Here is a 65139-nt window from a genome sequence, read left to right on the forward strand (position 1 = left end):
GGATAACTGGATAGCTAGGCTAGTTAAAGCATGATGTCCAGCTCTAGGGCAGATTCATACCCCCAAGGAGAGGGTAGAAGCAAGGTATAGCAGCCCTCCTCTCCCCTCACCAATGCCTTCTATGTGGGAAGCTGCCCTTAAGGTAGCTGACAGACCTCTAACTGAGAAGGTGATGGAGTTTCTCTGACAGATACAGGCCGAAGAGAAGAGCGCCCAACAAGAACATCTGGTGAGGCTAGCTAAAATAGAGACAGAGGAGAAGCGTGCCCAACAAGAACATCTGGCGAGGCTAGCTAAAATAGAGACAGAGGAGAAGCGCGCCCAACAAGAACATCTGGCGAGGCTAGCACAAATAGAAGCAGGAAAACAAGCAAGACTAGCAGCAATAGAAGCGGAAGTAGAGCAGAAGCGTGAGCGACGAGAGGCCAAGAGAAGGCAAGCAGAAGCGGAAGCACAGGCGAGGCTTGCTAAAGTGAAGGCCACAATCGAAATGGTGAAAGCTAAGAATCCGGACGTTCCAACCAACCACCCTACTCCCGTGAATGTTCCAGTCACTGTTCAATATCCCAGGAAACTCCAGCCCCAGGGAGTGGAAGACCGACAGAGACTGAATCCTCCCCGGAGTTCAGTGTATAGCGGTGTGGGTATGGGGTGTGATTATAGCGTGGCTACTATGTGTGATCGGGCTGATACCTTAACCCAGCCCCGGACCATGTATATGAGTGTGAATCTTCTGTGCTGCCTGTAGCTAACAGGGAGGTTTGTGAAAGGGGTGAGTGTGATCCTGAGACGTTCTCTGTGGCTGGTCAATCCTATTGGGAGCCAGGTTTCCTGGAGGGAGAGAGCTGTGTGGCTGTACGTATGATTTCTGCTTGTGTGCCTGAAGCCTCAGAGGTGAGGCTGGAATCAGACACAGGGCAGGAAGAGCCCAGTAAGCAGGAAGTCTGGAGTGGCTGGCCAGAGTGAAGTTTTAGCTGAGGGAAAAGATCAAGTTCTGGAGAGGGATGAGTTGTTGGCTGGTGAGCAGGGCCGGACTAAGGGATGGTCGAGCTGGGCAGCTGCCCACCTATTGGGGGGCGTCTGATGGCAGGTGCAAGGGCGCACGGCATCCCTTATAGCTGCCCTCAGGCGCCGTGTGACCGGCTCCGAGGCAGCGTCAGCCATCCCCATCCCCGCAGCACCGGCCAGCAGCGCCCTCCCCCCCACCGCCCTGTGCGGCCTGGCGTGGCCCACCCCTAGCTGCATACCAGCAGCGCCCTTCCCCCCATGGCCACGGGGCCCTGCATGTGCCGTGCGCCCGCGGGTGGCGCCGTGTGCCCGGGCCCGGGACGCCAAAATGGCTCGGCCTGGCCCTGCTGGGGAGGTTTGTAAAACCAAATTTGCACGAAATGAAAGTGATTTGTTTGAGGGAGCTCAGTGTGTGGACCCTGGCAGTGTGGCTGCTGGGAGGGGCAGCAGACCTGAGGGGGAAGGGTTTCTTCCCAGCTCTCTGTCTGCAGGAGGTGCCCATCAGCCTGGAATGGCTGAGGAGAGAGCTGTGGGCCCACATTCAGCTCTGGGGACAGCTAAAGCTGAGCAAGGGGAGGCCCCTAAGAAGTGTCACTGTGCAATGTGCGTGATTTTCTGCAAGGGCCCTGGAAACGGTTAAGAAATGTACCCAGGACACACTGTATGTTTGTCACGTTATTGGATTGTGAGGGGAGCAGCCGGGTCACTGCTGCACCCATAGAGGGGGGGGTGTTCGCCCCAAAAGTGGTACAAAGGGGGCCATGTGAGGGGTCACACAAAAACTAACTTTCTTCTGATTCTGTATCTCCTCTTCATATATCTGTATAATGTCTGTGTGTGGAGTTCAGAATCTATAATCTGTATGGAGACTGGAAGTCTCTCTGAATGTGGTTGAGCATTGGGCAGAGCCCAGCCTAAGGACATGCTAATTAGCAAGGTCCTGTGGGACAACAGCACTCAATGGGCCAAGGACACACCTCGGGAATGGTGACCGACACCTAAGGGCTACCAGCAGGGAACACAGTGATAGGCTGCTGGCCAGGTGACTTGCTGCAGCCAAGAAGAGACCAGGAAGGATGTATAACGAGGCCATGTGGCTGACTCCATCTTGGTACTCAGCTCAGCACTTCATCCCAGAGGCAGCAATGTAGGGATCGAAGGGCCTGGAAAGACCTGTGGACCTATCCTGATCCTAGGATGCGCAACAAGGACTTTTAAGCCAGCAGCTGTAACATCTCTGCTAGAGGCTGCATCGAGAACTGGGAGATTCGATGCATGTAATGTATGATACTTTGACAGCCTCACTCTCATGCTTTCTTGTAGCAATAAACCTTTAAATTGTAGATTCTAAAGGACTGGCTCAGCGTGATGTGTGGGTAAGGTCGAAAGGGTAATTTGAGCAGGGATCTGTGGCTGGTTTCTTGGAACCGGACAGAACTTGTTTGGGGTAGGTGAGATTGGGTTCCAAGACCCCCCACCTGTGTATGAGGCCCAGAGCCATCTTGGGCATGGATATTGCTGGAGTGCCGGAGGGGTTTTGCTCGTGAGGCTTCAGGCCGGCAGCTGAAGCGCTCTGTGGGACTGGTTTGTGGCCTGTTTGGGAAGGCCTCCAGTTGGGGGGCTAGAAAGAGCCCCAAATTCGAACAATTCGCCCTGAGCGGACGCCCTCAGTGGTGTCCAGACCCGGCCTGGTCCGACACAATGTTAAAAAACTGTCAATACTGACATTTCACTGTTGATACCTGTAACTGAGATTGGAGCTTCTCACCTGAGAAGGGGCATCCCAGGATTGGTGTGCTCTGTGGAAGTGGGAAACCGAGGCACGACTACATTTTGTATACATGCCTAAGGCCAAAGATGCCTATATTATGGGGAATGAGGATTCATACATTGTACCAGTGTGAATTGGATTTCAGACCATTGCCAAAGCTGGCGTAGATAAATTTAATTTGTTTAGCTCTGAGCAAGGGTGTTGCTGTAATCACGAATGGGTGTTGGATCCAAATGTTGTGCAAAGGGGTCCATGAAAGGGGTCTACTGAAAGCTTGTACTCTGTGGATTCTATGTATGATACTTGTGTACTTCTGTGATGGCTGTATGTGAAGTTAAGGAACGGACTCTCTTCTTGTGTGTTAAAATGTTTCTGTCTGGAGGGACTAATTGGGCGTGGACTGCCTACTGTGAAGCGTGCTTATTCAGCAAATGGCTGTGCTAAGTAGCACTGCCTCATGAACAATGACCCGAGACCTGCATCTGGAAAAATGCAAACCAGCTTGCATGGGACTGCTTGGATGGGACCAGCTCCAGTTGGGAGACACAAGGAGCACTGAAGGGCCCTCGGAGGCTGATGCTAAGGACTGTTAAGGGAGCAATTTGTACTGTCTTTGCTAACCGCCCGCAGCACGTACTCGGTTATCGATGTATGACAAGTGTTCGCATTAACAACCTTACTCTCCACTTTTTCTTTCTTTTATTAATGTCCCTTTGGAGTTTGGATTCTAAAGAACTGGTCCAGCGTGCCCTTGTGGGTCAGATCTACAGTGAAACCTGGCCTGGAATGTGGCTGAGTCCTTTGGCCCAGGAGGATCTGTCTGGAGTTGGTGAGTGTGGGTTTTCTAACCTCTCACCTGTGTGTGAGGCCTAAGTCTGATGGTGGCACAGGGAAGGTGGGGTGTGTCACATTACTGGATTTTAAAGGGAGAAGTTAGATCACTGTTGCACCCATGGGGGTGTAAGTGCCCCACACGTCTGTACAAAGGGGGCCATGTGAGGTGTCACATGAAAGCTTGTGTTCTACTGATTCTGTACGTGCTGTTCATGTACTTGTGTAATGTCTCTACGTGGAGTTATTATTATGTACTCTCTGTTGATGCTGGAAGGCAGATTCTCTGTCTGAGGCAGAGCAATGGGCAAGGAATGCTCAGCCAATGGCTGTGCTAATTAGCAAGGAGACAATTAAGCTCTAGGGCCAGTACACACCTGAGGAAAGTGACTGATACTTGCAAACCAGCCAGAGCCAGAGGGCTGCCAGCATGGGACACAGGGATAGGTTGTTGGACCACGGGACCTGCACTGACCTCTTCTGGCCAGGAAGATGCCAGGGGAGGTAGATAAGTGCCATATGGCACCCTCCATATGGTCTTCAGAAGCTTTATTCCAAAGCCTGGAAAGATAAGGTTTTGGGGTACTTTTGCGGGCCCCCACTTCTGCATTTATGGGGAAAATCCTTGACAAAGACATAGGGACCCAACGATGGATGTTTGCTATATCAGGCGCGTACACAGAGGGGGGGCGGGTGAGAAGGGTGCAAACGCATCCTCCCATGGTTCCCCAAGGAAGCGTGCTCTGGCTGGCCAAGGGAAGGCAGGAGTTTCACACTGCCCGAGCCTCCCTCCCCTGTGATCTGGTTGGCCAAGGGAAGGCCAGGGCTGATTTCCCCGGCTCCCCCAGGAGAGAGGCCGGGGCTGGGCTTCACAGGTGGTCGGTGATGGTTAGGGTGGGGAAGGAAGCCCCACCCCCGTCCCCACCTCTTTTTCTAGGCCCCGCCCTTCTCCGCCCCTGTGAGGCAGGGCAGTGCACCGTGTATGTGCTCCCTCTTTCCAACCACAGGCAAGGGAGGGGAGTGGGTGCGCGCTCGCCGCAGCCTCCCCAGCCCCAGTGGAAGGTGCTCCAAGTCACATGACCAGGCAACACCAGCCCAGCCTTGGAGCACCGGGGCAGGGAGGAGTCAGGGTGTGCAGCACCGCCCAGCCTGGCCCAGTCTCTCCAGCCCCAGAGCACTGGGAGGGTGAGTCCGGGGAGGGGGGGCAGGAACACTCTGCCCCCGGATCACCTCAGGCAGCTTACTTGGGGGAGCATGGGGGAGAGGTGCGTTTGCTCCCTAATGCTCCACATTTACAAAGAAAGCCTACACCCAGCAATGCCTGCCTGCTGCTGCCAGGGAACCCATCCCAGAGCTTCCCCATCCTCCTAGGGAAATCGTTTTTCCAACCTAGATCTCCCCCACTGCAGCTTAGAGTTGGAAAATTTTTCCTTCGCTCTTAGACTAGGTTTCACAACCTCGTAAAACATCAAAACCAAAACTTAATGATTCAAAATGCCAACGCTGCCCTGAAGCATGGGTTCTTTTCCTTTGCAAAACATTTTATGAAGCCAAAGGAGGCAGGGTTATAGGAATAAAATTCTTTTATTGTAGACCTGCAACGTTTCATCATGAGCAAAACCTTTTTTTTTTTTTTTTTTTTAAGCATTCTCACTTTGTTGGAGATTAAAGATGTCAGCTTTTCATTCCCATTCACAATGGAGATCCTTTCCGCCGCCAATCCCCACCCCCACACAAACATAGGCTGTGTCTAGACTGGCATGATTTTGCGCAAAAGCGTCCGTGCCAGTGTAGATGCTCTTTTGCACAAATACTTTTAACAAAAAACTTGCCAGTATAGACTCAGGCATAATGTGTGAATTTCTCATGGAACGGGAGCCTCGTTTTCCAGCCAGCTCCGGCTTGTAGGAGCACACGCTGCCTCCCTGTCGATCTCTTTCGTGTCACAGTTTCTTTTTTGGGTTCAGTCTGTGCTTTTCCCACCCTTGCTGCTGGTATCTCTGGCTAGGTCTAGACTGCAGGCTTCTTTTGGAATAAGCTTTTCTGGGAGAGAACTTCTAGTAAAACTTCTTTCGAAAGAGAGCGTCCACATGGATTGTAATAGAGATGTAGCCTTGTTAGTCTGATCTTGCTGAAACAAAAGACAGGACTATGCAGCACTTTAAAGACTAACAAGATAGTTTATTAGGTGATGAGCTTTCGAGTGCCAGATTCTGGAAGAGAATTGGCATGACCATATATACCAAAGGGATACAACGGAAAATATGAAAAAAAAGTGAACACATTATAAAAGTGACAAATCAGATTTAGAACAGAAGGGCGTGGGGGAGGGGGAAGGCTTGTATCTATGAGATAATGATACTAGGGGTGATCATTGGGGAAGCTATCTTTGTAATGGCTAAGATAATTAGCATCTTTGTTAAGGCCCATTCGTAAAGTGTCAAATTTAAGCATGAATGGGATAGACGCTCTCGCATTTCAGTTGTGATGACTGTGGACAGAGGGGCGACCAGGGCACCAGTGCTTTTTCCTGGAGGCCTCTTCTTTCTAAAAAATGCTCTCTTCCGCGTCCACACGTGCCTTTTCCCGAAAAAGCTCATAGACTGAGGTTTACCGCTGTTGGAAAAAACCCTCCGTTCTTTCAACTTTCTGTCGAAAGAATTCACTCGCAATCTGGACGTCAAGTGTTTTTTTTCCAGAAAAACTCTGCAGCGTAGACAGACTCTCTGATGCACAATTTCAAGGAAGGCAAGTTGGAGCCCCCTGAAAATTGTGAGACTGGCTTTCAATATCATAAGGTTAAAAAAAACAAAAGAAAGCTTTTTGGGATTGTTTATTCGCTGGCTTTGATGCTCTGTGGATCAATTTCAGTTTTCTTTCTCCGAACCCCAGGTCTAGAGTGTGATTGTTTTTATAGAATCATAGAACCATAGAGCTGGAAGAGACCTCAGAAGGTCATCAAGTCCAGCCCCCTGCTCTAGGCAGGACCAATGCCACAAAAGCTCAGAGTGTCATGAGATTCGCGCCTCCAGGAGGGTGAGTGAGGCTTTATGAAGTGAGACTTCTCAGAAAATCATATGAAGTTTGGGTGATGGAGTCTCTCCTGATCAGGTTTGACACTGAGACACAGGGGGATGTGAATGGCTTTAGATAAATTCATCCGTCTAGGAACAAAGAAAGTCGGCCGGACTCAGAGGGCGGGGCACTCTATCCGGACAAGCAGCGACTCCCAGAACAATTTGGGGGCTGTGGTGGAATATCAGCTGAACACGAACTTAGAGATTCATAGAGCTAGAAGAGACCTCAGAAGGCCATCAAGTCCAGCCCCCTGCCCTAGGCAGGACCAATCCCAGCTCCTTATTTATACTATCGGCTCCGCAGCTCAGTCACTGTAGCTCTGTTTCAGTCGCACAATAAAGCTTCCGTGAGATTTCAGACTTTAGGACTTCAGAGCTGGTATAGCCACTTCCCCCACCCGCACCAATGCAAGAGATCTGTGTGCTACTCGTGGCATTTTAAAACCCGTCTCTGAGGCCGGAAACTATTTTGAAACGCGATGTAAGGAGCTCCTGATTTAACAAATTCCAACTCGCGTCTCCTCACCACGGGGAAGCATCGAAATGAGTCCGAGGCAGGCTGCCTTAATGGAGATGGGCTGCCTCAGACTTAACGCCCCAGAAACCCTCTGGGGAGGTGCGGGAGTACTCCTGGAGGCCAATACTTTTGAATCAGTGGCACCAGCGCATCCACATTACCGTTATTTCGAAATTACTATTTCCAAGTTACTGTTACTCCTGATGAAACCAGGAGTACTGAGTTTGAATTCCGCAGCCAGTTATTTCAAAATAACAGGGCTCTTAGTGTGGGCGAATCACTTAGGAATTCGAACATGGGGGCAGTTATTTCAAAATAAGGTCCTAGTGTACACCAGGACCAAACGTTTAATCCACTCTTTTCACCTGGAAACCCACCTCACAGTTGTGGTGAGTACAACTGTTTTGTGGTTGTCCAGCCAATCCCGAGATTCTAAAGCAAATCTCTTGATTTTTAAAGTCGGCCTTTGGATTTCTGAACTGCTCCTGTTCACTCCAGGCTGATTCAGGGCTTTTATGGTTTTGGGAAACCAGTTGAGAGAATTTCAAGCTGATCTTGTGTTTTCTAAACCAATCTCACAATCTCCAGGCTGATTCGGGCTTTTTATGCCACTTGCACATTTTTCATCCAGTTGCTGGATTGTGTCAGGTCTGTGTTGTAACTGCTGGCTGCTTTGGATTGGCCGCTCCTCAATACCCCCAGTGCAGTGCTGCCCGAGCAATCTCTCCACACTCCACTCAGTATCCCCCCGGTGCTGTGGTGAGATGAGGAGAGGCATGGCGGGGGCGTGGGGAGGGGCCTGGTGGGTTACTGTGGCAGGCGTGATGTGCTGTGAATCCTCAGTCCTATTCGGTGGACCTGTCCCTTATGGTGTCCCTCACCCACTGGACGGCTTTGCAGACATTGGCGTAGACCCCAGGATATCCCCGCTGGGCACAGACGGCTGTTCCCCAGGAGACCACGCCCTGCAGCATCCCATTGCAGACCAGTGGGCCTCCAGAATCACCCTGCAAAGAAACACGGAGGTATCAGCAAACACAGCCACACCCCAGTGCGTGTGCACAGCGAGCAGAGCCCGGCCCCTCCAGCAGGGGGCAGTAGACACACACACACACACACACACACACACACACACACACACACACACAGAGCTCCCATCCCCTCCAGCAGGGGGCAGTAGACACACACGCACGCACGCGCACGCACACACACACACACACACACAGAGCTGCCATCTCCTCCAGCAGGGGGTGACACAGACACTCAGACACATACACACACACAGACACACAACAGGCCCATCCCCTCCAGCAGAGGGTGACAGCCAGACAGACATACCACATGGGGCAGCAGGGACATACAGACAGGAAGGGTGTAAAGAGCAGAAATGGGGTCAGGTGAACTCAGTTTTCTCCACCAGTGCTGGGGGTCAGGGCAGGCCAAAGAAGTGACTGGAGCATTTAGGCCTTGGTGCAGCTGGGGGGCAGACTGGCTGCTCTTCCAGGGGGCAAGTGGGAGGGCTGGTGATTTGGAGGTTGCCGGGGATAGGACAGTACCGAGCCCTATGGGCTCCGACACCCGGCACCTGCCCCGATCTCCAAGGTTGCCCCTTACCCGGCATGAGCTTCTCCCGCCCTGTTCCACACCAGCGCAGAGCATGTTCTCTGTGATCAAGTCTTTGTAACTCTCCTTGCAGCTGTCCTGGCTGACGCTGTAGATATCTGCGCACTGTAAGATGGGGGTGAACTTCACTGGGCAATGACAGGAAAACACGCTTGTGAGGAGGGTGCAAGAGACTTAACCTTTGTGTAAGGCCCTCAACTGGCATAGATCCACTGACCCCAATGGAACGATGGCTGATTGAGCCCAGCTCAGGATCTGGTCCCACTGACCCCACTAAACTTACGGCCCATTGACCCCAGCTGGGATCTGGCCCATTGACTGCAATGGAGCTACAGCCCAGCTGGGATCTCTCACACTGACTCCAGTGCAGCTACAGCCCATTGACCCAGCTGGGATCTGCCCATATTCCTTTTCTAAAACAAGAGATATTTGACTAACAGAAAAGCCAGAAAAAACCCTCATTTCAGGTCAAACGAGTCGTTATTTTGGGACACCAAATGTGGCGATATTTTAGTTTTCCTTGTGACCAGAAGCATGTCTGTGACATTTTAAAACCAACGAGTAGTCCTGTGGTACATTAGAGACATCCAAAAATGCACAGTGTCATGACTTTCAGTAGGTTAAACCCAAAGAAGTGGGTTTTTAAGTTACAGGCTAACATGAGACTTCATAATGTTTTAAAATTGCTCTGAAATCAAAAGGAAATGAAATTTCCAAAGAAAATTTATCAAATAGAAAAAGATACCATTGTGTCTCCGTGTTTTCAAAAGGAAAAGTTTTCGTGTGTGCGTGTGTGCGTGTGTGTGTGTTTTAGAAACAAATGAGATATACAGTCATCCTGGAGTACAAGATATATCGGAAAGATAGAACAGGTTGTGCTGGTGGAAGAGTGGCACTATATATGAAAGAAAATGTAGAATCAAATGAAGAAAGAATCTTAAAGGACCTTCGATGTTCCATAGAAAGTCTATGGGTAGTAATTCCATGCTCCAATACTAAAAATATAAAGGAAGAGATATATTTTAGACCATCTGAGCAGGACAGTGATAGTGATGAAATGCTGAGGGAGATTACAGAGGCTAGCAAAATAAAAAACTCGGTTACAGTGAGGGATTTAATCTATCCTTATATTGAGTGGATCCACATCACCTCAGGATGGGATGCAGAGGTAAAATTTGCAGATGATACCAAACCACCCAAGATAGTTAAGATCAAAGCAGACTGTGAAGAGCTTCAAAAAGATCGCAGCAAACTAAGTGATTAGGCAATAAAATAGCAAATGAAATTAAATGTTGATCAATGTATAGTTATGCATATTAGAAAAAATAATCCCAACTACACGTACAATATGATGGGGACTAATTTAGCTACAACTACTCAAGAGAGAGATCTTGGAATCCTTGTGGATAGTTCTTTGAAAATATCCACTCAGTGTGCAGCGGCAGTCAAAAAAGGAAACAGAATGTTAGTAATAATGAAAAAGGGGATAGAGAGTAAGAGAGAAAATATCTTATTGCCTTTGTATAAAACCATAGTACGCCCACATCTTGAATACTGCGTACAGATGTGGTTGCCTCATCTCATTTCTTGACTCAGTGCACAGTCAACCTGCGGAACTCCTTGCCATAGGATGCGGTGAAGGCTAGAACTTTCACAGGGTTCAAAAAAGAGCTAGATAGATTCGTGGAGGATAGGTCCATCAATGGCTATTAGCTGGGTAGCCAAACCCTGGCGAGAGCTACTCGCCAGCCCTGCGCTGCGCATGCGCAAGACTGGCACTGTGCACGCGCAAAGCGCTGGTGAATGGGGCTCACGGCGCGACCACCTGAAATCTACTTGCCATGGACGTGTAGATTCAGCGATTTGTCGAGCCCTGGCTATTAGCCAGCATGGGTAGGAATGGTGTCCCTGGCCTCTGTTTCTCTGGAGGTGGGTGACAGGGGAGGGATCATGTGAGGATTACCTGGGGTGACCCCTCCTTCTGGGGCATCTGGCATTGGCCACTGTGGGCAGACAGTACACTGGGCTAGATGGACCTTTGGTCTGACCCTGTCTGGCCGTTCTTATGTTCTTATATTCTTGTGAGATCTCCCTGGATGTTGGTGTTGTCGAAGCTGCATTTTGCAGCAACAATTGTTTCGAGTTGAAAAATTTCCGCTGTGAGAAGCCAAAGACTGTTGACAACCCGTTAGCAAGGTCTCCCTAACGATCATCAACCCCCTTCCCGACGCTGAGCCCAACCTCAATCCTTCCCTTCCACTTCCCAAGGCTCCTTACGTTGCGGGGTCGTGACGGTGCCCCATCCTGACACAGTGCACTTTGTTCCAGGCGCAGGACACTGGGTCGCCAGGCCGATTGTTTTCACGTTGTTGTTGAGTTCAGCCGGTTCATCCAACTCCAGGAGCATGAAGTCGTTGTCCTTAAGGCCGCTATTATACCCCGGGTGCACGATGACATTTTTAACTCCTCGAATCTGTTCTGTGCCTTCGTACGTCTGCAGGTCATAATCCCCCAGAAGCACCTGCACTGACCTGCATAGAGACAGGGCAAAGGAGGAGATCAAGGGGAGGCGAGTCAAAGCTCGTGGCACGCAAGCAAGAAGTGTTGGGCCACGAGTGGATTTTCTGGGACAGAGGTGACCTCTGATACCTGGCCAACTTGGGCCCTGTATGGCTCAGTTTGACTCCATATGCATCTAGTTTTTTCTTGGCACACACTTCGCCTTCACCGAACTGAGCAGAGTCATGGGGAAGGGTGGGTATGGGGCAGGCCACAGACACAAAAATACAAGTATTGTTTACTTTATACGCAAGTTTCACCCTATTCAGATGCATGTATCCTCCATTTTCATAGTATCGTGCGCTGTAGAGTTGGTCCAGTTATTTTCAGGTCCAATGGCTGGATATAAGCCACTTTGCTCTCCTGCCACATGTATGCAGTATACTTTGTTCGTTGTTCCCCGGTCTGAATAATCCCCTTCCTTAAATTCTTAGCCACTGTTGCTGACACTGTTCATTTTTGTGCCCGGTTTTACCCAGCTGAAATAACCTCGAAATAAGCTACGTAATTTGTGTAGCGCAAATTACATAGTTTTTTTTGAGATAAGGGTGCTGTATAGCTTCATCCTGAGTTAGGCTAAACAAGTTAATAATAATGATGATGATTTACAATATTCAATTAAATTAAAACTTACTAATTATATGTTTAAAAATTTCAGTATCTTATATCAACATTTTCAAACATGCTACGGTTTGCATTTGAGCCTTTTTCTTTCCGAGTGCCCTCTTTATTCATTTTAAGAACATTTTCGCAACAACCAAAACCAACTTTTCTCCCCTGACATTCGGAATCACTGGAAAATTTGAAACTCTTTGACCCAGATTTACTCTTTGCCATTCTCAGTGCTACCGCTTGGAGGTATAACTTGGGATGATGAGTGACCACAGTTCATCGGACGAGGCAAAAGTAAAAGAAACCATGGATAGGGGGTCCCATGAATAGGGGGAGCTGAGGGCCAGTGTGAAAAGCCAGGGCATGTTTTTCAGGTGGGGGGTAGGGTTTCATACAGAAGGCAGACCTTCTATAGTGGGACGATTCCAATATTCCTGGGACTCCTGGTCACCCCAGCCAAAAGCCAGGGGCAAAGGATCCACGATCAGCGGTGTATTCATGAAAGATGAGACCGTATGCCACCAAGCTCCCCACCTCCACCCATGCAGCTTCTTCCACGAGCCTGGTGTCCACCCCATGCAGGTGGTGGCCCGTGGCTCGGGGCTTCCTTTCTCCTCCCCCCACATGGTGTTCGGGGTCTTCTTGCACATCGCAGCAGAGTTGCTGAGGTTGGAAGCTCCTCTCTGGCCCAGTCTGGCAGGAAGGAGCCCTCACTAGCTGCTGGCTGAGAGAAGCAGGGGGACGCAGAGTGAGGGGGTGGGCAAGGAGAAGCCATACCATGGAAAGGAGAGAACAGCCCAGATACGAACCCGCAGTGACGGGCAGGCCCTTTCTCAGGCAAACCAGCCCACACGGTTGAGTACGTCCTGAATTTGTGGGGCATTTTGTCATTACCAAAGCAGCCGTTTTCATCCAAAATCAGGAATTCCGTCCCTAGGCTTACATGAACTACCCGGCTGCATAAGGCTCCTGAAAAACCGGCCCTTTCACAAGGTGCTGGCCAGACGGGAAGTAAACTGCCTTGTGGGGCGTTACCCCAGGAGCAAACGCATTTGAAATAGAGCTACATGGACAATGTCCGTAACCCCAGATACCAAAAGGTACCTGCATGTACACATAGTTAGAAAAGTGTGTGTTTTCCATAGACGCCTCACATGGCACATTGCGTCCAAGCAACAAATAGTCCTGTGGCACCTTAAGGACTCACACACTAATTTGGGCATGAGCCTTTCCAAGGCTTCTGCCCAAGTAAATTTGTGAATCCTTAAGATGCCACGGGATTCCTCGTTGTTTTTGCTGACACAGACTTCTAACGCTCCTCCTCTGAAAATTGTCGGTGAGCCCAAGCCTAGAGCCCCGAATGGAGAGGGGATGTGGGCAGCGCCGGGGAATACTTGATGAAAGTGTAAGCCCAGGAATGAATATGTGGTGTCTGGCTGAAAGGGAACTGTTCTCAAAATGCAGGTGACCTTTCTAGTGCTCTGTAAACACAGCAGGTCCTGAAGATAGCTCTGTCCTTCACACTCTCCCCTCCCCTCTGGCCTGAATTCTATGAGGGTACCTCTAGACTGCAGCGCTATTTTGGGATACTGGAAGAATCCCGAAATAGCAATTCCATGTCTTTCAATGCACCAGTTATTTCAAAATCTATTACAAAATAGTGGTTACGCTATTCCGCTCCACGAGGGTTAGTGCCGTATTTTGAAAACCAGGAGGATGCTCCAAGGACTGACACTTGCAAGTGCCGGGGGCAAGTTTCCTGCTGTCCATACCACTGGGGAGAGCCATATTGGCCTGCCACCTCCAGGCTGGGCAGCCACATCTAAGGGAGAAGAGAAGAGCCACAAAATGGTGCGAGGGCTGAAAAAACGGGAGGGTGAGGCTGGGATTTGGGGGGGAGAGGGCAGAGGGAGACGTGGGCACAGACGGAGGACCCCAAGGAGAATATAAGAACTGGGGACATGGCCTCACCATCCCTCCCCGCACCTCTGCGTCGACTTACCTGATGTCTTTGCTGCAGTGCGCGGCAGTCATCACCCACTTCCTGTCTACCAGGCTCCCGCCACAGTAGATGCGGTCGTCTATCACGAGAGCCACTTGGAAGGGCCGAGAGCCGAGGTCGCAATCATTCCCCCCAATAAGCGAGTTTCCCCTTCTCTGTAAGGCTGCTGTGGAGAGAGGTTCACGTCAACCAGCAACCAGCCAGCGCCGGGGCGAGCATCAGCCACTCAGGGCCGATGTATCCATCAGGCACAGTCGGCACAGTGCCTAGGGCCCACAATACTTTTAGGGGCCAACGAAAATGTTTTAATTTCTTTTAAAATCAGAAGCAAAAAAATGAAACTTTTAGGGCCCACGAAAATCTATTAAATTGTTCCTAAAACAGAAAAGGGGCCTAACAAAGGCAAAAGTGTCTAGGGCCCACGAAGGTCAAAATGCGGCCCTGCAGCCAGGGCTGTATGAATTGACTGGTGGCAGAAGGGCCGTGAGGTGCTATGAGCTGCCACTCTTGTACAGCCGTGCAGAGCACGAGGAAACCTGAGGCCGTCCCAGGTAAGGTGTCTCCAGCAGAGACAGGCCACATAGGCCACACGGGGTGGAGGATGGTCCAACACCCCCCATTTCTGTGTAGCTTGCCATGGGGCAGGGAGAGCGGCTCTGTCTTTCTCCTGATGTGCCTGCCCCTGGCCCGCTCGGCCCTGCAGCAGAAAGGACACGGGGCAGCCGCCCACCATGCAGCCCCATCAGCCAGGCCGCGTGGTTGCTGTCGGAGCTGGAACCAAGGCCCTGGTGAGGCTCCCCCAGCAGGGACAGCCTCACCGCGGCCCGGCTGCAGCCACAGCACACAGGGCAGTCTGCAGCGCCAATCGCCGGGGGAGGGAGAAGACTTGTTAGCGGGCACAAAGGCGCACACCTTTTAGGGAACGGAGCTCCCCAGTGGGCGCACCTTATAGGGAAGTGCCTCAGTGGGCAGGGCTCATTAGCAGCTGGGGGTGTGGCCTGGCAGGGGTTCATGGCCCCCCACCGCTCTGTGGACCAGTGAGTCAGGAAAGCGCCTTTTGCTGTTCCCAAGAAAAAGCCCCCAGAGCTGATCAAATGATCGGTCTCCGGAAATCACCGTTAGCACAGGCTCAGCACTGCCCAGAGTCGGTCACCGAGTGGCGTTTCTCGGCTTTGCCGCAATACAAATAATTGAAACTTTTTTCTTCCTATTGGAAAATGCCATTTGGCTGAAGCTGAAAGTGTTTGGAAATGAGCTGGTAGCCAGGTGACTTCTTTTATCAGATCCAAACAAAACAACCTCTGTGGGCCGGGCTCCACAATCAAACTACAGCTCCCAGGATGCCTCAAAGCCCGGGACTCCCATGATGCACTGGCTTCTCCTTATCTAGTGGTGCCTGGTGAGTCATGGGATGTGTATCTGACATTACTGGAAAAATGCCATTTTTTTTTTTTAAATAGTTCTATACGCATGTTTTTTTTCTTAAAAGAATTAGCGTCCTATTCGAAATGGCGCTCTGCTCTGTATGTTTTGACAAAAGCTTTGCATGTAAAGACATTGAAATCTCAGAGAAGCAGATTTTCCTCCCCAAAAAACATTCCAGTTTGTGGGAAATTTCAAAATTCTTCCCTTCTGTCCTGACGCAGGACGAAAACCCCTTGTGAAATCAGGGCTCCCGACCGGTCCCACAAGCAATGGAGGCTCATCAGTAACGAGGCCTGTCTATGTTGATTCCCTTTTGTGACCTGTGGAACCGATTTAGGCTCTTCCTGGAGCTTTGCGATTCCTGAAAAGCAACTTCTCTTGTGCCATGTCTGAGACACTCCTGTAGGGCCTGTGGCGAAACTGCAGAACCCTCCCACCCCGCCCAACGGTGGCGTCTTGCCAGGCTCTTCCCTACCTGCTGCTGCCCCGGCGACCAGCATGGCGAGGATCAGGAGCTGCATGGTGGCCGTGGCGATGGGAACAGTCGTCGACGTCGCTGGTTTACTGCAGGGAGAGAGCGACAGGGAATCGTTGGCCGGGGGTGTCTTGAGGAGGACGGGTGACACACAGGTATGGGGCTCGCCTAGGAGTCAGGAGTGAGCAAGCTGTTTCCCTGCCCCGCAGCTACCCTGCCTGTACCGTAGGGCGATAGCAGAGCCACACATGGATTTACACACTGGGAAAACAGGTTCAGGGGCCTGTGTCCCCCAACTCGGTTCCATCGACCACAAGGCTTCCCCAGGGGCACGTTCCATGGAAACATCTGATCTGTTGTGGGAGGAGGGATGAAATCTTAAGCCAGCCGGCAAAGATCTCGATGAGCTGGCCTGAGCCCACCCCTCTCCTCCTAGTTCCCCTTCTCATGCGTTGCCGCAGTTTCAGAGCCCCCACTTCCCCCAGCAGCTCTACAACACAGAAATGAATAGCTCTCCGGTGCCGGGTGGCTTCCATCACGGCAGCACCCCAGATCAGGTGCTGTGCTTATCCCACAACCGTTTGTGAGGCTGGGCAGGGCTACTGTCCCCATTGCACTGCTGGGAAACTGAGGCACAGAGCAGCTACGTGACTTGGCCGATGTCCAACAGGGAGGCAGCAGCAGCCGAGCGATTAGAAGCCATGTCTCCCTAGTACCGGCAGAGTCGTTAAGCTGCCAAACCGTCCGTCCTTCCTGAGCAACCCATCCCACCCCACCCCCAATAACAGCAGTGCCTCCATCCTCTGAAAATGGGGTGATGCTCTGGCAGCCCATAATCACCCTCATAGCAGTGAGATGCCTCCCCATGATCTTCTCAGTTACAGCAGGATGTCCTGGACTAGCTCCCTGCACCACTCTCCAAGCCACAGAAACCTCCTGTGCACCCGTCTGGCATGCCCCCGCCCCCGCCAGATATGCTGACGACGGGGCTGGAGGGACCCCGCGTTACCTGTAGCTCCTGGCAGGGCCCTCAGGACCGGCAAGTCCCCAGCAGTTGTGACTTGGAAAAAGCTGAGAAGCCTCCGGAAGGGTCCATTTATATGCCGGGAAAAAGAACATCCCTGTGAGTCACTGTCATCAGTGGATCTAAACAAATAACCAATGTTTTATCCACTGGGTGCCTCCCTCCACCCCCAGCCACCTGGCTGCCATCGGTTGGTGCCAGGAAGTGGGGGAGGGAACCAGATTTTGCTCCCATCTCTGTTGGGAACCCAGCAGGAAGCCCTCGGAACGGCACCTTCTCGGAACAGCAGTGGCCAAACCTGCCTCCCTGCACCTCCCGCCCTGCTCCAGAATGTGTCTTTCTCCTCCCTTCCTGGTGTCCTGGCCTGGCCCGACTGTGGTAACCAGGCCCTGCTTCCTGATAAATGGCCTGTGGTCTGATGGGACAAAAAGGAAAATCTGCATCGAACAGACTCCTGATGACCAAGCTGACACCCCGTCTGAAGAAGAAGGGCCCTGCGATGTTTTATCTTTGGCCAGGGGCTCCCATGAATTCGGGATAACCCCATTGTTGGGCGGCAAACCTGTACGCATGGAAGTGGACACCGCTGCAGCAGTTTCGTTGGTGTCAGACACGAGGTATAAGGAAAAGCTAAAGCACCTTCCACTTAAGGCAACAAAGATCGTTCTGAAGAGCATGCGGGAGAAGCGGTTCCCCTCCAGAGCACTACTGATGCTAAGGTGGAGCTCAATGGACAGACGGCTGAATTGCCACTGTTTGTGGGGAAAGGCCATTACCCAGCCTTCATGGGGAGATGGTGGAGTAGGACGATCCCGCTGACGTGCACCGGATGACTAAAGCAGAAGCGGGTCTGACCAATGTATGAAAGAAACATGCTGCTGGTTTTGGAGAGGATCGGGGAAGTACGAGGGGAATCATTGTGAAGCTGAACATTAAACCCGGCAGCCAGCCAAAATATCTGAAGGCCAGAATTGTGCCATATGCCATCAGGCCAAAAGATGAAGCTGACCTGGAGCACCTACACAGAAATGGAGTCCTAATACCAGATTTGCAGAGATGTTAAGGTCACTCTTAAGGTCAGTGTTGTGTGCAGAGTAATACCCCCTTCCCTGCGTCGATGACGTCTTTGCAGGCCAGGCTGGGCAACAAAAGTTCAGCAAGATCGATCTGAGTCAAGCATATTTACAGATGCACATTGAGGAGAAGTCCCAAGAGCTGTTGACTATTGTGATACATAAAGAGGATGAAGGTCCCGTCCAGTTCTCTGAGGGTCTGTCTACACTACAAAGTTAATTCGAACTAACGGATGTTAGTTTGAATTAACTTCAATAGGCGCTACACATGCAAACCGCTAGTTCGAACTTAATTCAAATTAGCGGAGCGCTTAATTCGAACTAGGTAAACCTCATTCCATGAGGACTAACGCCCAGTTCGAATTAAGTCGTTTGAATTAAAGGCTGTGTAGCCACTTAATTCAAACTAGTGGGAGGCTAGCCCTCCCCAGCTTGCCCTGGTGGCCACTCTGGGCACAACCAGGGAAACTCTTCTGCCCCCCTCCCAGCCCCGGAGCCCTTAAAGGGGCATGTCTCGCTACGGTGCCCGTGCCAGGTGCAAGCCTGCCTGCACCCAGCCAGCAGACCCTGCACCTGGCACAGCTGGAGCCAGCCACCCGCTGCCACCCAGCCCTCTGCCACTTCCCGGTACCAGGCTGGCGGCTCTCGGGAGCCTGCCTGGAGCCGCAAGAGGCAGGCGCCCGCCTGGTCTAGTGCGGACATCGTGGACCTCATCCACGACCTCCACACTAGGCACAGGAAAGTGGCTGTTTAGGGCAGGATAGCTGCCAACCTGGCCACCCAGGAGCAGATTGGCATGAAAATCAAGGTGGTCCACTGAGACACCCGACCCTGAGCCCTGAGCTTAGAATGGCCGTACTGGGTCAGACCAAAGGTCCATCTAGCCCAGTAGCCTGTCTGCCGACAGCAGCCAACACTAGGTACCCTGGAGAGGATGGACCGAAGACAATGATCAAGCCATTTGTCTCGTGCCATCCATCTCCAGCCTTCCACAAACAGAAGCCAGGGACACCATTTCTACCCCCTGGCTAATAGCACTCCATGGACCCAACCTCCATGAAATGATCTCACTTCTCTTTAAACTCTGTTCTAGTTCTAGCCTTCACAGCCTCCTGCAGCAAGGAGTTCCACAGGTTGACTATTTGCTTTGTGAAGAACAACTTTCTGGTATTAGTTTGAAGTCTGCTACCCATTCATTTCATTTGGTGTCCTCTAGTCCTTCTATTATGGGAACTAATGAAGAACTTTTCTTTATGCACCCTCTCCACACCACTCATGCTTTTATAGACCTCTATCATATCCCCTCTCAGTCTCCTCTTTTCTAAGCTGAGAAGTCCCAGTCTCTTTAGCCTCTCTTCATATGGGACCTGTTCCAAACCCCTGATTTTTTTAGTTGCCCTCCCCTCTCCCACCCTCTCTCTTCCCCTCTCCCACCTCCTTTTCCCAGTCTCCCCCAGTTTTGTTCAATAAAGAGAGTTTCGATTTTTGAACACAGGTGTCCTTTATTTTGTACATCAGGTAGGGGGGGTTAGGGACGGGTAAGTGGAAGGAGGTGAGGGAGGAATGGGGTACGAGCCCCCGATGAGGAGGACTGGGGTGGCTCTGCAGGCTCCTCGGGGTGGAAGCTCTTCTGCAGCCCCCCGATTGACACCCCCCCCCCCCGGATGGCAGCCTGTGGCAAGTGCAGCCAGGCTGATGTGATGTGATGTGCCGAGTGTGGGCACTCAGGGCACTCCAAGCCAGGACTGCTTTGCTAGCGGGGAACCTCTGAGAACTGTCTGTAAGGGGTGGGGGTCGGGTCCCTTTAAGCACAGCCCTCGGCTAGCCTGAGACAGAAGCTCCACGCTCTAAGTCCTAATCTGATGCCCTGCCAGCACTGCTTCCGGCCAGTCTTAACCCCGGTTCAGGGTCCACTCAGTGTAGACATGCTAGCTCGAATTAGCAAAACGCTAATTCAAACTATTTTTTAGGTCTAGATGCACTAGTTCGAATCAGTTTAGTTCTAATTAACTAATTCAAATTAAGTTAGTTCGAATTAGTGCTGTAGTGTAGACATACGCTGAGATAGGTACATCTCCATATATAAATGTGTCCCTAGCATTAGCCTGTACAGAGGCCCAGGATATAAACCAGCAATTGGTTGTTCAAATCATCTGGAAAGGTCTACAAGGAAATTTGCCTTTGGAAATAAGGAAACTGTTGAGGGAAAACATTACAGACAGGGAGAGACAATTAATGGCAGGGTGGAAGTTGGCAAATTTTCCCCTACATAAAGATGAAACGGTTCTCCAAGCATGTGAAATCACTATACAACCCAACCTAACTGGTAGTATCTATGCAGTGGTGTCTATGGGAAGTCAGCTAATGAAAAATTTAATTATTTATTCCACCGATCGCCATTCCTGGACATATTAAGAAAACCAACATTTAATGTGGAAAATCACTGCCACCTTTCATTCAGTGTGTGGCCCGTGAAAATTTGGGATGTGTGTGGATCAAAATTTATCAGAAAGGGACAAATGTTTCTATGTAAAAGACTGTCATGATCATGAGAGATGACCAGCAGCCTGGGGAATAAGAGGTTAACTACACCTAAGACAGGTAGAGTCGGCCAATAGGAATGTAGGTAGGAATTTCAAACTGGTACCAAAGAATTTTCTGTTTTTTTTCTCCTCTGTCCCTGGGCAGTTTCTGTCCAGCTATTGAGGGGGACAGACATCTTGTCTACCTCCAAGAAAAGACTCTTCACTATGTGTAAGTAGGGTAAAGTTTAGATAAATCCATTAGGTTTTATTGTTTTATGGTTTGGGAATGGGAATCTGATGTCTGTGCATTTAAAAAATGGGTTTTCCTCTCCTTTGCCACTAAAGTCTTGGCCCATGGGAGGGAGGTCCCTCCATGAGTATATTAATTTGTGACTTTTCCATCTAGTCATTATGCTTGCTGTTACCCCAAAAATATCCTCACTGGAGACCATCTAAGGTTACACTAGTATGGGTTTATTTCCACTAGGTAAAACTAAAGAGGAGAAAGCAGCCACCAGAGGTTTAAAATAAAGAAGATAGAACTCTCTCTCTCTCTCTCTCTCTCTCTCACACTCACACTCACACACACACACACACACACACACACAAGCAAGGAAGCACACACCCTTCCATTCATTCACTCCCATTCATTCCTGCCCACTGACACAGACACATGGGTTGCAGAAGGAGGAAAGGTATATGGATCCTGCAGGGTCTGTCTGCTCATCATAGATGGGGAAGCTGGTCAGGAGAGTCACTGGAGAGGAGCTTCTCAGCAGGATCAGAGGAAGGAAAAAGACAGAGTCTCACATGTGCTCCTTCTCTTTATGTAACCCTTCTGCCAGGCCGAGTTAATAGCAGCAAGGGCCGGGTTCAGTATCTAGGGGGTCTCCTCCCAAGGACATAATACAACACTGGCTCGAGCTCCCACCCAGTGACCTGGGAAATCTTACATACACTCCTGGGCGCCTCAAAGAAGCAATTCTTCCCCTCTCTCAAGCACAGAGCCTCAGTATAGCAGCAAATCTTTAATAACATGAAGTAACCGACATCAGCATTAACTTGGGAAAACACCACAACTCGGATTCATAGACCAAACATGAGCAAAGACCCACCCCCCAGGCACGAATCACCCAACGTCCCCAAAAGTCCAACACTCAAAGGGTCTCTTGGGTCCAGCAACCCAAAAATCTTCCAAAGTCCCAAAATCTGACACCCCCAAAGTGTCTGCCCCGGGTCAGTGCCGCCCCAGGGTTCAAAAGTTCACCCGGCAGGGTTTCACAATCCCAAAGTGGGTGGAATGGACGGGGAGGGTTGATACACCTGACATGGTCCGCTGCCGGGTCCGCCTCTCCGTAGGGTTCTGCTGCCGCCGTTAACGCAAGTCTCTCTGCCACACTCCACCTGCTGTCCCGTCAGCCACTCCAGCCGTCCCACAAACTGCCCTGCTCCGCCAGCCATCTCGGCCCACGCCCCTGGCCGCCAGCTGGTTGCTCCTGCAGCTGCTCCATGGCTGTCTGCTGCTGCTCCTACCGGCCGCCCGCCACTCGTCCCCACCAGCCGCTCTGCTAATAGCTCAGCAGTACAGTGTCAGGCTCCCCACAGCAACAGTGGGTTCAGCTCATAGCAGAAGTCAGCTCTTCAGCAGTATAGCTCCAGGCTCCCGTCAGCACACAGTGATGTCAGCTCTTCAGCAAGTTCAGCTCACAGTGGAGGCGCCTCAGTGCTAGTGCACCATTAGCCCACAGTGAAGTCAGCTCTTCAGCAAGTTCAGCTCACAGTGGAGGCGCCTCAGTGCTAGTGCACCATTAGCCCACAGTGAAGTCAGCTCAGCAGCTTGCAACTAGACTCCTAGGCTATGTCTACATTGGCAAGATTTGGGGCAAAAGCAGCTGCTTTTCACAAAATCTTGCTGCCTGTCTACACTGGTGGGGAGTTCTTGCGCAGGAACACTGACATTCTAATCTGTGAAATTAGTGCTTCTTGCACAAGAACTATGATGCTCCCGCTCAGAAATAAGTCCTCTTGTGCAACTGTTCTTGTGCAAGAGGCCAGTGTAGACAGGCAACATGAATTTCTTGTGCAAGAAAGCTGGATGATTAAAATGGCCATTGGAGCTTTCTTGCACAAGAGAACGCCTACACTGGTAAGGATGCTATTGCGCAAAAGTACATACCAGTGTAGATACTCTTGTGCAAGGATGCTCTTGTGCAAAAGTACATACGTGCCCCTAGCTGCATGCCAGCAGCTTCCTTCCCCCCACCGCCACGGGGCCCTGCATGTGCCGTGCAACCGCGGGTGGTGCCGCATGCCCGGGCCTGGGACGCCAAAATGGCTCGGTCTGACCCTGCTGGTGAGGTTTGTAAAACCAAACTTGCACAAGCTGAAGGTGATTTGTTTGAGGGAGCTCAGTGTGTGGAGCCTGGCAGTGTGGCTGCTGGGAGGGGCAGCAGGCCTGAGGGGAAGGGTTTCTTCCCAGCTCTCTGTCTGCAGGAGGTGCCCGTCAGCCTGGAAGGCTGAGGAGAGTGCTGTGGGCCCACATTCAGCTCTGGGGACAGCTGAAGCCCAGAAAAGGGAGGCCTCTAAGAAGTGTCACAATGTGCAACGTGCGTGATTTTCTGCAAGGGCCCTGGAAACTGTTACGAAATATACCCAAGGACACACTGTATGTTAAAAAACTGGTGATACTGACATTTCACTGTTGAAACCTGTAATGGAGTTTGGAGCGTCTCACTTGAGAAGGGGCATCCCAGGACTGGTGTGCTCTGTGGAAAAGGGAAACTGAGGCACGACTACATTTTTGTTTTCATGGCTAAGGCCAAAAATGCCTATACTATGGGGAATTAGGATTCATACTTTGTACCAGTGTGAATTGGATTTCAGACCATTGCCGAAGCTGGCGTGGATAAATTTAATTTGTTTAGCTCTAAGCAAGGGTGTTGCTGTAATCACTAATGGGTGTTGGGTCCAAATTTGGTGCAAAGGGGCCCATGTAAGGGGTCTACTGAAAGCTTGTACTCTGTGGATTCTATGCATGATACTTGTGTACTTCTGTGATGGTTGTATATGAAGTTACAGAATGGACTCTCTTCTTTTATGTTGAAATGTTTCTGTCTGACTCTGGAGCGACTAAGTGGGCGTGGACTGCCTACTGTGAAGCGTGCTTATTCAGTAAATGGCTGTGCTTAGTAGCACTGCCTCATGAACAATGACCCGACACCTGCATCTGGAAAAATGCAAACCAGCTTGCATGGGACTTCTTGGATAGGACCAGCTCCAGTTTGGAGACACAAGGAGCATTGAAGGGCCCTCGGAGGCTGACACTAAGGACTGTTAAGGGAGCAGTTTGTACTTTCTTTGCTAACCGCCCGCAGCACACACTCGGTGATCGATGTATGACAAGTGTTCGCATTAACAACCTTACTCTCCACTTTTTCTTTCTTTTATTAATATCCCTTTGGAGTTTGGATTCTAAAGAACTGGCCCAGCGTGCCCTTGTGGGTCAGATCTATAGTGAAACCTGGCCTGGAATGTGGCTGAGTCCTTTGGCCCAGGAGGATCTGTCTGGAGTTGGTGAGTGTGGGTTTTCTAACCTCTCACCTGTGTGTGAGGCCTAAGTCTGATGGTGGCACAGGGAAGCCGGGGTGTGTCACATTACTGGATTTTAAAGGGAGAAGCTAGATCACTCTTGCACCCATGGGGGTGTATGTACCCCAAAAGTCTGTACAAAGGGGGCCATGTGAGGTGTCACATGAAAGCTTTTGTTCTACTGATTCTGAACGTGCTATTCATGTACTTGTGTAATGTCTGTGTGGAGAGTTATAATTATGTGCTCTCTGTTGATGCTGGAAGGAAGATTCTCTGTCTAAGGCAGAGCAATGGGCAAGGAATGCTCAGCCAATGGCTGTGCTAATTAGCAAGGAGACAATGAAGCTATAGGGGCCAGTACACACCTCCTCAGGAATAAAATGCAGGACAATGTAGCACTTTAGAGACTAACAAGATGGTTTATTAGATGATGAGCTTTCGTGGGCCAGACCCACTTCCTCAGATCAAATAGTGGAAGAAAATAGTCACAACCATATATACCAAAGAATACAATTAAAAAAAATGAACACATATGAAAAGGACAAATCACATTTCAGAACAGGAGGGGGATGCGGGGGGGGGGGGGGGGGAGGAAGGAAGGAAGGTAAGTGTCTGTGAATTGATGATATTAGAGGTGGGGAGAGTGGGATGTTTGTGAGTTAATGGTATTAGAGGTGATAATAGGGGAAGCTATCTTGGTGATGGGTAAGATAGCTTGAGTGTTTGTTCATTCCTTTTTGGAGAGTGTCGAATTTTAACATGAATGACAGTTCAGAGGATTCCCTTTCAAGTGCAGATGTAAAAGGTCTTTGTAGCAGAATGCAGGTGGTTAAGTCATTGAGAGAGTGTCCTTTCTGGTTAAAGTGGCAAGAAACTGTTTTCTCTTTGTGATCTTGTCCGATATCTGTTTTGTGGGCATTAATCCTTTGGCGAAGTGTCTGAGATGTTTGTCCAATGTACATAGCAGACGGACACTTTCGGCACATGATAGCATAGATTATATTTCTGGAGGCGCAGGAATATGTGTTCTTGATCTTATAACTCACTTGGTTAGGTCCAATAATGGTTAGGTCCAATAATGGTATCAGCAGAATGAGTCTGGCCCATGAAAGCTCATCACCTAATAAACCATCTTGTTAGTCTTTAAAGTGCTACATTGTCCTGCATTTTGCTTCAGCTACCCCAGACTAACACGGCTACATTTCTATCACTCCTCAGGAATGTGACTGATACTTGCAAACCAGCCAGGGCCAAAGGGCTGCCAGCATGGGACACAGGGATAGGTTGTTGGACCACGGGACCTGCACTGATCTCTTCTGGCCAGGAAGATGCCAGGGGAGGTATATAAGTGCCATATGGCACCCTCCATCTGGTCTTCAGAAGCTTTATTCCAAAGCCTGGAAAGATAAGGTTTTGGGGTACTTCTGCAGGCCCCCACTTCTGCATTTATGGGGAAAAGCCTTGACAAAGACATAGGAACCCAAAGATGGATGTTTGCTATATTAGGCATGTACTCGGGAGGGGGGGGGGGAGAGAAGGGTGCAAACGCACCCTCCCATGGTTCCCCAAGGAAGCGTGCTCTGGCCGGCCAAGGGAAGGCAGGAGTTTCACACTGTCTGAGCCTCCCTCCCCTGTGATCTGGTCGGCCAAGGGAAGGCCGGGGATGATTTCCCCGACTCCCCCAGGAGAGAGGCCGGGGCTGGGCTTCACAGGTGGTCGGTGAAGGTAGGGCTGGGGGAGGAAGCCCCACCCCCATCCCCACCTCTTCTTCTAGGCTCCACCCATCCCCGCCCCTGCGAGGCAGGGCAGTGCACCGTGTATGTGCTCCCCCTTTCCAACCACAGGCAAGAGAGGGGAGTGGGTGCGCGCTCGCTGCAGCCTCCCCAGCCCCGGTGGAAGGTGCTCCACGCCACGTGACCAGCCAACCCCAGCCCAGCCTTGGAGCACCGGGGCAGGGAGGAGTCAGGGTGTGCAGCACCGCCCAGCCTGGCCCAGTCTCTCCAGCCCCAGAGCACCGGGAGGGTGAGTCCGGGAAGGGGGGCAGGAACACTCTGCCCCCAGATCACCTCAGGCAGCTTACTTGGGGGAGCATGGGGGAGAGGTGCGTTTGCTCCCTAATGCTCCACATTTACAAAGAAAGCCTACACCCAGCAATGCCTGCCTGCTGCTGCCAGGGAACCCATCCCAGAGCTTCCCCATCCTCCTAGGGAAATCGTTTTTCCAACCTAGATCTCCCCCACTGCAGCTTAGAGTTGGAAAGTTCTTCCTACGCTCTTAGACTAGGTTTCACGCCCTCACGTAACAGCAAAATGAAAGCTTAATGATTCAAAATGCCAAGGCTGCCCTGAAGCATGGGTTCTTCTCCTTTGCAAAACATTTTATGAAGCCAAAGGGGGCAGGGTTATAGGAATAAAATACTTTTACTGTAGAACTGCAACGTTTCACCATGAGCAAAACCATGTTTTTTTAGCATTCTCACTTTGTTGGAGATTAAAGATGTCAGCTTTTCACTCCCATTCACAATGGAGATCCTTTCTTCCCCTCCCCTCCCCGCCCCACAAAGGCTGTGTCTAGACTGGCATGATTTTGCGCAAAAGCATCCGTGCCGGTGTAGACGCTCTTTTGCACAAATACTTTTAACGAAAAACTTTTCTGTTAAAAGTATTGGCGCAAAATCATGCCAGTCTAGACTCAGCCATAATGTGTGAATTTCTCATGGAACAGGAGCCTCATTTTCCAGCCAGCTCTGGCTTGTAGGAGCACACGCTGCCTCCCTGTCGATCTCTTTCGTGTCACAGTTTCTTTTTTGGGTTCAGTCTGTGCTTTTCCCACCCTTGCTGCTGGCATTTCTGGCTAAGTCTAGACTGGAGGTTTCTTTTGGAATGAGCTTTTCTGGAAGAGATCTTCCAGAAAAACTTCTTTCGAAAGAGAGCGTCCACATGGATTGTAATAGAAATGTAGCCGTGTTAGTCTGATCTTGCTGAAACAAAAGACAGGACTATGCAGCACTTTAAAAACTAACAAGATAGTTTATTAGGTGATGAGCTTTCGAGTGCCAGATTCTGGAAGAGAATTGGCATGACCATATATACCAAAGAGATACAATGGAAAACATGAAAAAAAATTGAACACATTATAAAGGTGACAAATCAGATTTAGAACAGAAGGGCGTGGGGGAGGGGGAAGGCTTGTATCTATGAGATAATGATACTAGGGGTGATCATTGGGGAAGCTATATTTGTAATGGGTAAAGTAATTAGCATCTTTGTTAAGGCCCATTCGTAAAGTGTCAAATTTAAGCATGAATGGGATAGGATGCTCTCGTATTTCAGTTGTGATGACTGTGGACAGAGGGGCGACCAGGGCACCGGTGCTTTTTCCTGGTGGCCTCTTCTTTCTAAAAAAATGCTCTCTTCCGCATCCACACGCGCCTTTTCCCGAAAAAGCTCATAGACTGAGGTTAACCACCGTTGGAAAAAACCCTCCGTTCTTTCAACTTTCTGTCAAAAGAATTCACTCGCAATCTGGACGTCAAGTGTTGTTTTTCCAGAAAAACTCTGCAGCGTAGACAGACTCTCTGATGCACAATTTCAAAGAAGGCAAGTAGGAGCCCCCTGAAAATTGTGAGATTGGCTTTCAATGTCACAAGATTAAAAAACAAATGAAAGCTTTTGGGGCTTGTTTATTCGCTGGTTTTTGATGCTCTGTGGCTCAATTTCGGTTTTCTTTCTCCGAACCCCAGGACTAGAGTGTGATGGTTTTCATAGAATCATAGAACCATAGAGCTGGAAGAGACCTCAGGAGTCATCAAGTCCAGCCCCCTGCCCTAGGCAAGACCAACCCCAACTCCTTATTTATACTATCGGCTCCGCAGCTCGGTCGCTGTAGCTCTGCTTCGGTCGCACAATAAAGCTTCCGTGAGATTTCAGACTTTAGGACTTCAGAGCTGGTATAGCCACTTCCCCCACCCACACCAATGCAAGAGATCTGTGTGCTACTCATGGCATTTTAAAACCCGTCTTTGAGACCGGAAACTATTTTGAAATTTGAAATTCGACGTAAGGAGCTTCTGATTTAACAAATTCCAACTCGCGTCTCCTCACCACGGGGAAGCATCGAAATGAGTCCGAGGCAGGCTGCTTTAATGGGGACGGGCTGCCTCAGACTTAACTCCCAAGAAACCCTCTGGGGAGCTGCGGGAGTACTCCTGGAGGCCAATGCGTTTGAATCAGTGGCACCGGCGCATCCACAGTACCGTTATTTCGAAATTACTATTTCCAAGTTACTGTTAGTCTTGATGAAAACCAGAAGTACTGAGTTTGAATTCCGCAGCCAGTTATTTCAAAATAACAGGGGTCTTAGTGTGGGCACAGCACTTAGGAATTCGACCATGGGGACAGTTATTTCAAAATAAGGTCCTAGTGTACACCAGGACCAAACGTTTAATCCACTCTCTTCATCTGGAAACCCACCTCACAGTTGTGGTGAGTACAGAGGTTTTGTGGTTGTCCAGCCAATCCCGAGATTCTAAAGCAAATCTTTTGATTTTTAAAGTCGGCCTTTGGATTTCTGAACTGCTCCTGTTCACTCCAGGCTGATTCAGGGCTTTTATGGTTTTGGGAAACCAGTTGAGAGAATTTCAAGCTGATCTCGTGTTTTCTAAACCAATCTCACAATCTCCAGGCTGATTTGGGCTTTTTATGCCACTTGCACATTTTTCATTCAGTTGCTGGATTGTGTCAGGTCTGTGTTGTAACTGCTGGCTGCTTTGGATTGGCCACTCTGCAATACCCCCAGCGCAGTGCTGCCCGAGCAATCTCTCCACACTCCACTCGATATCCCCCGGGTGCTGTGATGAGGTGAGGAGAGGCATGGCGGGGGCGTGGAGAGGGGCCTGGTGGGTTACTGTGGCAGGCGTGCTGTGCTGTGAGTCCTCAGTCCCATTAGGTGGGCCTGTCCCTTATGGTGTCCCTCACCCACTGGACGGCTTTGCAGACATTGGCGTAGACCCCAGGATATCCCCGCTGGGCACAGACGGCTGTTCCCCAGGAGACCACGCCATGCAGCATCCCATTGCAGACCAGTGGGCCTCCGGAATCACCCTGCAAAGAAACACGGAGGTATCAGCAAACACAGCCACACCCCAGTGCGTGTGCACAGCGAGCAGGGCCCGGCCCCTCCAGCAGGGGGCAGTAGACACACACACACACACACACACACACACACACACACACACACACACAGAGCTCCCATCCCCTCCGGCAGGGGATGACACAGACACTCAGACACATACACACACACAGACACACAACAGGCCCATCCCCTTCAGCAGAGGGTGACAGACAGACAGACACCACAAGGGGCAGCAGGGACAAACAGAGAGGAAGGGTGTAAAGAGCAGAAATGGGGTCAGGTGAACTCAGTTTTCTCCACCAGTGCTGGGGGTCAGGGCAGGCCAAAGAAGTGACTGGAGCATTTAGGCCTTGGTGTAGCTGGAGGGCAGACTGGCTGCTCTTCCAGGGGGCAAGTAGACGAGCTGGCGACTGCCCCTCAGCAGCAGCCTGGAAGGATTTGGAGGTCGCCGGGGATAGGACAGTACCGAGCCCTGTGAGCGCCGACACCCGGCACCTGCCCCGATCTCCAAGGTTGCCCCTTACCTCGCATGAGCTTCTCCCGCCCTCTTCCACGCCGGCGCAGAGCATGTTCTCTGTGATCAAGTCCTTGTAACTCTCCTTGCACCTGTCCTCGCTGATACTGTAGATATCTGCGCACTGTAAGATGGGGGTGAGCTTCACTGGGCAATGACAGGAAAACACGCTTGTGAGGAGGGTGCAAGAGACTTAACCTTTGTGTAAGGCCCTCAACTGGCATAGATCCACTGACCCCAATAGAACGGTGTCTGCTTGACCCCAGCTCAGGATCTGGTCCCACTGACCCCACTAAACCTACGGCCCATTGACCCAGCTGGGATCTGGCCCATTGACTGCAATGGAGCTACAGCGCAGCTGGGATCTGTCAGATTGACTCCAATGGAGCTACAGCCCATTGACCCAGCTGGGATCTGCCCATATTCCTTTTCTAAAACAGGAGATATTTTACTAACAGAAAAGCCAGAAAAACCCTCATTTCAGGTCAAATGAGTCGTTATTGTTGGATACCAAATGTTGCGATATTTTAGTTTTCCTTGTGACCGGAAGCACGTCTGTGACATTTTAAAACCAACGAGTAGTCCTGTGGCACATTAGAGACTTCCAAAAATGCACAGTGTCATGAGTTTCAGTGGGTAAAGTCCAAGTAGTGGGCTTTTAAGTTACAGGTAACATGAGACTTCATAGTGTTTTAAAATTGCTCTGAAATCAAAAGGAAATGAAATTTCCTGAGAAAATGTATCAAATAGAAAAAGATACCATTGCGTCTCCGTGTTTTCAAAAGGAAAAGTTTGTGTGTGTGTGTGTGTGTGTGTGTGTGTGTGTGTGTGTGTGTGTCTGTGTGTGTGTGTGTGTGTTTTGGAAACAAATGAGATATACAGTCATACAAGATATATCGGAAAGATAGAACAGGTTGTGCTGATGGGGGAGTGGCACTATATGTGTAAGAAAATATAGAATCAAATGAAGTAAGAATCTTAAAGGACCTTCGATGTTCCATAGAATCTCTATGGGTAGTAATTCCATGCTCCAATACTAAAATATAAAGAAAGGGATAGTGATGAAATGCTGAGGGAGATTACAGAGGCTATCAAAAGAAAAAACAATGTAATAGTGGGGGATTTAATCTATCCCTATATTGAGTGGATCCACGTCACCTCAGGATGGGATGCAGAGGTAAAATTTCTTGATACCTTAAATGACTGCTTCTTGGAGCAACTGGTTCTGGAACCCACAAGGGGAGAGGCTATTCTGGATAAAATAAACATTAAAACTCCCTGGGACCAGATGGCAGTCACCCAAGAATTCTAATAGAACTCAAATAGGAAATTGCTGAACTGTTGACTGTGGTTTATAACTTGTCATTTAAATCAGCTTCCCTACCTGATGACTTGCAGGAGGAATAACAAGTAGTTCAAATTAGGGCTTTAATTCGAACTACCGGGTCCCTGACGCGAGTTGCCATGGCAGTTAGTCCGGACTAATGAAAATTAAAAATGGTGACCCGATGGGAAGATGCAAATAAAGCCCGAGATATTTAAATCCCAGGCTTCATTTGCAACTTCGAATACCTACATTAACCTCCATAGTTCATACTAGGGGGCTAGTGTAGACATACCCTATGTGATTGGGCAACAAAACAGCAAATGAAATTAAATGTTGATCAATGTTAAGTTATGCATATTAGAAAAAATAATCCCAACTACACGTACAATATGATGGGGACTCATTTAGCTACAGATACTCAAGAGAGAGATCTTGGAATCCTTGTGGATAGTTCTCTGAAAACATCCACTCAGTGTGCAGCGACGGTCAAAAAAGGAAACAGAATGATAGTAATAATGAAAAAGGGGATAGAGAGTAAGACAGAAAATATCTTATTGCCTCTGTATAAAACCATAGTACGCCCACATCTTGAATATTGCGTACAGATGTGGTCGCCTCATCTCCAAAAAGATATATTGGCATTGGAAAAGGTTCAGAAAAGGGCAACAGAAATGATGAGCGGTTTGGAACGGGTCCCATATGAAGAGAGAGTAAAAGACTGGGACTTTTTAGCTTAGAAAAGAGGAGACTAAGAGGGTGATTTGCTAGAGGTCTCTAAAATCATGACTGGTATGGAAACAATTGGAATAAGGATACATTATTTACTTATTCCCACAATATAAGAACTAGGGGTCACGAAATAAAATTAATAGGCCTCAAGTTTAAAACAAACAAAAGGAAGTTTTTCTGGACTCAGTGCACACTCAACCTGTGGAACCTCTTGCCAGAGGATGCGGTGAAGGCTAGAATTTTCACAGGGTTCAAAAAAGAGCTAGATAGATTCATGGAGGTTAGGACCATCAATGGCTGTTAGCAGGTCTAGCCAAACTCCGGCCAGAGCCACTCGCCGGCCCCGCGCTGTGCAGGCGTAAGACCAGCACTGTGCACATGCAAAGCGCTGGTGAATGGGGCTCGCAGCGCAACCACCCGAAATCTACTTGCCATGGACGTGTAGATTCAGCAATTTGTCGAGCCCTGGCTATTAGCCAGCATGGGTAGGAATGGTGTCCCTGGCCTCTGTTTCTCTGGAGGTGGGTGACAGGGGAGGGATCATGTGAGGATTATGTGTGGTGACCCCTCCCTCTGGGGCGTATGGCATTGGCCACTGTCGGCAGTCAGGACACTGGGCTAGATGGACCTTTGGTCTGACTCTGTCTGGCCATTCTTATGTTCTTATATTCTTGTGAGATCTCCCCAGATGTTGGTTTTGTCGAAGCTGCATTTTGCAGCAACAATTATTTCAAGTTGAAAAATGTCCCGTGTGAGAAGCCAAAGACTGTTGACAACCCGTTAGCAAGGTCTCCCTAACGATCATCAACCCCCTTCCCGACGCTGAGCCCAACCTCAATCCCTCCCTTCCATGCCCCAGTGCCCCTTACGTTCGGGGGTCGTGACGGTGCCCCATCCTGACACGGTGCACTTTGTTCCAGGCGCAGGACACTGGGTCGCCAGGCCGATTGTTTTCACGTTGCTATTGAGTTCAGCCGGTTCATCCAACTCCAGGAGCATGAAGTCATTGTCCCGGGGGCGGCGATTATACTCCGGGTGCACGATGATATTTTTAACTCTTCGAAACTGTTCTGTGCCTTCGTACGTCTGCAGGTCATAATCTCCCAGATGTACCCGCACTGACCTGCATAGAGACAGGGCAAAGGAGGAGATCAAGGGGAGGCGAGTCAAAGCTCATGGAAGAGAAGCAAGAAGTGTTAGGCCATGAGTGGAATTCCTGGGGCCGAGGCGACCTCTGAGACCTTGCCAGCTTGGGTCCCGTAGGGCTCAGTTTGACTCCAGATGCATCTTGTTTTTTTCTTGGCACACACTTCGCCTTCATCGAACTGAGCAGAGTCATGGGGAAGGGTTGGTATGGGGCAGGCCACAGACACAAAAATACAAGTATTGGTTACTTTATACGCAAGTTTCACCCTATGCATGTATCCTCCATTTCCATGGTATTGTGCACTGCAAAGTTGGTCCAGTAATTTTTAGTCCCAATAGCTGGACATAAACTGCTTTGTTCTCCTGCCACACCTACGCAATATAGTTCGTTAGTTGTTCTCCGGTCTTACGAATCCCCTTCCTCACATTCTTAGCCACTGTTGCTGACACGGCTGCTTCTTCTGCCCAATTTTAACCAGCTGAAATAACCTCGAAATAAGCTATGTAAGTTGTGTAGTACAAATTGCATAGATTATTTCCAGTTAAGGGTGCAGTATAGATACATCCTAGCTGTGTCTACATTGGCACTCTTTTCCGGAAAAGGGATGCTAATGAGACAAGTTGGAATTGCATGAACATGGCTGACGCTTTTTTCTGGTTTGGGGCATTGCCGGAGAAAAGCGCCAGTCTAGACAGGATCTTTCGGAAAATAAAGCCTTTTCTGGAAGATCCCTTATTCCTGATTTTAAGAGGAATAAGGGATCTTCCGGAAAAGGCTTTATTTTCCTAATTATCCCGTCTAGACTGGCGCTTTTCTCCGGCAAAGCCCCGAGCCGGAAAAAAGCGGCAGCCATGTTCATGCAAATGCCGCGGGGGATATTTAAATCCCCCGTGGCATTTGCAATTCCGACTTGTCTCATTAGCATCCCTTTTCCGGAAAAGGGTGCCAATGTAGACACAGCCCCTGAGTCAGGCTAAACAGGCATTATCATTCTTGAAGAATAATAATAATAATTAATAATCAGGGCTTGAAAAACGGCAGCGAAAGCCACTTGCCAGCCCCGCACTGCGCATGCACACGCCACCGGTAAACGGGACTCCAGGTTGAAATCTACTTGCCACAGGCGAGTAGATTCAATAGTTTGTTGAGCCCTGATAATAATAATAAATGAAAACATACTAATCATATGTTTAAAAATTTCAATATCTCTTGTCCACTTTTTCAAACATGCTACAATTTGCATCTGAGCCTATTTCTTTCTGAGGGCCCTGTTAGTTTATTTTGAGAACATTTTCACAACAACCAAAATAAACTTTTCTCCCCTGATATTCAGATTCACTTGAGAAGTAGAAATTCTTTGACCCAGATTTCCTCTTTGCCATTCTCGGTGCTACCACACGGAGGTGTAACTTGGGATGAGCGACCATAGTGCACTGGATGAGTGAACAGTAAAACGAACCATATTTAGTGGGTCTCATGAGTAGGGGGAGCCGAGGGCAGTGTGAAAAGCCAGGTCATGTTTTTTCAGGCGGGGGTAGGGTTGCATACAGAAGGCAGACCTTCAACAGTGGGATGATCCCAATATTGCTGAGCGATCTGGTCCCCCCAAGCCAAAACCCAGGGGCAAAGGATCCAGGATCAGTTTATGAAAGATGGGGCTGTATACAACTAAGCACCCAACCTCCATTCACGCAGCTTCTTCCAAGAGCCTGGTGTCCACCCCTACGCAGCTTCTCCTGGTGGCCTGGGGCTTGGAGCTTCCTTCCTCCTCCCCCCACATGCTGCTTGGAGCCTTCTTGCAGGTTGGAGCAGAGCTGCAGAAGCTGGGAGCTCCTGTCTGGCCCCAGTCTGGCAGCAAGGAGCCCTGTATTTTGAAGAACCAGGGGGATGCTCCAAGGACTGATGCTGGCAAGTGCCGGGGGGTGAGCTTCCTTCTGTCCACACCACTGGGGAGAGCCATACGGGCCTGCCACCTCCGGGCTGGGCAGCCACATCTAAGGGTGCAGAGAAGAGCCACAAAATGGTGCGAGGGCTGAAAAAACGGGAGGGTGAGGCTGAGATTTGGGAGGGGCAGTGGGAGACGTGGGCACAGATGGGGGGACCCCAAGGAGAAGATAAGAACTGGGGACGTGGCCTCCTCCTTCCTCCCCCCACCTCCATGCCAACGTACCCGAGGTCTTTGTTGCAGTGCGCGGCAGTCAACACCCACTTCTTCTCTACCAGGCTCCCGCCGCAGTGGATGTGGCCGTCCTTCACGAGAGCCACCTGGTAGGGCCGGGAGCCGGGGATGCAGGGCTTCCCACCAGGGACTATGCGTTCCCCTCCCTGTAAGGCTGCTGTGGAGAGAGGTTCACGTCAGCCAGCAGCCGGCCAGGGGCCGGGGTGAGCATCAGCCACGGCCGAATGAATTGACTGGTGGCAGAAGGGCCATGAGCTTTTGTGAGCTGCCACTTGTGCACAGCCGTGCAGAGCACGAGGTGACCTGCGGCTGTCCCAGGCAGAACCGGCTCATAGGCCACACGGGGTTCAACACCCCCATTTCTGCGCAGCTTGCCATGGGGGAGGGAGAGCAGCTCTGTCTTTCTCCTGATGTGCCTGCCCCTGGCCCGCTCGGCCCTGCAGCAGGAAGGACACGGGGCATCCGCCCACCATGCAGCCACATCAGCCAGGCCACGTGGTTGCCAGCGGAGCTGGAACCAAGGCCCTGGTGAGGCTCGCCCGGCAGGGACAGCCTCACCACGGCCCGGCTGCAGCCACAGCACACAGGGCAGTCTGCAGCGCCACTCGCCGGGGGAGGGAGGGAGGAGAATTGTTAGCGGGCACAGAGGCGCGCACCTTATAGGGAATGGAGCTCCCCGGTGGGTGGGGCTCATTAGCAGCCGGGGGTGTGGCCTGGCAGGGGTTCATGGCCCCCCACCGCTCTGTGGACCAGTGATTGGGAACTGCGGCCCTAGAGTCAGGAAAGCGCCTTTTGCTGTTTCCAAGAAAAAGCCCCCAGAGCTGATCAAATGATCGGTCTCCGGAAATCACCGTTAGCACAGGCTCAGCAGTGCCCAGAGTCGGTCACCGAGTGGCGTTTCTTGGCTTTGCCGCAATACAAATAATTGAAACTTTTTTCTTCCTATTGGAAAATGCCATTTGGCTGAAGCTGAAAATGTCTGAAAATGAGCTGGTAGCCAGGGAACTTCTTTTATCAGATCTAAACAAATCAACCTCTCTGGGCCGGCCTCCACAATCAAACTACAGCTCCCAGGATGCCTCAAAGCCCGGGACTCCCATGATGCACTGGCTTCTCCTTATCTAGTGGTGCCTGGTGAGTCATGGGATGTGTAGTCTGACATTACTGGAAAAAAGCCATTTCGATTTTTTTTTAATAGTTTTATACGCCTGATTTTTTCTTAAAAGAATTAGCGTCCTATTCGAAATGGAGCTCTGCTCTGTATGTTTTGACAAAAGCTTTGCATGTAAAGACATTGAAGTCTCAGAGAAGCAGATTTTCCTCCCCAAAAAACATTCCAGTTTGTGGGAAATTTCAAAATTCTTCCCTTCTGTCCTGACGCAGGACGAAAACCCCTTGTGAAATCAGGGCTCCCGGCCGTCCCCACAAGCAATGGATGCTCATCAGCGATGAGGCCTGTCTATGTTAATCCCCTTTCACAACCTGTGGAACCGATTTAGGCACTTCCTGGAACTCTGCACTTCCTGAGAAGCAACTTCTCTTATACCATGTCTGAGACACTCCTGTAGGGCCTGTGGTGAAACTGCAGAACCCTCCCACCCCACCCAACGGTGGCTTCTTGCCAGGCTCTTCCCTACCTGCCGCTGCCCCGGCGACCAGCACGGCGAGGATCAGGAGCTGCATGGCGGCTGTGGTGATGGGAACAGTCGGCGACGTCGCTGGTTTACTGCAGGGAGAGAGCGACAGGGAATCGTTGGCCGGGGGTGTCTTGAGGAGGACGGGTGACACACAGGTAAGGGGCTCGCTAAAGAGTCAGGCGTGAGCAAGCTGTTTCCCTGCCCCGCAGCTACCCTGCCTGTACCGTAGGGCGATAGCAGAGCCCCTCATGGATAAACACACTGGGATCGTGTGGTGTCAAGGGGGGGCCAGTCTCCCCCAACTCTGCTCCATCATCCACTTCCACCCAGAGGCTGCCCCAAGGGCACGTTCCATGGAAACATCTGACCTGTTGTGGGGGGAGGGATGAAATCTTAAGCCAGCCGGCAAAGATCTCCATGAGCTGGCCTGAGCCCACCCCTCTCCTCCTAGTTCCCCTTCTCATGCGTTGCCGCAGTAACAGAGCCCCCACTTCCCCCAGCAGCTCTACAACACAGAAATGAATAGCTCTCCGGTGCCGGGTGGCTTCCATCACGGCAGCACCCCAGAGCAGGTGCTGTGCTTATCCCACAACCATTTGTGAGGCTGGGCAGGGCTACTGTCCCTGTTGCAGTGCTGGGGAAACTGAGGCACGGAGCAGCACCACCACTGGGCCAATGTCCGACAGGGAGGCAGCAGCAGCCCAGCGATTAGAAGCCATGTCTCCCTAGTACTGGCAGAGCCGTTAAGCTGCTAAATTCTCCGTCCTTCCTGAGCAACCCATCCCACCCCACCCCCAATAACAGCAGTGCCCCCATCCTCTGAAAATGGGGTGATGCTCTGGCAGCCCATAATCACCCCCATAAGCAGTGAGATGCCTCCCCATGATCTTCTCAGTAACAACGGGATGCTCCGGATCACCTCCCTGCACCACTCTCCAAGCCACAGCAACCTCCTGTGCACCCGTCTGGCACGCCCCCGCCCCTGCCAGACATGCTGATGATGAGGGCTGGAGGGGCCCCGTTTTACCTGTAGCTCCTGGCAGGGCCCTCAGGACCAGCGAGTCCCCAGCGGTTGTGACTTGGAAAAAGCTGAGAAGCCTCCGGTATGGGTCCATTTATATGCCTGGGAAAAGGCCGTCCCAGTGAGTCACTGTCATCAGTGGATCTAAGCAGATGATCAATGTTTTATCCACTGGGTGCCTCCCTCCACCCCCAGTCACCTGGCTGCCATCGGTTGGTTCCGGAGAGTGGGGGAGGGAACCAGATTTTGCTCCCATCTCTGTTGGGAACCTGGCAGGAAGCCCTCGAAACGGCAGTGGCCAAACCTGCCTCCCTGCATTTCCCGCCCTGCTCCAGAATGTGTCTTTCCTCCTCCCTTCCTGGTGCTCTAACCTCACCAGCCGCTCTGCTAGTAGCTCAGCAGTACAGTGTCAGGCTCCACACAGCAACAGTGGTTTTAGCTCATAGCAGATGTCAGCTCTTCAGCAGCATAGCTCCAGGCTCCCCTCAGCACACAGTGACGTCAGCTCTTCAGCAAGTTCAGCTCCTAGTAGAGGCGCCTCAGTGCTAGTGCACCATTAGCCCACAGTGACGTCAGCTCAGCAGCTTGCAACTGGACTCCTGAGCTATGTCTACATTGGCAAGATTTTGCGCAAAACCAGTTGCTTTTGCACAAAAATTTGCTGACTGTCTACACTGGCGGGGAGTTCTTGCGCAGGAACAGTGACATTTTAATGTGTGAAATTAGTGCTCCTTGCGCAAGAACTGTGATGCTCCCGCTCAGAAATAAGTCCTCTTGCACAACTGTTCTTGCGCAAGAGGCCAGTGTAGACAGGCAACGTGAATATCTTGTGTAAGAAAGCCGGATGGTTAAATGGCCATCGGAGCTTTCTTGCGCAAGAGAGCGTCTACACTGGCAAGAATGCTCTTGCGCAAAAGTACATACCAGTGTAGATGCTCTCTTCTGGAAGAGGTTTTGCACAAGAACTCTTGCGCAAAAGAGTTCTTGTGCAAAAAGCTGCCAGTGTAGATGGATAGACCTTACAGTTTGGTGTAGTTTCAGTAAATCCATGTATATAAATCAAGTAAGCTCAGGATGAGGCTTTTTTATGCAACACTTGCCACAGGAATATTGTGGTGCTAATAAAAGTTCTTTCTCTTTTCTTTTTATGAACCTGATCTTGGTTAATTTTTGTGTCCTGGTTTTTTACTTTTGGGGGCTGAGATTTCCCCAAGTTTCTTTATTATTACTTGGGTGGTGGCAATGGATTTTTTATCCCCAAAATCTAGGGTTTTAAGATTTTGGGGGGAAGCTTTATACCAAAGCATGGAAAGATAAGATTTTGGGGTACTTTTGCGGGCCCCCACTTCTGCATTTATCATGCCAGAGTGTGGAAAAAGCCTAGACATGGTGGTATAGCCGTGGAATTATTTTGAGAACCCAGGATTTTTAAAAGGACACAAGTTTTAAGTTGCAAGCTTTGCAGTTTCTTTTCTCTTGCTCTTTTTTCTTTTCTTTTGTTTTCTGTGCTGCCTTGGGGAGAGGCATACAGAAGTTTAACCTTAAGACAGACACAGACCATCCTACCCAAAAGGTTTATTTTATTGTAGCTTTTGGGATAACTGGATAGCTAGGCTAGTTAAGGCACGATGTCCAGCTCTAGGGCAGATTCATACCCCCAAGGAGAGGGTAGAAGCAAGGTATAGCAGCCCTCCTCTCCCCTCACCAATGCCTTCTATGCGGGAATCTGCCTGTAAGGTATCTGGCAGACCTCTAACTGAGAAGGCGATGGAGTTTCTCCGACAGATAGAGACCGAGGAGAAAAGCACCCAACAAGAACATCTGGCGAGGCTAGCTAAAATAGAGACAGAGGAGAAGCGTGCCCAACAAGAACATCTGGCGAGGCTAGCTAAAATAGAGACAGAGGAGAAGCGTGCCCAACAAGAACATCTGGCGAGGCTAGCTAAAATAGAGACAGAGGAGAAGCGTGCCCAACAAGAACATCTGGCGAGGCTAGCTAAAATAGAGACAGAGGAGAAGCGTGCCCAACAAGAACATCTGGCGAGGCTAGCTAAAATAGAGACAGAGGAGAAGCGCGCCCAACAAGAACATCTGGGGAGGCTAGCACAAATAGAAGCAGGAAAACAAGCAAGACTAGCAGCAATAGAAGTGGAAGGAGAGCAGAAGCGTGAGCGACGAGAGGCCAAGCGAAGGCAAGCAGAAGCGGAAGCACAGGCGAGGCTTGCTAAAGTGAAGGCCACACTTGAAATGGTGAAAGCTAAGAAGCCGGACGTTCCAACCAACCACCCTACTCCCGTGAATGTTCCAGTCACTGTTCAATATCCCAGGAAACTCCAGCCCCAGAGAGAGGAAGACCGACAGAGACTGAATCCTCCAGGAGTTCAGTGGTTAGCGGTGTGGATATGGGGTGTGATTATAGCGTGGCTACTATGTGTGATCGGGCTGATACCTTAACCCAGCCCCAGAACATGCATGAGTGTGAATCTTCTGTGCTGCCTGTAGCTAACAGGGAGGTCTGTGAAAGGGGTGAGTGTGATCCTGAGACGTTGTCTGTGGCTAGTCAGTCCTATTGGGAGCCGGGTTTGCTTGAAGGAGAGAGCTGTGTGGCTGTACGTACGATTTCTGCTTGTCTGCCTGAAACCTCAGAGGCGAGGCTGGAATTAAACACAGGGCAGGAAGAGCCCAGTAAGCAGGAAGTCTGGAGTGGCCGGCCAGAGTGAAGTTTTAGCTGAGGGGAAAGATCAAGTTCTGGAGAGGGATGAGTTGTTGGCTGGTAAGCAGGGCCGGACTAAGGGGCGGGCAAGCTGGGCAGGTGCCTGGTGCCGCCAACCGATGGGAGAGTCTGATGGCAGCTGCAAGGGGCACACGGCATCCCTTATAGCTGCCATCAGGCGCATTGCGCCCGGTTCCTGCAGCATCAGCCACTCCCATCCCCGCGGCACCAGCCAGCAGCGCCCTCCCCTCCCCGGCCGTGGGGCCCTGCACGGCCAGGCGTGGCCCACCCCTAGCTGCATGCCAGCAGCACCCTTCCCCCCACGGCCATGGGGCTCTGCACGGCCTAGAGCGGCCTGCCCCTAGCTGCATGCCAGCAGCGCCCTTCCCCCCATGGCCGTGAGGCCCTGCACGGCCCGGTGCGGCCCGCCCCTAGCTGCATGCCAGCAGCACCCTTCCCCCCGCGGCAATGGGGCCTTGCATGTGCCGTGCGCCCGCGGGTGTCACCGTGTGTCCGGGTCCGGGACACCAAAATGTCTTGGCCCGGCCCTGCTGGTGAGGTTTGTAAAACCAAACTTGCACAAGCTGAAAGCGACTTATTTGAGGGAGCTCAGTGTGTGGACCCTGGCAGTGTGGCTGCTGGGAGGGGCAGCAGGCCTGAGGGGAAGGGTTTCTTCCCAGCTCTCTGTCTGCAGGAGGTGCCCGTCAGCCTGGAATGGCTGAGGAGAGAGCTGTGGGCCCACATTCAGCTCTGGGGACAGCTGAAGCTGAGCAAGGGGAGACCCCTAAGAAGTGTCACAATGTGCAATGTGCGTGATTTTCTGCAAGGGCCCTGGAAACTGTTAAGAAATGTACCCAGGACACACTGTATGTTAAAAAAACTGGTGATACTGACATTGCACTGTTGATACCTGTAATTGAATTTGGAGCTTCTCACCTGAGAAGGAGCATACCAGGACTGGTGTGCTCTGTGGAAAAGGGAAACTTAGGGTGTCACATGAAAGCTTATGTTCTACTGATTCTGTACATGCTATTCATGTACTTGTGTAATGTCTGAATGTGGGGTTATTATTATGTACTCTCTGTTGATGCTGGAAGGCAGATTCTCTGTCTGAGGCAGAGCAATGGGCAAGGAATGCTCAGCCAATGGCTGTGCTAATTAGCAAGGAGACAATGAAGCTCTAGGGGCCAATACTCACCTCCTCAGGAATGTGACTGAAACCTGCAAAGCAGCCAGGGCCAAAGGGCTGCCAGCATGGGACACAGGGATAGGTTGTTGGACCACGGGACCTGCAGTGACCTCTTCTGGCCAGGAAGATGCCAGGGGAGGTAGATAAGTGCCATGCGGCACCCTCCATCTGGTCTTCAGAAGCTTTATTCGAAAGCCTGGAAAGATAAGGTTTTGGGGTACTTTTGCGGGCCCCCACTTCTGCGTTTATGGGGAAAAACCATGAGAAAGACAAAGGAACCCAAAGATGGATGTTTGATGTATCAGGCGCGTACACGGGGGAGGGGGGTGAGAAGGGTGCAAACGCATCCTCCCATGGTTCCCCAAGGAAGCGTGCTCTGGCCGGCCAAGGGAAGGCAGGAGTTTCACACTGCCCCAGCCTCCCTCCCCTGTGATCTGGTCGGCCAAGGCAAGGCTGAGGTTGATTTTCCCGGCTCCCCCAGGAGAGAGGCCAGGGCTGGGCTTTATGGGTGGTTGGTGAAGGTAGGGCTGGGGGAGGAAGCCCCACCCCCATCTCCGCCCCTTCTGCTAGGCCCCGCCCTTCCCTGCCCCTGTGAGGCAGGGCAGTGCACGGTGTATGTGCTCCCCCTTTCCAACCACAGGGAAGGGAAGGGAGTGGGTGCGCGCTCGCTGCAGCCTCCCCAGCCCCGGTGGAAGGTGCTCCACACCACATGGCTAGCCAACCCCAGCTCAGCCTTGGAGCACCGGGGCAGGGAGGAGTCAGGGTGTGCAGCACCGCCCAGCCTGGCCCAGTCTCTCCAGCCCCAGAGCACCGGGAGGGCGAGTCCGGGGAGGGGGGGCAGGAACACTCTGCCCCCAGATCACTTCAGGCAGCTTACTTGGGGGAGCATGAGGGAGAGGTGTGTTTGCGCCCTAACGCTGCACATTTACCAAAGAAAGCCTACACCCAGCAATGCCTGCCTGCTGCTGCCAGGAAACCCATCCCAGAGCTTCCCCATCCTCCTAGGGAAATCGTTTTTCCAACCTAGATCTCCCCCACTGCAGCTTAGACTTGGAAAGTTTTTCCTTCGCTCTTAGACTAGGTTTCACACCCTCACATAACATCAAAACCAAAACTTAATGATTCAAAATGCCAACGCTGCCCTGAAGCATGGGTTCTTTTCTTTTGCAAAACATTTTATGAAGCCAAAGGAGGCAGGGTTATAGGAGTAAAATACTTTTACAGTAGACCTGCAACGTTTCACCATGAGTAAAACCATTTTTTTTTAGCATTCCCGCTGTGTTGGAGGTTAAACATGTCAGCTTTTCACTCCCATTCACAATGGAGCTCCTTCACCCTCTCCCGCCAGCCTCTCCCGGCCCCTGCAAAATGTGTATATTTCTCATGGAATGGGAGCCTCATGAGGAATAACGGTAGTTCGAACTAGGGGCTTTAATTCGAACTACGTAGTCCATGCTGCAGGCAGGTAGTTCGAACTACGCGGCATTTAAAAATGGCGATGCCCGGGAACATGCAAAGGAAGCCCGGGATATGTAAATCCTGGGCTTCATTTGCAAGGTCAAATGATTACATTGCTACCTTAATTCAAACTAGGGTGGCATTGTAGACATACCCTTAGCGTGGGCGCAGCACTTAGGAATTCGACCATGGGGGCAGATATTTCAAAATAAGGTCCTAGTGTAGACTAGGACCAAACATTTAATCCACTCTCTTCATCTGGAAACCCACCTCACAGTCGTCAGGTGGATCTCGTGATGAGCACAGAGGTTTTCTGGCTGGCCAGTCAATCCCGAGATTCTAAAGCAAATCTCTTGATTTTTAAAGTCGGCCTTTGGATTTCTGAACTGCTCCTGTTCACTCCAGGCTGATTCAGGACTTTTATGGTTTTTGGAAACCAGTTGAGAGAATTTCAAGCTGATCTCGTGTTTTCTAAACCAATCTCACAATCTCCAGGCTGATTTGGGCTTTTTATGCCACTTGCACATTTTTCATACAGTTGCTGGATTGTGTCAGGTCTGTGTTGTAACTGCTGGCTGCTTTGGATTGGCCACTCCGCAATACCCCCAGCGCAGTGCTGCCCGAGCAATCTCTCCACACTCCACTCGGTATCCCCCGGGTGCTGTGGTGAGATGAGGAGAGGCATGGCGGGGGCGGGGACGGAGAAAGGGGGTTGGTGAGTTACTTTGGCAGGTGTGATGTGCTGTAAGTCCTCCATCCTATTGGGTGGGCCTGTCCCTTATGGTGTCTCTCACCCACTGGATGGCTTTGCAGACATTGGCATAGACCCCAGGCAGTCCCCGCTGGGCACAGATAGGTGTTCCCCAGGAGACCACGCCCTGCAGCATCCCCTCGCAGACCACTGGGCCTCCGGAATCACCCTGCAAAGAAACACGGAGGTATCAGCAAACACAGCCACACCCCAGTGCGTGTGCACAGCGAGCAGAGCCCGGCCCCTGCAGCAGGAGGCAGCAGACACACACACAGAACTCCCATCCCCTCCAGCAGGCACCTACACACACACAGACACACAACAGGCCCATCCCCTCCAGCTGAGGGCGACAGCCAGACAGACATACCACATGGGGCAGCAGGGACATACAGACAGGAAGGGTGTAAAGAGCAGAAATGGGTTCAGGCGAACCTAGTTTGATCTACCAGTGCTGGGGGTCAGGGCAGGCCAAAGAAGTGACTGGAGCATTTAGGCCTTGGTGCAGCTGGGGGGCAGACTGGCTGCTCTTCCAGGGGGCAAGTGGGAGGGCTGACGACTGCCCCTCAGCAGCAGCCTGGAAGGATTTGGAGGTCGCCGGGAATAGGACAGTACCGAGCCCTGTGAGCGCCGACACCTGGCACCTGCCCCGATCTTCAAGGTTGCCCCTTACCCGGCATGAGCTTCTCCCGCCCTGTTCCACGCCGGCGCAGAGCATGTTCTCTGTGATCAAGCCCCTGTAACGCTCCTTGCAGCTGTCCTGGCTGATGCTGTAGATATCTGCGCACTGTAATTCATCGGGGAAGGTCTCTGGGCAATGACAGGAAAACACGCTTGGGAGGAGGGTGCAAGAGACTTAAATTTAGTGTAAGGCCCTCAACTGGCATAGATCCACTGACCCCAATGGAACGATGTCTGCTTGAGCCCAGCTCAGGATCTGGTCCCATTGACCCCACTGAAGCTACGGCCCATTAACCCCAGCTGGGATCTGGCTCTGTTGACCCCAGAGGAGCTCCAGCCCATTGACCTCAGCTGGGATCCTGAAAATAATCAGCGTAGCAGCATTGCGCAAGAGGGTTTTTCTGGCGCAAGAAGGGGCAGTGTAGACAGCTCCTTCTTGTGCAAGAGCCTCTTCCGCAAAATGGCGGCTCATTAGATATGCAAATGAGGCTCGGGGATATTCCACGCTTAGCCTCATTTGCATAGCTCTGGCGCAAGATCGCGCCAGTGTAGACATAGCCTATGAGTAGTAATTCCATGCTCCAATACTAAAAATATAAAGGAAGGGATATATTATAGACCATCTGAGCAGGACAGTGATAGTGGCTATGAAATGCTGAGAGAGATTAGAGTCTATCAAAATCTAACCCCATATTGACTGGGTCTATGTCACCTCAGGACGGGATGCAGAGGTACAATTTCTTGTTATCTTAAGTGACTGCTTTTTGGAGCAGCTGGTTCTGGAACCCAAAAGGAGAGAGGCTATTCTGGATAAAATAAACAGTAAAACTCCCCGGGACCAGATGGCATTCACTCAAGAGTTCTAAAAGAACTCAAATGGGAAATTGCTGAACTGTTGACTGTGGTTTGTAACTTATCATTTAAATCAGCTTCCGTACCTAATGACTGGAAGATAGTTAAAGTGACGCCAATATTTTAAAAGGGCTCTATAGGTGATCCTGGCAATTACAGACCGGTAAGTCAATACCAGGTAAATTAGTTGAAACCCTAGTAAAGAATAAAATTGTCAAGCACATAGATTAACATAATTTGTTGGGGGAAAGTCAACATGGTTTCTGTAAAGGGAAATCATGCCTTACTAATCTGCTAGAGTTCTTTGATGGGGTCAACAAACAGGTGGACAAGCGGAATCCAGTGGATGTAATGTACTTAGATTTCCAGAAAGCTTTTGAGAAGGTCCCTCACCAAAGGCTGTTAAGCAAAGTAAGTTGTCATGAGATAAGTGGGAAGGTCCTTTCATGAAGTGATAACTGGTTAAAAGACAGAAAACAAAGGGCAGGAATAAATGGTCAGTTTTCTGAGCAGAGAGATGTAACAAGTGGGGGCCCCCACCCCCAAGGGTCTGTCCTGGGACCAATCCTATTCAAGTTATATCTAAATGATCTAGAGAAAGGGGTAAACAGTGAAGCAGCAAAATTTGCAGATACCAAACTGCTCAAAATACTTAAAACAAAAGCAGACTGTGAAGAGCTTTAAAAAGATCTCACCGAACTAAGGGTATGTTTACACTAGCCCCCTAGTTCAAACTAGGGAGGCTAATGTAGGCATTCGAAGTTGCAAATGAAGCCCGGGACTCGGTAGTTCGAATTAAAGCCCTAATTCGAACTACCTGTTAAAGCTGCTTGCAGGAGGAATAAAAAGGAGTTTTTATTAGGGCTTTAATTCGAACTACCAGGTCCCCGCCCTGGCAGTTAGTCCAGACTTAAAAATGGCGACCGAACGGGAAGATGCAAATAAAGCCTGGGATATTTAAATCCCGGGCTTCATTTGCAACTTTGAATGCCTACATTAGCCTCCCTAGTTCGAAATAAGAGGCTAGTGTAGACATACCCTAAGTGATTGGGCAACAAAAAAGCAAATGAAATTAAATGTTGATCAATGTAAAGTTATGCATATTAGAAAAAATAATCCCAACTACACGTACAATATGATGGGGACTCATTTAGCTACAGATACTCAAGAGAGAGATCTTGGAATCCTTGTGGATAGTTCTCCGATGAGGGGTTTGGAACGGGTCCCATATGAAGAGAGATTAAAAGACTGGGACTTTTTAGCTTAGAAAAGAGGAGACTAAGAGGGTGATTAGATAGAGGTCTATAAAATCATGACTGGTATGGAAACAATTGGAATAAGGATACATTATTTACTTATTCCCACAATATAAGAACTAGGGGTCACGAAATAAAATTAATGGGCCTCAGGTTTAAAACAAACAAAAGGAAGTTTTTCTGGACTCAGTGCACACTCAACCTGTGGAACTCCTTGCCATAGGATGCGGTGAAGGCTAGAACTTTCACAGGGTTCAAAAAAGAGCTAGATAGATTCATGGAGGTTAGGTCCCTCAAGGGTTATTAGTAGGGCAAGCAAACACCGGCCAGAGCCACTTGCCAGCCCTGCGCTGCGCATACGCAAGACTGGCACTGTGCACGCGCAAAGCGCTGGTGAATGGGGCTCATAGCACGACCAACTAAAATCTCCTTGCCACGGGCGAATAGATTCAGCAATTTGTCAAGCCCTGGCTATTAGCCAGCATGGGTAGGAATGGTGTCCCTGGCCTCTGTTTCTCTGGAGGTGGGTGACAGGGGAGAGATCATGTGAGGATTACCTGGTGTGACCCCTCCCTCTGGAGCATCTGGCATTGGCCATTGTCAGCAGACAGGACAATGGGCTAGATGGACCTTTGGTCTGACCCTGTCTGGCCATTCTTATGTTCTTATATTCTTGTGAGATCTCCCCAGATGTTGGTTTTGTCGAAGCTGCATTTTGCAGCAACAATTGTTTCAAGTTGAAAAATGTCCCGTGTGAGAAGCCAAAGACTGTTGACAACCCGTTAGCAAGGTCTCCCTAACGATCATCAACCCCCTTCCCGACGCTGAGCCCAACCTCAATCCCTCCCTTCCATGCCTCAGGGCCCCTTACTTTTGGGGGTCGTGACTGTGCCCCATCCTGACACGGTGCACTTTGTTCCAGGCGCAAGACACTGGGTTGCCAGGCTGATTGTGCTCACGTTGCTATTGAGTTCAGCCGGTTCATCCAACTCCAGGAGCATGAAGTCTTTGTCCTGAAGGCGGCTATTATACCCTGGGTGCACGATGATATTTTTAACTCCTCGAATCTGTTCTGTGCCTTCGTTCGTCTTCAGATTATAATCCCCAAGATACACCAGCACTGACCTGCGTGGAGACAGGGCAAAAGAGGAGATCAAGGGGAGGCGAGTCAAAGCTCATGGCACGCAAGCAAGTAGTGTTGGGCCATGAGTGGATTTCCTGGGGCAGAGGCGACCTCTGAGACCTTGCCAGTTTGGGTCCCGTATGGCTCAGTTTGACTCCAGACACATCTGATCTTGGTTTTTTCTTGGCACAAACTTCGCCTTCACAGAGCTGAGCAGAGCCATGGGGAAGGGCACGTATGGAGCAGGCCACAGACACAAAAATACAAGTATTGGTTACTTTATATTCAAGTTTCACCCTATGCATGTATCCTCCATTTCCATGGTATTGTGCACTGCATAGTTGGTTCAGTTATTTTTAGGCCCAATGGCTGGACATAAAATGCTTTGTTCTCCTGCCACACCTTCCTCCTCCCCCCACATGCTGCTTGGGGCCTTCTTGCAGGTTGGAGCAGAGCTGCCGAGGCTGGGAGCTCCTCTCTGGCCCCAGTCTGGCAGCAAGGAGCCCTCGCATGCTGCTGCCAGAGAAGAGCAGGCGGATGCGGAGTGCGGGTGCAAGCAGGGAGAGGCTCTCCATGGACAGGAGAGAGAAGCCCAGAGAGGAATCCACAGTGATATGCAAGCCCATCCTCAGGAAAACCAGCCCACACGGCTGAGTCCGTCCTGAATTTGTGGGGCATTCTGTCATTACCAAAGCAGCCGTTTTCACCCAAAATCAGGAATTCCATCCCTAGGCTTAAATGAACTACCCGGCTGCATAAGGCTCCTGAAAAACTGGCCCTTTCACAAGGTGCTGGCCAGACGGGAAGTAAACTGCCTTGTGGGATGTTACCCCAGGAGCAAACACCTTTGAAACAGAGCTACATGGACAATGTCCGTAACTCCAGAGACCAAAAGGTATCTGTGCACACACATAAGGGCAACAAAACAGCAAATGAAATTAAATGTTGATCAATGTAAAGCGATGCACTTTGGAAAAAATCATCCCAACTACACGTACAATATGATGGGGACTCATTTAGCTACAACTACTCAAGAGAGAGATCTTGGAATCCTTGTGGATAGTTCTCTGAAAACATCCACTCAGTGTGCAGCGGCAGTCAAAAAAGGAAACAGAATGTTAGTAATAATGAAAAAGGGGATAGAGAGTAAGACAGAAAATATCTTATTGACTCTGTATAAAACCATAGTACGCCCACATCTTGAATACTGCGTACAGATGTGGTCGCTTCATCTCAAAAAAGATATATTGGCATTTGAAAAGGTTCAGAAAAAGGCTACAAAAATGATGAGGGGTTTGGAACGGGTCCCATATGAAGAGAGATTAAAAGACTAGGACTTTTTAGCTTAGAAAAGAAGAGACTAAGAGGGTGATTTGATAGAGGTCTCTAAAATCGTAAATAGAATGTTAGGAATAATTAACAAGGAGTCCTGTGGCATCTTAAAGACTCACTAACTTATTTGGGCATGAGCCTTCCCAAGGTGAGTCCTTTAGGTGCCACAGGACTCCTCGGTGTTTTTGCTGACAGACTCCCACCGCTCCCAATCTGAAAATTGTGTGCAAGATGCATTGTTATGATATCAGGCTCCTATCAGCCCACAGCTCAAGCCTAGAGCCCCGAATGGAGAGGGGATGTGGGGAATAGTTGATGACAATGTAATCCCTGGAATGAATGTGTGGTGTTTGGCTAAAGCGGAAGCGCTCTCAAAATGCAGGTGACCTTTCTAGTGCTCTGTAAACACGGCCTGTCCTGAAGATAGCTCTGTCCTTCACACTCTCCCCTCCCCTCTGGGCTGAATTCTGCGAGGGGACCTCCAGACAGCGGAGCTATTTTGGGATTCCGGAAGAATTTCAAAATAGCAATTCCGTGTCTTGAAATGCATCTTTTATTTCAAAATCTATTTCAAAATAGTGGGTACGCTATTCCGCACCACGAGGGCTACGGGACCAGTCGGAATAGTGCTGTATTTTGAAGAACCAGGGGGATGCTCCAAGGACTGATGCTGGCAAGGGTGGGGGCGAGTTTCCTTCTGCCCACACCACTGGGGAGAGCCATACGGGCCTGCCGCCTCCGGGCTGGGCAGCCACATCTGAAGCAGGGCGCTGAAAACCCCCCGAAGGTGAAGGGAAGAGCCACAAAATGGTGCGGAGGCTGGAAAAACGGAAGGATGAGGCTGGGATTGAGGGGGGAGGGGCAGAGGGAGAGGTGGGCACAGAAGGGGGTCCCAAAGGAGAAGATAAGAACTGGGGACATGGCCTCATCCGCCCTCCCCCACCCCCGCGCTGACTTACCAGATATCTTTGCTGCAGTGCGCGGCAGTCAACACCCACTTCCTGTCGATCAGGCTCCCGCCGCAGTGGATTTGTCCGTGCTTCATGAGAGCTGCTTGGAAGGGCCGGGAGCCGGGGATGCAGGGCTTTGCCCCAATGACATGTACTTCCGTTGGGGAGAGAGGCTCACATCAGCCAGACACCAGCTAGGAGCCGGGGCGAGCATCAGCCACGGCAGTATGAATTGACTGGTGGCAGAAGGGCCGTGAACTGCCGTGAGCCGCCGCTCGTGTGCAGCCGTGCAGAGCTTGAGGCGACCTGAGGCTGTCCCAGGTGCGGTGTCTCCAGCAGAGACAGGGACGGGATCATAGCCCACATGGGGCGGGTGATGCAGGGTCCAACGCCCCCCATTTCTGTGTGGCCTGCCATGGGGGAGGGAGAGCGGCTCTGTCCTTCTCCCATTGTGCCTGCCCCTGGCACGCTCGGCCCCACAATGGAAAGGACACGGGGCAGCCGCCCACCATGCAGCCCCATCAGCCAGGCCATGTGATTACTGCCAGAGCTGGAACCAAAGCCATGGTGAGGCTGCCCCCAAAGGGACAGCCTTACCAAGGCCCGGCTGCAGCCACAGCGCACAGGGCAGTCTGCAGCGCCACTCATCATGGGTGGGAGAGAGAGGACTGTTAGCGTGTGTGGAAGTGCGCACCTTATAGGGAAGTGCCCAAGTGGGCGGGGCTCATTAGCAGCCGGGGGTGTGGCCTGGCAGGGGTTCATGGCCCCCCACTGGACTGTGGACCAGTGATTGGGAACTGTGGCCCTAAAGTCAGGAAAGAGCCTTTTGCTGTTCCCAAGAAAAAGCCCCCAGAGCTGATCAAATGATCGGTCTCCGGAAATCACCGTTAGCACAGGCTCAGCAGTGCCGAGAGCTGGCCACCGAGTTTCTCGGCTTTGCCGCAATACAAATAATTGAAACTTTTTTCTTCCTATTGGAAAATGCCATTTGGCTGAAGCTGAAAGTGTCTGGAAATGAGCTGGTAGCCAGGCAACTTCTTTTATCAGATCCAAACAAATCAACCTCTGTGGGCCGGGCTCCACAATCAAACGACAGCTCCCAGGATGCCTCATAGCCCGGGACTCCCATGATGCACTGGCTTCTCCTTATCTAGTGGTGCCTGGTGAGTCATGGGATGGGTAGTCTGACATTACTGGAAAAGAGCCATTTTGATTTTTTTTAAATGATGTCTGTCGCATGGTTTTTTCATAAAAGAATTAGCGTTCTATTCGAAATGGCGCTCTGCTCTGTAAAAGTGCTATGTTTTTACAAAAGCTTTATTTGTAAAAACATTGATGTCTCAGAGAAGCAGATTTTTTTCCCCAAAAAACATTCTGGTTTGTGGGAAATTTCAAAATTCTTCCCTTATGTCCCGACACGGGATGAAAACCTCTTGTAAAACCAGAGCTCCCGGCCTGCTCCACAAGCACTGGAGACTCGTCAGTGACGAGGCCTGTCTATGTTAATTCCCTTTTGCAACCTGTGGAACCGATTTAGGCACTTCCTGGATCTTCGCGCTTCCGGAGCAGCAACCTGTCTTAAGCCCCGTCTGAGACACTCCTGTACGGCCTGTGGCAAAACTGCAGAACCCTCCCACCCCGCCCAATGCTCTTCCTTACTTTTTCTTACTGATGCCCCGGCACCCAGCATGGTGAGGATCAGCAGCTGCATGGTGTCCATGGCGATGGGAACAGTCGGCGACGTCGCTGGTTTACTGCAGGGAGAGAGCGACAAGGAATCATTGGCCAGAGGTGCCTTGAGGAGGGAGGGTGACTCGCAGGTAAGGGGCTTGCGTAGGAGTCCAGTGTGAACAAGCTGTTGCCCTGCCCTGCAGCTAGCCACGGAGCCCCACATGGATAAACACACTGGGACTGTGTGGTGGGAATGGGGGGGGGGGTCTCCCCAACTCAGCTCCATCGTCCACTTCCACCCAGAGGCTCCCCCAGGGGCACGTTCCATGGAAACATCTGATCTGTCGCGGCAGGGAGAGACAAAATCTTAAGCCCAGTGGCAAAGATCTCCATGAGCTGTACTGAGCCCACCCCTCTCCTCTGGTTCCCCTTCTCAGTTGCCCCAGTAACAGAGCCCCCACAAAAAAACAACAGAGAATTGAATAGCTCTCCAGTGCTATGTGGCTTCCATCATGGCAGCCAGGTACTGTGTTTATCCCCACAACCGTTTGGTGAGGCTGGGCAGGGCTACAGTCCCCATTGCACTGCCGGGGAAACTGAGGCACAGAACAGCTACACGACTGTCTAACAGGCAGGCAGTGGCAGCTCAGCGATTAGAAGCCATGTCTCCCTAGTACCTGTTGAGCTGCTGAATTGCCAAACCGTCCGTCCTTCCTGAGCGCCCCATCACACCCCATAATCCCCCAATAACAGAGCAGTGCCCCCTGTCCCCAGAAAACAGGGTGATGCTCCGGCAGCCTGTAACACTCCCATAGCAGCAAGAAGCTTCCCCATGATCTTCCCAGGAACAATGGGATGCCCTGGACCACCTTCCTGCACCACTCCCCAAGCCACAGCAATCCCTCTGCACCCGGCCGCCATGCCCCCGCCCCCAGCCAGACATGCTGACAATGGGAACTGGACTGGCCCCGCTTCACCTGCAGCTCCTTGCAGAGCCCTCGGGAGCAGACGAGTCCCCAGCGGTTGTGACCTGGAAAAAGCTGAGAAGCCTCCGGGATGGGCCACTTTATATCCCTAGAAACAGGCCGGCCCTGTGAGTCACTGTCATCACTGGATCTAAGCAGATGATCAACGTTTTAGCCGCCGGGAGCCTCCCTCCACCCCCAGACACCTGGCTGCTGTTGGTTGTGCCGGGGAGTGGGGGAGGGACCCAGCCTTTGCTCTCATCTCTGTAGGGAACCCGGCAGGGATTAGCCCTTGGAACAGAACCTTCTCCACTGCCAAACCTGCCTCCCTGCGCCTCCCGCCCTGCTCTGGAAGGTGTCTTTCCCCCTCTCTTCCTGCTCTCCTGACCTGGTCCTGAATTTTGGGTAACCAGGCCCTGCTTCCTGATACTCAGCGCTGGGTTTGCCCTGGGGCTGCTCGGACGCTGACCTCTGGGATGGCGGCCCAGCTTGATTCCCGACAGCCCATAACCCACTCCTGACCCCCTCTCCCCGCGGGGGGCAGCGAGGGGCCTAGCCCCGTGTTTCTCAACCAGTGGTACGAGTACCCTTAGGGCAGTGGTCCCCAACCATTAGAGGTTGCCAGGCGCCAGGGGGCGTGGCCATTCGCCCGCCGGACGCCAGGGGGCAGGGACACTTGCGCGCCCAGGGGCGGGGCCCCCCCATAGCCACGCGCCCAGGGCCGGTGCCCCCTCCAAGCACCGCGCACCCGGGGCCGGTGCCCTCCCCCCGCCAAGCGCCGCGTGCCCGGGGCCGGCGCCCCCTGCAAACGCCGCGCGCCTGGGGCCGGCCCTCTCCCCCCCCAAAGCGCCGCGCGCCCAGGGCCGGCGCCCCCTGCAAACACCGCGCGCCCGGGGCCGGCGCTTACCGTGCGCCATGTGCCCGGGGCCGGCTCCGGCACCGCGCATGCGCCACGTGCCCGGGGCCAGGCCAGCCCTGAGCACTTGGCGGGTGCACACAAATGCACCGTGTTGAGGACCACGGCCTTAGGGGAACTCGAGAGAAGTCTGGGGGGTACGTCAATACAACTGAAATGAAACTGAATTTTTTTTTAAGTGTTACAGAGCTTTATTATTTTTGTACTTTTTACACCGAAAAATGTCATCGCCCACCCAGCTACGATTACGTTGTTTCAATGAATGTGTTGCAATGGTAGAAAAAAATTGTGTGTGTCTGGAAACTGTAGGTACTGGGGGTAGTTATCTTTTTTTTAAAAGGGGTACTTTATAAACAAAGGTTGAGAAACACTGGAAGAAGTAAATATATATATATAAAAAACAAACCATTTTCGCTGTTCAGTAAGGTGGGAGTAAGAACTGACTGCAACACTGGGTATGTCTACACTACAAAGTTTTGTCGGAAAAAGGGCCGTTTTTCCGACAAAACGTGAGGAACGTCCATGCTGCAATTGCATTCTTCTGCAAGAAAATCAAAAGAACAGAAGGGCTGTGTCTACACTGCACCCCTTTTCTGGAAAAGGGATGCAGATGAGACAAGTCGGAATTGCAAATGAAGCGGGGGATTTAAATTTTCCCCACTTCATTTGTATAAACATGGCTGCCGCTTTTTTCCAGCTCGGGGCTTTGCCGGAGAAAAGCGCCAGTCTAGACAGGATCTTTCGGAAAATAAACCCTTTTCTGAAAGATCCCTTATACCTCTTAAATTCAGGAATAAGGGATCTTTCGGAAAAGGGTTTATTTTCCGAAAGATCCCGTCTAGACTGGCGCTTTTCTCCGGCAAAGCCCCAAGCTGGAAAAAAGCGGCAGTCATGTTTATAGAAATGAAGTGGGGAAAATTTAAATCCCCCGCTTCATTTGCAATTCCGACTTGTCTCATCTGCATCCCTTTTCCAGAAAAGGGGTGCAGTGTAGACACAGCCAAGTGATTTTCCAGCATTGGTAATTCTCATTCTACAAGGAAGAAGCCTTTTTTGAAAGAGCTCTTTCCCAATAAGGCCCGGATGAATGGGGAAGAGGAAGTTCTTTCAAAGGAAGAGGAGAGAGGAAAGAGGAAAGAGCACAGGTGCCCTGGTGACCACTCCGTCCATAGTAATCCCAGCTTTCATTCGAGAGAGTGTCCATTCAGTGTGGACGCTCTCTTTTGAAAAAGCAGATCACCTTTTTGATGTACTTTTGCAGTGTGAACGCTGCAAAGGTCTCTTCCGAAAAAAGCTTCTTTGGAAAGAAGACTGCAGTCTAAATGTAGCCTGTGGAGCCCAGAGGCTGAGAAAGAAAGAAAGAAAGAAAGAAAGAAAGAAAGAAAGAAAGAAAGAAAGAAAGAAAGAAAGAAAGAAAGAAAGAAAGAAGGGAGTTGTAGCAGCCACATGGCTACACTTACAGGACCACTGGAACTTTCTGAGGAGACTGTAGAGCAGTGGTCCCCAACCATTTAAGGTTGCCGGGCGCCAGGGGGCGTGGCCGTTTGCCCGCCAGGCGCCAGAGAGCGGGGACACTTGAGCGCCTGGGGGGGGCCTGTGCCCAGGGGCGGGGTCCCCCAAGGGCCGCATGCCCAGGACCGGCGCCCCCCCAAGTGCCGCATGCCCAGAGCGCGGGTGGCTAATCTGCGGCACTCCAGGGGCCGGCGCTCACCGTGCGCCATGCGCCCGGGGCCGGCTCTGGCACCATGCATGCACCACGTGCCCAGGCTGGCCCCGAGCACTTGGCAGGCGCACACAAATGCCTCCACGGTCGCCATGGCGCCTGCGGGCACCGTGTTGGGGACCAGTGCTGTAGAGCAATGGCAGATATATACTAAAGGTAGGAAACTTTTTGATGTTGCGAATGACATTAAGGAAGAGAAGAAAGCGCCATTATTTTTAAGGGGCTAAGACCTACTCTCTGCTACACAGTTTGCTGCTCCCTGGTAAGCCAGGGTATGTCTACACTGCATCCCTAGTTCGAACTAGGGATGCAGTGTAGACGTACCCCCAGAGACCAAATCTTACAGTGACATTGTAGAAATCCTGGGGTTATACTATGCTCCAGAACCATTGGTAACTGCCTAAAGGTCTAGGTTCCACTACAAAGACCAAAAAGAAAGTGAAACAATTGTACCATTTGTAGCAAATTTGAAAAAACTTGTGGCACGTTGTGAATTTCAAGAGATGTTAAACGGCACCATATGGGACAGATTAGTGTGTGGCAGAGGCTCAGCTCACTCTACAGAAGGCCGTTGATATTGCGGTCTCCATGGAACTGGCCACACGGGAGGCGCAATACCTCAGTACACCCCCTCGGGTACATGAAGTGTCCAAGAACCAACTCACCAAACGGTGGGGAGATAGGAATGTTACTGCAGTGGAAAGCCAGGTCACTGTGCATCAGAATGCTGGTGTAAGAACCTCGTGTGTTGCTAGTGTGGGGAAAAGGACACACTGAGCGTGCCTGCAAACAAAAGAAAAAATGCCTGTGGTCTGGCAGGACAAAGAAGAAAATCTGCCTCCCATCGAGCAGACTCCTGATGATCCAGGTGACACCCCGTCTGAAGAAGAAGGGCCCTGCTATGTTTTGTCTTTGGCCAGGGGCTCCCGTGAATATGGGGTAGCCCCATTGTTGGGCGGCAAACCTGTACGCATGGAAGTGGACACCGGTGCAGCAGTTTCATTGGTGTCAGACACGGTGTATAAGGAAAAGCTAAAGCACCTTCCACTTAAGGCAACAAAGATCGTTCTGGAGACGTATGCGGGAGAAGCGGTACCCCTCCAGAGCACTAGTGATGTTAAGGTGGAGCTCAATGGGCAGACGGCTGAATTGCCACTGTTTGTGGTGAAAGGACATTACCCAGCCTTAGTGGGTAGATCATGGTGCCAGAAGATCCCGCTGAACTGGGCAAATGTGCACTGGATGACTAAAGCAGAAACAGGTCTGACCGATGTATGAAAGAAACATGCTGCTGGTTTTGGAGAATATCTGGGAAGCATGAGAGTGTAAGCCAGGGTTGAAATACTACTTGCTATCAGCCAGCTAAAAGGAGAGAGCTGCCCTGTGGGTGGGTGTGCTCGCTCCAATTGTTTAGCTCTGCAAGTTAATTAACTGTTAATTGTTGATATGTAAATACAGGTCATGCCAGGAGGAGGAAGGAATCTGAGGTGTGGCTGTGTAAATCCAATTCAGCCGAGGCTGATGAAAGATCAATGTTGGAATGGAATGTGGTGTACTGTAAATAATTTGGGGCTGTTGTGGGGGTCACTAATCATGCTACCCCTAAATGTGGGAACTGTAAAACATGACACCAGTGCTTGCAGGAGAGACACCATTATTGTAAGAGGTCTCCAAGGAACAAGCCTCCCCCCTTCCAGAGTTGAGTGGACTGAACTGGGGGGAAAGACTAAAGGGCTTGAGTCAGCCTGTTTCATACCTGCCAGGTGTGAACTGTAAGACTGGCTCAACCTTCCCCTTTCCCCCGGCTATGTCTACATTGGCAAGATTTTGCTCAAAAGCGGCTGCTTTTGCACAAAATCTTGCCCCCTGTCTACACTGGCCAGGAATACTTGCGCCAGAACACTGATGGTCTAATGTATAAAATCAGTGCTTCTTACACAAATATTCGGATGCTCCTGCTCAGCAATAAGCCCTCTTGTGCAACTGTTCTTGTGCAAGAGGCCAATGTAGACAGGCAACATCAATTTCTTGTGCAAGAAAGCCCTATGGTTAAAATGGCCATCAGAGCTTTCTTGCACAAGAGAGCATCTACACTGGCACGGATACTCTTGTGCAAAAGCACATATTTTGCGCAAAGGCACATGCCAATGTAGACACTCTGGGTATGTCTACACTACCACCCTAGTTCGAACTAGGGTGGTAATGTAGGCATACCGCACTTGCAAATGAAGCCCGGGATTTGAATTTCCCGGGCTTCATTTGCATAAACTGGCCAGCGCCATTTTTAAATGCCGGCTTGTTCGAACCCCGTGCCGCGCGGCTACACGTGGCACGGGCTAGATAGTTCGAACTAGCAAGCCATTCCGAACTATCTGTACGCCTCGTGGAACTATGCTACTCCCGTTCGGGCAAAAGTCTTTTTCCGAAAGACTTTTGCGCAAAAGGGCCAGTGTATACAGCATAGTACTGTTTTCCGCAAAAAAGCCCCGATTGTGAAAAAGGCTTTTTTGCGGAAAAGCGCGTCTATATTGGCCACGGACGCTTTTCCGCAAAAAGTGCTTTTGCAGAAAAGCATCCTGCCAATCTAGACGTGCTTTTCCGAAAATGCTTTTAACGGAAAACTTTTCCGTTAAAAGCATTTTCGGAAATTCATGCCAGTTTAGACGTAGCCATTGTCTATGGGCAACTCCAATTGTTCTAGTACTGAAGCACGATGGTTCCATTTAGATTTGCGGAGATTTTAAGGTCATTGTTAATCCACCTAGAGAAAGGAGGCCTCCTTAACAGCTGGATCTTTAGTTGAGCTTAACTCACAGAGAAGGCAAAATAATCCCCAGGGCTAGCTGGGAACTTGAGGCCGTCTATCCTCATTCCATAGTTAGTGTTTGTTTTATTAAAGGGACTTATTAAGGGGGAGGAATGTGTGGGGTATTGGGTTGTAGACAGAGATCTTGTTGTTGTAGTAACTGGATTACTTCATTAGGAATCAGCCCAGCCAGGTTGGGCTGATTCTAGTGAGTTCTCTGTTATGAAATAAATGGACACTTGCAACTGCTCAAGCTCTTTGTGTTCCAGTGATTTCTTCCTCCAAACGATATAACAGAGATGCCCTTGATGCAGTGCTTGGGGGTGGAAGGAGGAGTCTTCATCCCACCACAGGAAACCCGGGTGAACAGAGACCAGTGGCGCTGGGATGGCATGGGGGAAGGTCATGGCCCTCCCACTTCCTCAGGGTGGACTGGTCCGACCAGTTCATGGGGCAGATCCTGTCCCCTTCCCTCCTCTCCCTCTTGAGGCCCCATCCCTGGCCAAGCCAAACTGGCGCCTGGCTGAGGTGCATGCAGGAGTTGCATGGAGACTCCACCTGCCCGTCTTGCGGGGGGCCAGAGAGCGGCCCTAGCCCATGTCCCAGCCCCCTGGCCCAGGGCAGGAGGTGGGGGATTTTGTGGGTTCCCACCAGCTCTCCACAGTTGCCTGTGCAGCTTTGTCCCTGACCCAGTGCCAGTTCAGGCCTGGGGTAGGCAAGGGAGGGGCAGGGGGCTTAGAGCTGCAGCCTGGCCATGCTAAGAGCTGAGTGGGCAGCTGTGAGGAGCAATGGATCCTCCTCACATCCCAGGCAGGAGATCCAGGGGACAGTGACACTGGCTGGGGGCTTCTTTCCGTGGGCCCCACCCCCACACCACGGTCTGGTGGAGGGTCCGTCACTGCTCTCCACACTTGGCCACATGGGAGGCTGCAGCTCCATGGCCCTACCCCCACGGCCCAAGCCGGGTGAGGGTAAGAACCACGTGGGCAACTCCTGACACCTGGCAGGGCCTTGGGGGGAAGAGGAGGACCCTCGGGGGAGGCAGGGCCGGGGGGGTACATTGGCCCTTGGGCACCCCACTTTTGGGACACCTCCATGCCTCTGCAGCCTTCATCCTTCACAGTCTCTGAGAGAAATTGTCACATCAGCTGACTCCTCTGTCCCAGAGAATGGGAAACCCAAAGCCCTCCACCAGCTGGCAGGGAGAAGGACCCTGCAGGAAGGATCCCAGCATTTCCAGGCCCAACCACGTCATTAGGAAATGGAGAAACAGGAGAGGAGGCAAGAACTCCCTGCAGCCCGACTCCATACTCCAAATCCGCCCCTCCTGTTGTACGAAGAGCACCGCACGGGATCGTTACAGGGGAATACGGCAAAACACCACATTTCTTGGTAATACACATAGCAATCAACACTTATCATATGCATATGAGAAATCACACACACACACTCACACACAAGCACACTCCCTCTTGCTACCACTAGTTGCTCCCCACAACTGTACTGGCCAGGTGAGTTAGGTGGGGGAGGGGTGGAGCTGGGCTCCTGCCAATTCTGATGGATGCTCCCATGTTGACAAAACAAAACCCCAGGGTCCCCCCTGCAAGATAATTTAGATTTATAGCAGCTCCTCTTTCATGCAAATCTCTCATCTTATGCATATGCAAAATCTGTGAGAGTCGTCATATGCATAAGTTGTCGTGGGCAAAGACCCACTTCGTCAGATGCATGTAGTGGAAATTTCCAGAGGCAGGTATAAATATGCAGGCCACAATAAGGCTAGAGATAACGAGGTTAATTAAGTCAGGGAGGGTGAGGCCCACTTCTAGCAGCTGACGTGGAGGTGTGAACACCAAGAGAGGAGAAACTGCTTTTGTACTTGGCTAGCTACTCACAATCTTTGTTTAACCCTAAACTGACGGTGTCAAATTTGCAGATGAACTGTAGCTCAGCAGTTTCTCTTTGAAGTCTGGTCTTGAAGTTTTCCTGCTGCAGGATGGCTACCTTTAAATCTGCTAGGCTGTGTCTAGACTGGCAAGTTTTTCTGCAAAATCATTTGATTTTGCGGAAAAACTTGCCAGCTGTCTACACTCGCCGCTTGAATTTCCGGAAAAGCACTGACAATCTCCTGTAAAATCATCAGTGCTTTTCCGGAAATACTATGCTACTCCCGTTTGGGCAAAAGTCTTTTTCCAAAAGACTTTTGCTCAAAAGGGCCAGTGAAGACAGCATAGTACTGTTTTCCGCAAAAAAGCCCGATTGCGAAAATGGCGATCGGGGCTTTTTTGCGAAAAACTGCATCTAGATTGGCCATAGATGCTTTTCCACAAAAAGTGCTTTTGCGGAAAAGCATCCTGCCAATCTAGGCACGATTTTTCCGAAAATGCTTTCAACAGAAAAGTTTTCTGTTAAAAGCATTTTCGGAAAATCATGCCAGTGTAGATGTAGCCCTATTGTGTGACCAGGGAGATTGAAGTGTTCTCCTACAGGTTTTTGTATATTACCATTCCTAATATCTGATTTGTGTCCGTTTATTCGTTTATGTAGGGACTGTCCGGTTTGGCCGATGTTTATAGCAGAGGGGCATTGCTGGCACATGCTGCCGTATATTACATTGGTAGATGTGCAGGTAAATGAACCAGTGATGGTATGGCTGATCTGGTTAGGTCCTGTGATGGTGTTGCTGGTGTAGATTTGTGGGCAGAGTTGGCACCGAGGTTTGTTGCATGGATTGGTTCCTGAGTTAGAGTTACTGTGGTGCGGTGTATAGTTGCTGGTGAGAATTTGCATATACTCCCATACATCTGTTAGTCTATTAGGTGCCACAGGACTCCTTGTCGCTTTTGGAGATCCAGACTACCACAGCTACCCATCTGATACTTGACATCATATGCATATGCAGTTAGTCATCTGTGGCGCCTTCTTCTGGGGGGTGTCTCACTGCTGCCATGTCTACAATACAGAGGGGGTTTTTTTAATCCATTTTTTTTAAAAAAAACCCTTACTTACATCTACACTGCAATCACATTCTTTCAAAAAAAATAAATAAAAAGAACAGAGGGATTTCCCCAACATTGGTAAACCTCTTTCTATGAGGAAGAAGCCTTTTTCCAAAAGAGCTCTTTCAGAAAAAGGTATGTGTGTGGACAGGGAAGAGGGAGTTCTTTGGATAGAAGAGGAAAGAGGAATAAGCACAGGTGCCCTGGTGGCCACAGATTACATGCAAGAGAGTGTCCATTCAGTGTGGATGCTGTCGAAAAAGCAGATCACTTTTTCAATGCACTTTGGCAGTGTGGACGCTCTCTTTCGGAAGAAGTTTTTTATGAAGATCTCTTCCAGAAAAGCTTCTTCCAAAAGAAGCCTTCAATCTAGACATAGCTCACCTCCAAAGAGGGGGATCCCAAAAGCAGGCCCTTGCTGCTGACTCCCAAGGCGACCATAGGTCCAGTGGGCCCAAATCCCAGGTGTCATTGTTCTTGGATCTGACTTCCATCCCAACCTTTGCAACTGGTTGTCTTTCACACCTTTTCCAGTCACACCTCATTCACTCCACAGGGCAATCCATTCAGCAAAAGGGGGGAGATCTATTCTGGTATGAAGACATTCTCTTGACCTGACTTATTTGTAGGGACTATTCTACCAAGACTTAATACAAAGTTTCTGTGTCCTATATGAAAAGATACAATGTTTCTGTATAAAAAGGACTTGATACAAGTTTAAAAGTATCATATGTATAGTAGCCCAGTGTCTGAGAGTCTGTAACGCCGAAATGCTGGCTGTTCCCTCTGGGCGGCGCTGTTGCTGAAATGCTGGCTGTTCCCTCTGGGGGCGCTGTTGCCTGAAATGCTGGCTGTTCCCTCTGGGCGGCGCTGTTGCCTGAAATGCTGGCTGTTCCCTCTGGGGGGCGCTGTTGCCTGAAATGCTGGCTGTTCCCTCTGGGCGGCGCTGTTGCCTGAAATGCTGGCTGTTCCCTCTGGGCGGCGCTGTTGCTGAAATGCTGGCTGTTCCCTCTGGGGGCGCTGTTGCCTGAAATGCTGGCTGTTCCCTCTGGGGGGCGCTGTTGCCTGAAATGCTGGCTGTTCCCTCTGAGTGGCCCGTACTGCATGAGGAGTGCGGGGCCCAAACGGCCACTTGCTCCCCCGCGGCGGCCCGGCTGAGTGGCGCACAAGTCAGCCAAGTGCCACGGTGGGAGGCAAAGGGGGGTGGGGCGGTGACGTGCGGCGTGACAGCGGCTCCAGGCCCCACCCCCTGGCCGTGAACGTCACCGCCCCGCCCCCCTTCGCCTCCCGCCGTGGCGCTCGGCTGACTTCTGTGCTGCTCAGCCAGGCCGCCACGTGGGAGCAAGCGGTGCAAGCGACCATTTGGGATCCATGCCCCCCCCCCCATGCAGCACAGGGAGTGCGAAGCCAAAACGGCCATTTGGGCTCCACGGTCCCCCAAGTGAGAGGCAGGAAGGGGAGGAGAAGTGAAAGAGAGGGGGGGGAGGCAGGAGGAAGAGGAGGAGGAGAGAGAGAGAGATGGAGCAAGAGTGAGAGACCGGAGGCTCAGGAGAGAAGACCGACATGGAGGAGAGACCTGAAAATCCCATTTTATGATGGGCTAATTGGCTAGAATACAGAGATTATATAAAGATGATCCACACTCACATGAAAATGACTAATCCAGAGATTTATGATTACTATAGAGATGTATTATTATGCCCCTTTATTCAGCTCTGGTGAGGCCATATCTGGAGTATTGTGTCCAGCTCTGGGGGGGGGGGGGGGGCCCACTATGGACTCATTGGAGAGGGTCCAGCGGAGAGCAACCAAAATGATTAGGGGGCTGGAGCTCATGACCTATGAGGAGAGACTGTGGGTATGTCTACGCTACAGCGCTAATTCGAATTAGTTCCACGAGGAGTACAGATAGTTCGGAATGGCTACGTAGTTCGAACTATCTAGCCTGTGCTGCGTGTAGCCGCGCGGCACGGGGTTCGCACTAGCCGGCTTTTAAAAATGGCGGCGCCGGCTTTATGCTAATGAAGCCCGGGAAATTCAAATCCCGGGCTTCATTAGCAAGTTCGGTATGCATACATTACCCCGCTAGTTCGAACTAGCGGGGTAGTGTAGACATACCCTAAGGGATTTGGGTCTGTTTAGTCTACAGAAGAGAAGAGTGAGCGGGGATTTGATAGCAGCCTTCAACTTCCTGAAGGGAGGTTCCAAAGAGGATGGAGAGAGGCTGTTCACAGTAGTGAGGGACGGCAGAACAAGGAACAATGGTCTCAAGTTACAGTGGGGGAGGTCTAGTTTGGATATTAGGGAAAACTATTTCACTAGGAGGGTGATGAAGCGCTGGAATGGGTTCCCTAGGAAAGTGGTGGAATCTCCATCCCTAGGGGTGTTTAAGTCTCAGCTTGACAAAGCCCTGGCTGGGTTGATTTAGTTGGGATTGGTCCTGCTTTGGACAGGGGCCTGGACTTGATGCCTCCTGAAGACTCTTCCAGCACTAAGATTCTATGATTCTATGTATCTACACTTCCACCAGCCACCAGTTGCCCCTTCCTGGCTACCTTGCAGACCCACCAGCAATAACTGGCTTGCATTTCATGGAAGACAACCATGTGTCCATGTCACTGAATTGTTCCTGTCAAAATACAAAACCTGGGGGGGAAAAATACAAAAAAGCAAAACATTCTGTTCGAAAAATTTCCAGAAACCATTTCCAAATGTTCCCTTCCAAATCATGTGTGTGTAGAAATTTTCCTTTAATTTTTACTGTTTTAATGTAAAATGTTTATAAAAGCTCAATGTCCCAACAAAACTTTTTGTTTCAGAACTGTTTTGTTTGATCTCAAATGATCCCACCCCAAAATTGCAAGGGACCTGAAAAATCTGTCCAACGCTCTGAGTCAATTTTGGTAGCACTTTTGATGGAAATGGAAAAAGCCGGAAGAGTGGGTTTGTTTTGACAATGTGAAAACAATTCATTTCCATAAGGCGCAAATATTTTGTTTTGATTGATTTCTTCTTCGCCTTTATGTGACATTGAAATATTGATTTAAGAAACATTTTAATATTCGAGATTAGCAGATGTACCCAGCATTGCTTGGGTCTTTAACTGAAGTGGTTTTTTTTAAAATAAATGGAAAATGTCCATGCTTTATCACAGTGACTGTATTTTTTTTAAATTAAGGCTGGATTATGGGTCTGGGGATAAGGAGAGGTGTGTGTGTGTGTGTGGCAGGGGGGTTAGGGCAGAGGACTGGGAGGTGGGGGGCCTCAGGGCAGGGGGTGGGGGCCTTAGGGTCAGAGTACGGAGGTGGGGGCTCAGGGCAGGAGGAAAAATTATTTCACTAAGAGGGTGGTGAAGCACTGGGATGGGTTACCTAAGGGTATATCTACATTAGCTCGTTAATCCACACTAGGTAGGCAAATGAGGCGACCGGAGTTGCAAATGAAGCCCAGGATTTAAATATCCCGGGCTTTATTTGCATGTTCCCGTCTGGTCGCCATTTTGAAATTTCACTAGCCCGAACTCACTGCCACACGGCTACATGGCATACTCCATGGAATGAGGAGTAACAGATAATTTGAACTAAGGACTTAGTTTGAATTAACGTTTCACTGCCATGGGTAGCCGCGCGGCCGTGAGTTCGGGTTAGTGAAATTTTAAAATGGCGATTGGACGGGAACATGCAAATAAAGCCCGGGATATTTAAATCCCAGGCTTTATTTGAAACTCTGGTCACCTCGTTTGCCTACCTAGCTTAGATTAACGAGCTAGTGTAGACATACCCTAGGGAAGTAGTGGAGTCTCCATCCCTAGAGGTGTTTAAGCTGGGTTTATTTAGTTGGGATTGGTCCTGCCTTGGGCAGAGGGCTGGACTTGATGACTCCTGAGGTCTCTTCCAGCTCTAGGATTCTGTGATTCTAGAGTGTTAGAAGGGACCACATGGGAAATCAAGAGAAGTTGCA

The 65139-nt window shown here is 50.7% G+C and overlaps 2 protein-coding genes across 8 annotated transcripts; both read right to left on the bottom strand.

Moving 5' to 3' along the window:
- Positions 1–5199: 5199 nt before the first annotated feature.
- On the bottom strand, positions 5200–38173 carry LOC142819470 (kallikrein-14-like). Of its 5 annotated transcripts, XR_016347701.1 has the most exons (7): positions 16910–17051; positions 15901–15989; positions 14001–14166; positions 11105–11358; positions 8819–8955; positions 6913–8211; positions 5200–6556 (listed from the first exon to the last, which is right to left on the bottom strand). XR_016347701.1 is itself a non-coding variant. In XM_075906919.2 (6 exons), the coding sequence occupies exons 1-6, from the start codon at positions 17017–17019 to the stop codon at positions 8050–8052; spliced, it is 915 nt and encodes a 304-aa protein (XP_075763034.2). In that variant the 5' UTR covers positions 17020–17160; the 3' UTR covers positions 5200–8049. The 5 variants fall into 5 exon arrangements, 4 of the variants coding, with proteins under 4 accessions (XP_075763034.2, XP_089628514.1, XP_075763033.2 ...); XM_075906919.2 differs by having other exon boundaries at positions 5200–8211; positions 14001–14163; positions 16910–17160; XM_089772388.1 differs by lacking the exon at positions 16910–17051 and adding an exon at positions 37804–38169 and having other exon boundaries at positions 5201–8211.
- A 1639-nt stretch (positions 38174–39812) lies between these two features.
- On the bottom strand, positions 39813–52843 carry LOC102449662 (trypsin-3-like). Of its 3 annotated transcripts, none has more exons than XM_075906929.2 (6): positions 52748–52794; positions 51759–51853; positions 50109–50293; positions 47566–47819; positions 44579–44715; positions 39814–44077 (listed from the first exon to the last, which is right to left on the bottom strand). In XM_075906929.2, exons 3-6 carry the CDS (start codon positions 50192–50194, stop codon positions 43916–43918), a joined length of 639 nt encoding a protein of 212 aa, XP_075763044.2. In that variant the 5' UTR covers positions 50195–50293; positions 51759–51853; positions 52748–52794; the 3' UTR covers positions 39814–43915. The 3 variants fall into 3 exon arrangements, with proteins under 3 accessions (XP_089628678.1, XP_075763044.2, XP_075763043.2); XM_075906928.2 differs by having other exon boundaries at positions 39816–44077; positions 50109–50253; positions 52748–52843; XM_089772552.1 differs by lacking the exons at positions 50109–50293; positions 51759–51853; positions 52748–52794 and adding an exon at positions 47938–50093 and having other exon boundaries at positions 39813–44077.
- Between the last annotated feature and the right edge of the window lie 12296 nt (positions 52844–65139).

Source organism: Pelodiscus sinensis, chromosome 22 (assembly GCF_052426305.1).
Source record: "Pelodiscus sinensis isolate ZL-2025 chromosome 22, ASM5242630v1, whole genome shotgun sequence".
NCBI classification, from domain to species: Eukaryota; Metazoa; Chordata; order Testudines; family Trionychidae; genus Pelodiscus; species Pelodiscus sinensis.

Excerpts from the sequence above, each read along its gene's own strand:
- LOC142819470 (XM_075906918.2), bottom strand. The coding sequence starts at position 17,019 with ATGTTCTTTTTCCCGGCATATAAATGGACCCTTCCGGAGGCTTCTCAG. Across the intron at positions 14,167-15,900 it reads GGTCGCCGGGGCAGCAGCAG|CAGCCTTACAGAGAAGGGGA; the intron begins GTAGGGAAGAGC and ends CTCTCTCCACAG. Across the intron at positions 8,212-8,818 it reads GCGGGAGAAGCTCATGCCGG|GGTGATTCTGGAGGCCCACT; the intron begins GTAAGGGGCAAC and ends GTTTCTTTGCAG.
- LOC102449662 (XM_075906928.2), bottom strand. The coding sequence starts at position 51,819 with ATGGACACCATGCAGCTGCTGATCCTCACCATGCTGGGTGCCGGGGCA. Across the intron at positions 47,820-50,108 it reads CACTGCAGCAAAGATATCTG|GTCAGTGCTGGTGTATCTTG; the intron begins GTAAGTCAGCGC and ends GTCTCCACGCAG. Across the intron at positions 44,716-47,565 it reads CACAGTCACGACCCCCAAAA|AGACCTTCCCCGATGAATTA; the intron begins GTAAGGGGCCCT and ends GTCATTGCCCAG.